Source organism: Denticeps clupeoides, chromosome 1, assembly GCF_900700375.1.
Source record: "Denticeps clupeoides chromosome 1, fDenClu1.1, whole genome shotgun sequence".
Lineage (NCBI taxonomy): Eukaryota > Metazoa > Chordata > Actinopteri > Clupeiformes > Denticipitidae > Denticeps > Denticeps clupeoides.
Window position 1 is genome coordinate 30364244 of NC_041707.1, and position 70031 is coordinate 30434274.

The 70031-nt window shown below is 41.0% G+C and overlaps 7 protein-coding genes and 1 pseudogene across 10 annotated transcripts in view; 4 read left to right on the top strand and 4 right to left on the bottom strand.

Moving 5' to 3' along the window:
* Positions 1-679, top strand: part of kcnk2a (potassium channel, subfamily K, member 2a) — a 29009-nt gene extending 28330 nt beyond the window's left edge. For both annotated transcript variants that reach the window (XM_028982874.1, XM_028982865.1), the window contains exon 7: positions 1-679. This exon is cut by the window's left edge and continues 2954 nt beyond it. The gene's annotated coding sequence lies outside the window, so the exon portion shown is untranslated.
* A 1858-nt stretch (positions 680-2537) lies between these two features.
* Positions 2538-6275, top strand: LOC114794785 (cell growth regulator with EF hand domain protein 1-like). Its single transcript, XM_028987571.1, has 6 exons — positions 2538-2820; positions 2964-3060; positions 4053-4124; positions 4424-4497; positions 4636-4760; positions 5178-6275. Exons 1-6 carry the CDS (start codon positions 2766-2768, stop codon positions 5619-5621), a joined length of 867 nt encoding a protein of 288 aa, XP_028843404.1. The 5' UTR covers positions 2538-2765; the 3' UTR covers positions 5622-6275.
* Positions 6276-7542: 1267 nt separating this feature from the next.
* On the bottom strand, positions 7543-11271 carry LOC114794779 (cathepsin B-like). Its single transcript, XM_028987558.1, has 10 exons — positions 11133-11271; positions 10147-10270; positions 9764-9849; positions 9372-9486; positions 9174-9289; positions 8863-8948; positions 8591-8737; positions 8388-8504; positions 8107-8235; positions 7543-8025 (listed from the first exon to the last, which is right to left on the bottom strand). Exons 2-10 carry the CDS (start codon positions 10267-10269, stop codon positions 7952-7954), a joined length of 993 nt encoding a protein of 330 aa, XP_028843391.1. The 5' UTR covers position 10270; positions 11133-11271; the 3' UTR covers positions 7543-7951.
* A 4042-nt stretch (positions 11272-15313) lies between these two features.
* LOC114796780 (XK-related protein 5-like) lies at positions 15314-19081 on the top strand. Its single transcript, XM_028991268.1, has 5 exons — positions 15314-15494; positions 16207-16419; positions 17502-17671; positions 17767-17878; positions 17970-19081. Exons 1-5 carry the CDS (start codon positions 15323-15325, stop codon positions 18749-18751), a joined length of 1449 nt encoding a protein of 482 aa, XP_028847101.1. The 5' UTR covers positions 15314-15322; the 3' UTR covers positions 18752-19081.
* A 671-nt stretch (positions 19082-19752) lies between these two features.
* On the bottom strand, positions 19753-32314 carry LOC114794356 (protein eva-1 homolog A-like). Of its 3 annotated transcripts, XM_028986872.1 has the most exons (5): positions 32247-32289; positions 31975-32017; positions 24821-24956; positions 22126-22284; positions 19753-21069 (listed from the first exon to the last, which is right to left on the bottom strand). In XM_028986872.1, the coding sequence occupies exons 4-5, from the start codon at positions 22196-22198 to the stop codon at positions 20690-20692; spliced, it is 453 nt and encodes a 150-aa protein (XP_028842705.1). In that variant the 5' UTR covers positions 22199-22284; positions 24821-24956; positions 31975-32017; positions 32247-32289; the 3' UTR covers positions 19753-20689. The 3 variants fall into 3 exon arrangements, 2 of the variants coding, with proteins under 2 accessions (XP_028842705.1, XP_028842697.1); XM_028986864.1 differs by lacking the exon at positions 24821-24956 and having other exon boundaries at positions 31975-32314; XR_003750338.1 differs by lacking the exons at positions 19753-21069; positions 22126-22284 and adding an exon at positions 23311-24105 and having other exon boundaries at positions 31975-32314.
* A 4967-nt stretch (positions 32315-37281) lies between these two features.
* LOC114791780 (GC-rich sequence DNA-binding factor 2-like) lies at positions 37282-46429 on the bottom strand. Its single transcript, XM_028982199.1, has 18 exons — positions 46089-46429; positions 44749-44850; positions 44510-44635; positions 44194-44433; positions 43927-44000; positions 43524-43645; positions 42956-43139; positions 40506-40629; positions 40355-40403; positions 39970-40067; positions 39453-39652; positions 38963-39107; positions 38740-38861; positions 38552-38628; positions 38408-38474; positions 38199-38345; positions 37985-38115; positions 37282-37814 (listed from the first exon to the last, which is right to left on the bottom strand). The coding sequence occupies exons 1-18, from the start codon at positions 46378-46380 to the stop codon at positions 37697-37699; spliced, it is 2418 nt and encodes an 805-aa protein (XP_028838032.1). The 5' UTR covers positions 46381-46429; the 3' UTR covers positions 37282-37696.
* Positions 46430-54222: 7793 nt separating this feature from the next.
* LOC114796652 (growth/differentiation factor 6-A-like) lies at positions 54223-57687 on the top strand (annotated as a pseudogene).
* A 6425-nt stretch (positions 57688-64112) lies between these two features.
* Positions 64113-70031, bottom strand: part of LOC114784285 (lipid droplet-associated hydrolase-like) — a gene marked incomplete at its 5' end in the record, with an annotated part of 10894 nt that continues 4975 nt past the window's right edge. The window contains 2 exons of the mRNA XM_028969601.1: positions 64113-64441; positions 66076-66158. Coding sequence (XP_028825434.1) covers positions 64250-64441; positions 66076-66158 — 275 coding nt within the window. The remainder of the gene's footprint in view (positions 64442-66075; positions 66159-70031) is intronic.

The following is a 70031-nucleotide window of genomic DNA, read 5'->3' on the forward strand; positions in this document are numbered from 1 at the left end:
TTAGAAACAGCTATAATCACTATTACTACATGATCAACAGTGCAGTTATTTAGGTTGAATTAATATTGATTTGATAATGAAAGTTACAAGCTCTAGATACAAAAATAGACATTGAATATAGAAACAGACTTACAAAAATTAAGTGCTTCAGTGTCCCAGGAGAGAAATCAGTTTGCATGAAAAAGACACACCTCCTCTAATAATACTAGGGAGCACTTGGGCCATATTACTCAACTTGGCTCAGATGCTGCAGCAGCCTGGGTGGCAGCCAAGTTTTCACACCATCCTAAGCAAACTATTGGCATAGTCTCTGTGTATTTTAGAGCTGAGAATAATGCAGGTGCAGCCAAAGACGTTGTCATGGACTAACATGTGGAGTACTCCGGTCCAGAAACTACCTATGTGTATAAAACTACCCTGTGTGTATCATGTCTTTGTCGAGTTATTGTATGCGGTGTGTCTGGTCTGATGTTACTATGTGTGTTTTTGTTCAAAGTTTTGTAAATAAAACCCCCCTTTTGTGTAAAGTCGTGCAAATGCGTTCTCACCATCTGGAAACGTGACAGAGGTGTATTCATGGAATCCCGAGAGCATTGCTGTTGCCCTTGAACATGAACATGGTCAGTTTACTTGCTCCCTGACTGCTGTAATTTATTACAATAAAGCAATTTTAACATTGCATTGTTTTACACTCTTTGTTTTAATAAACTGACAGTATGGTTAATTTTCCCAAGTAGTGCCCTTTATCTACCACTTATTAACTACACTTGATCCAGTTGCTTTCTGTAATATGATTTAATTGAAGCACAATACATTTTGTCCACTGATTTTAACAGTGATTTAGGTGACTCAGGGCACTAAGATAAATCAAGTCTTACAGTTTATCAGGCTATTCAAACACCTAAGAAACCCTAGTAGTCTCCCATTAACTAACCTGAAGTCAGTGAGACATCATTCTTAAGTTGCTGAATCATATCTTTTTTCCAGCATCACCAGTTCTGGCTGTTCCATTTAAACAGGCCCAAAAACACATACAGTGGGAAACAGAGGTTGTATAATCTTTATAATCTATTGGCGACATTATTATTGTAATTCTTTCAAACGTTCACACATGCTACACACACCTTTTACACAAACATCAATCAGCCAGTGACATGCAGTACATTCGAGAGATAAAAAGTTGATACGCGCGCCACCTACTGGCCACTGGTTTATTCACGCGGCGCCATTTAGCGTCTCATCAACTTATCATTTACAGCATTTATTAGACGCCTTTATCCAGAGCGACTTACAATCAGTAGTTACTTGTAGAACTTATCAGAATCAGAATCGTATTTATTGGCCAAGTAAGTGCAAGCACATAGAAGGAATTTGTTTCCGGTAGATGGTGTCTCTCAAGTACAGTGTAGAAAAAAAACAACAATGTGCAAGGATGTGGTGTTATTGTACAAGTTGTGGATTTGTTTGTGATTTAAAAATAACTATATCTACTTTTTATGAAATAAATAGGCAAAATAAACTAAATCTTATATACAAGTGTACATAAAGTGCTGTGTGCAATGTTGAAGGTGATTTACAGTATCAGCTGTTTAGGAGGGAGATGCCGAGGGGGAAGAAGCTGTTCCTGTGTCGGCTGGTCCTGGTCTGCAGGCTTCTATAACGTCTGCCAGAGGGAAGCAGGTCAAAAAATATGTGACCAGGGTGTGAGGGGTCTGAGATGATTTTCCCTGCCCTTTTCCTTGAGAGGTACAGGTCCTGGATGGAGGGCAGGGGGGCACCGGTGATCCTTTCTGCTGTCCGTACAGTCCTCTGCAGGCTGATCCTGTTTAGTGGCTGCTCCATACCAGGCAGTTATGGAGCAGCACAGGACAGACTCAATAAGCGCAAAGTAGAACTGGATCAGCAGCTCCTGTGGAAGACTGTACTTCCCCAGTTGCCTCAGGAAGTACATCCTCTGCTGGGTATTTGTGAGGATGGAGGAGATGTTGGTCTCCCACTTCAGGTCCTGGGAAATGGTGGTGCCCAGGAACTTGAAGGTCTCCACAATAGACACCGGGCTGTCTGATATGGTGAGGGGGAGCAATGTTGAGGGATGTCTCCTGAAGTCCACCGTCATCTCAACAGTCTTGAGCGTGTTCAGCTCCAGGCTGTGTTGACTGCACCAGAGTACCAGCCGGTATGCAGACTCATCACCATCCTGGATGAGCCCAATGATGGTGGTGTCATCTGTGAACTTCAGGAGTTTTACAGTTGAGATCCTGGAGGTGCAGTCGTTGGTGTACAGGGAGAAGAGCAGTGGGGAGAGGACACATCCTTGAGGGGCACCAGTACTGATGGACCGTGAGGGACCGTGTTCAGTAGCTCAGGTTGCCACAACCTGCTGAATAAAATCGGTGCGTGGTGTTACGAGTGTGATGTGACTGTGTTACTAAGTGCGTACGTTCTCTTTCGCCAATTTACTTTTCCTTTTGCCCTTTGAACGGGACTGTGCAACTGAACCACACCCCAAAAAAAAAGAACCCTTACTAAAACGAACCTGAAATCGATACCCTCTGGTCCGCGTGATCTTTCAAAAGTCGGGAGCAGCTTATACCGTCGGCCTGCGTGTCATGCATCGTCTGCGGAACTCGGCACCGCTACGCGGCCGCAGCGCCAGGGGAGGGGCCGAGCAGTGAGTGGGACGTCCACGTCACCCCACTCCACGTGTCGCGTGTCATTGATGACAACAGACAGGCTGGGCGCAGTGCTGGCGTGTGAGGGCCGGCATGAACGCGGGGCGAAGTGCGACTATGGAGGCCGACGTCGGCGCGGCTTCGCGGGGTAGGGCTGCTTTCCTCGCACTGCCTGGTTTTGACATCTTGCAGTTCGGATTAAAAATTGCGCTTCGGAAAGCGATGGGCTCTTTTTTTTTTCTCGATGAACACCGGCAGGCGCTGGGTAACCGTGCGACTTTGTGTTTGCAGGTCTGCCGGCGCGGTTGTGCCGCACAGCGGCTCTTCTCTGCCTGCTACTGCTCCCGGAGATCAGCCTGTGTGCACCGCAGGTCCACGACTCTGCCAGGTAAACGGAGCACGAAAGTGTCGTTTTCGGCCCTTTATTTCACTCTTTCGGAGTTAAAGCTATCACGGATTGAAATGATTTCCTAAATTTGTCGAACGGCATTAGCATTGTTTTACGTTGTAGATTTAAGTCTGTACAGGTAAATATTTTGTACAGTGTGAGATCTTGTAGGGGGCAGTATTTCACCATGAAGATGTGCACCTCTTGCAGAATGCACAGATTCCCGTTATTACCAAAAATGTTCCATCTGTCCAGAGAGAATGCGCCTTCCGCTACTACGCATGCGCGGACATGCGCAGCTGAGAGATAGCGTTAACTGAAGGAAGGGAGTTGTAGTTCATTTTTCAGTTCCGTATACAAATAAAAATGTCTTGGGGTTAGTTTTGTATGTCACAGCGAATAACAGTGTGTTAAAGTGTATTTTGAAAGTTAATAATTAAGTAATTGAACATGTTTATCTTTCTGCCATTTTTTCCAGCAGGCAAAGAAACACAATTGTTATATAATAGAAGGTCATGTTTTTAAAAATGTATTTAGAATTAAGTTCATTTGGGCTATGGTTTGGAGACAGTGTTACTACTGTGTTGTACTACAACACAAGTCAATGTGCTTCTAGCTGGTTAGCTTTTTCTGCAGATATTGCTGCTACACATGCATCAATACTGTTGTTTCTTCACATTCTTGATATTTTTATTATTTTTAAAGCTAAAAATATATACATTACACCCGTAAGTGTAGCATAATTTCAAATGCTTGTATTTGTTGAAAACAGATTTGACAATTGTATGTTCCTGTTGGTAAGCATCATTGGAGTAAATGATCCCAATAAATTTTGATAGATGACTCACCCACTCACTCATTTTCCATTAGTCCTACTCATGCCGCAGGGTTAGGCCACCAGGGCCTCACACGGGGTGGGGTGCCGGCCTGCTGCAGCCCTGTTGTGAGTTTGTTGTATATCTATTATTACTATATTTTCGGTTCTTTCTCAGGTCAGAGTCTGCGGTGGTCATTGAACCGCATTCTCTGGTCAATCCTTTTGGAACGGATGACAACAGCCGGAAGTAAGTTCTTATGGTTATACTAATCCGGGGCAGCCACAACAAATGTCTGGGCCAACAGACCTTGAGTTCTGTTTACATGCTACATAGTGAATTTAGAGTTTTAGTCAGGCGCAGTTACAAAGTCTGACGTTGCTGTGATTTCAGTCAAGGTCAAGGAGACTGCATACCAGAGACCACTTACCTGTGTTTGCTTTAACAGTCTTAGAGCTGTAAGACGTAATTAGTCAATTCGTATTTTCTCTTTATGGTACGTGAATCTGAATGTGTATCAAAATGCAAATCATGTTCTTTAATTGTAGGCTTCTACAAAGCTTTATTAAATTAAATATGAAAGACGAGCAAGCAAGTCCAGGTGTCAACACATGGGAACAAGGTAAAGATGCTTTTAACCAGCCACATAGACTGCAGTACTAAAATCCTGAGCATTATGGAAGGGTCGGTTTTCATCATACTATTAACATTTTTCTAAGCACAGTATTACACCTCAGCTCAATGTTTTATTGTCATACAGAGATCTTCTTCCTGTTCTCCCTATACGATTATGACAAAAGTGGCCATCTGGATGGTCTGGAGGTCATGAAGCTGCTGTCTGACTTCCTTTCTCACTATTCCCAGCTACCTGAGTCAAATGATAGAGTAAGTGGCACAGCCTGAGCCTGCTGCTCATTATGAGTGTTTAGTAATTGAGAAGCTTTTTAGTAAGAAGTTTTGGCAGTTTTTGTTTGGAAAACTGAAAACTAAGAATATAACTTTTAGAATTGTTAAAACGTAAATGAACATTTTATAAATGTTTAGTTTAATTCACATGACATTTTTCAATATGGTGACTCAGAACAGTAACAAAGAGTTTCAATGTAATTCCTCTTATTTGCGCAAGTTCACTTCCCACTCAAGTGCATTTGCTTGCAATCCTGAATTCTAGTGTGAAGTAGATTTTTTAAAAGAATAAAAAATATATTGCATTAAGCAGTTAATTTATCAAGAATACACATGTTTAGGTCAATGCAAGTGACAGTTTTCAATCGGGTATTGACAAGAATATCTTTGTTGCAGGTGGTCTCCTTGGTGGACTATCTTCTTCAGACTCATGATATGAACCAGGATGGCTTACTGGCTCCTTCTGAACTCCTCTCACCACCCATACAAAGCCATTACAATGAGCCTGGGGCTGACTCCAAAGAGCAGGTTATCTCCCATGAAACTGAGCCAGGAGACAACGTTTCTCAGAATCAACTGGAAACAGACACAGCCCAAGAAAATGACGTACCTGTTGGAAATACTGAACTGCATCAAGATGTAAATGACATGAATGAACAAAAGGGTTTAGTGGAAAAGACAGCGGAAGAGAAGAATCAAGAACAGCTTCAGGACCCACCTGAAGAGAACATCATGGTAGAGGAACAGCAGATTACCCAGCAGGATTTACAGAATGAGATGCCAGAGGGAAATGCTGTAATACCAGAGCATACAATCCATGAGGGCCAGCCTGAAATGTAAATTTTCTTTTAAAAAGGTCCCCTATTATAGAAAGTCATATTGGTGTTTTTCCAGATTTTTTTTCAATTAATTAACCCGTCTCACGTGATGGGACTAAAAAAAGACATTTGTGCTCATTTTTACATCCAATCACTGAGCAACTGCAGTACATTGCACGATTCATAAGCCGTGACAGTCAGTGGAGCTACTTTTTGTGGGGGGAAGGGTGTGGGAGTCTTTGGGCGGACAAAGCATGAGACGACATGACATAAGGGGAGAAATTCCAGATCATTCACTCTCTGAACAGTGAAGCAGAATAGTCAAAGCATGCTTTATACATATGGCTATTTCTAGGGAATTCAGGATCATAGACTACTAGTACTAGTAGGGGAACTAGTATTAATGTTCAATAAGTTCACAAAATGACTTTCATAATAGGGGACCTTCAAGTCTAAAGACCAGCATCAAGGCAAATCATAATACGCCTTCAATTCTGTCATAGATTGAATCTGAACTGGAAATCTCGTATGATAAGGATGAATTTCATCTTTTCTTATGACCTCATAAATGATTAGAAGCTTATTGTAATCTGAACAGGATAATGTCTTAGTCTAGACCTAAACAGAAAGTGCAAGCTGGCTGTACCATGCCAAAAAAAAAAAAAAAAAAAAAAAACTTTTGCATGTCCAGGATATTTTGTTTGCTCTTGGATATTTAGTTTCTTTCCTGACTTGCACCTCTCAGTAATTAAACCACATATACATTTATGGCTACATGAAGGCTGTGATAACTCAGTGTAAGCTAGCAGCAGATCTCCTCTGATTTGCAAGGGAATGCATGACTGTATGGGGAACACTTGATTTGAGTAGCAGGCATCTCACAAAGCGCAGCATATTGTCATGACCTGATCGATCCTACAATGCAAAAAAAAAAAAAAAAATTCTAATATTAATGGATCATTTTTTTTGCTTGTATAATTTTTGCACATTTACATAAATTGCACTTTCAAACTTTTTTTTTTGTAAAAATACAAAAGTAGAAGTAATAAAAACTATGCAGGTGCTGACTGTTAAACTGCATGTCTTAAAATAAAGCTGTTTCCATTGTCAAATTCAAGTGTCACCAAATAAGCCAAAAAAAAAAAAAAAAAAGTTTAGAATGTGCCAAATACTGTCAGCGCTCAATTTAATAAACCTCCTTTTGCCAATACAAGTCTTTCCTGTAATATTTCAGACTATCCCGCTTTACAGAATTAAAGAACTTTCCAAAACAGCTTGTAATTTCTCCTCTTGAAGCCTAGTTTGATTATGAATTGGTACAAAAAAATAAAAATAAATAAATAAAATTTACATTGTTCCCTTAGGAGGGTTCTGAAAATATCGATACAGGGTGATAGTAGCCTAGCGGGTAACAAACTTGCCTATGAAATCAGAAGACCCAGGTTCAAATCCCATTTACTACCATTGTGTCCCTGAGCAAGACACTCATCCCAAAAGTTGCTCCAGGGGAGGGAGTATCCCGCTAGCTACTGATTGTAAGTCGCTCTGGCTAAGGTCATCTGTTAAATGCTGTAAATGTAACGGGACAATGAAATATCTGTATTTGTGTATACAAATTTAGTCCAGAGGGAGGTGCTGTAGAGTTTTCTTTAGTAGAGATCAGCAGAGATGAGAATCAGCTGTTATGACAACCTCCACTCCTGTAGATGGCGCCATGCAGCTGGGTACTTTAAATTACTGCATTGGCATTTTTGTCAGAGGGAAATCTTAAAACATGAGACCGATCACAGCATTTTCTAGTTCAACTTTACTTTCAGTGAACTATCGCCGTATGTAAAAGAATCATAATATATAGTGACATTCTTGCAAAAATAAGAGCCACCCCTAAATAAGAGCAGCGCCAGTCAAAATCTACATGTTTAACAAAAATACAACACAACCACTTGAAACCTAGTTCAGTTTATTTGAAAGTTCTGAATGATTATGGTAATTCTGCGGAGAAGATAAAAACATCTGAAAACTACAAAAAGTAAAAATTATGCAACACCGCTTCAGTTACTGACAACACTTAAACCTGTACAAATTAGATGACCTCTGCAAACTCAAAACAATAATCTATAAAATGCAGCACAATACCATAAAAGGAAGAGCAGCAGCTATAAAACAGCTATTAAGCCCTTAGATTAAACTCAATTACACAGTGATAATCAGTGGTTACTCTGGGTTGTACAGCACTTAAGTCACAGACATTTGTGGCAAATAAAAATAGTTGGCCATTGTTCTTTTAAAAAACTTAAAAATGAATTATGATTAAAAGCCTTATTTGCATAGTCAGTCCTTCACTGCTGCCAGTTACTGGGGGATGCCACCCACCATTTCGGACTCAATGCCACAATGATCTTCACCCCTCAGCATTTTGAAGAAACCTGTTTGTGTAAAAGAAAAACAAGTTCTGCAAGCGCTTCACATCACATGCACAAAGTCTACACAGCATGCACATGTCTTACCATTATCACCCCAGTCAGTGTTCCAGGAGTTAGCAGCCAGCCAGTAAGGGGTACCATGTTCCACCCCCCAGCCCAGGATCTTGATGGCATGACCTCCAACTGCCTCTCCACTCACATGCTGGTAAACACCTGTGGGGAGAAGGATTGTAGTTAATAGATTAGGCAGAACTGAAAATATCAATAGTATAATTAATTTTGGTGAAACTAATCCATACCTATTTGAAATTTAGTACAGAAACAAGTATTCAAATACAGTCTTATGAACTGAGGACCAGACTAACCTGACTTATACAGGAGGAAGTCCTCATAGACTGTGAAGGCGGCCTCTACGGGTCCATTTTTGTAAATCTCACTCATGATTGAGGTCTGATCACTAGGGAGCTGGTAGGAAGACTTTCCTAGATTAAAATAAATAAAATACAAAAATAAGTATACATCATGAAACTAGGTTACAGTTTGTGCTTGGACAATTATAATCTCTTACCAAAATGTTTGTCTTCTTTGTAAGAGGGTGTGTAGCCAGCTTCGCACTTCTTCACACAGTCAGGTGTACTTCCACCTTCGCCTGTGCAGGCAGGGCGGGAGCCATTCACATGGTGCTCACAAGGCTCAATACTGTATGGACGGCAACCTGAAACAATATTAAAAAAAGTTTAAAAAAAAAAAAATAAATAATAATAATAATAATAATAATAATAATAATAATTTTTCACTGGAGTGTTGCTCCAATAAAAATTAAAGGTGAATCTCACTTACCAATATGAGACTGGTAGAGCCCTCCGGATACAAGGCCCTCTTCATTCCAAAAGTTCCAAGCAGCAGAAGGGTAACCACCATTGCATCTATTAAAAAAAAAAAAAAAAAAAAAAAAAATACATTGCAAAAGAGAACATTTAATGAATCTTGCACTACAACCTGATGAATGGAATGAAAACTATGCAAGTCAAATTACAAAACAAAGTTCCCAGGCTAAAGCATTATTCAGTTATTTTTTTGCTCATGAATTTTTTGTAGATATCCAAATTCATGCACATTGAGTTTAAGAACAATACAACCTGCCTTCTTACCCCATGCCACAGCTTTCACAGCAAGTCAGCAGGTCTTCTGAAGAGATTTCCACGCTTACTTTGCCATTGCTATGGATGCACACGCGGTCCGAAATGGCCTCAGCAGCTCCAAAAGCCTAAGGAGAGGATGAAGTGGTTAAACACAAGAGTAGAGACCCTTTTAATGATCTTAAACAATGAAAGTCTATCAATTCTTACCCAACAGGACCCACAGGAGCCCTGATCTCTGATCTCTTTGATTGTAGGACAGTTAGGCCAGTTCTGACGAGAGTCAAAATTTTCAGGTAGCTTTACGTCTCCTGCATACTGGACCCTACAGATATGAAGGGAGCACAAAACACATGTTTGTGCAATGAGGTGAGACCTGCTTTGTGCATTTACATTTAAGGCATTTGGCAGACACCCTTATCCAGAGCGACTTACAACGTGCTTTCAAGTTACCATCGAATCAATAATTATTAAACTGAAAAGGCCTGGATTAGGGTTCTGAGTGCAGGTTTAAAGAACTCATCTTCTAGCACATAAAAAAAAAAAAAAAAAAAAAAAAAACCTGACATTATGCACTTAAAGTGCTCTGCTTTTAAACTCACATGGTGGGCAGTTTGGGTCCTTTCAACAGTGTTCCACAGAGCTTCCTCACATAGCTGTAGTCCACATTGGGAAAGTTATGACCAGCCTGAAGGGAAAAAATTTCCATTGCAGGTTTTAGGAACAAACAATTTCACTTCCTTTCCCACTCCATGAAAAGAGCTGTTCTAGGAAATAGGTTCATTTTATTAAATTATTACACATCAAGGTACACCATTTATGTGAATGGTAAGGTTTATGTGAATGGTAGGGGTTTGTGTCTAAAACAACCTGAGGGGGGGAGAAAAAAAAAAAAAAAAAAAAAAAAAAAAAAAAAGTAAAACCAGAACATCCACCGAATGCACACACATCAAGCCACAACAGTAAACTTCCATTGGCCTCTTACCTTCCATGTAGTGTTGGCCTTGTTGATGAAATAAACCATCTCGTGTGAGAGAGGGGGGAGGCGTGGTCGGGCCAAAGCAACAGATGAGGCCGAGACCAGGCAGAGGTAAACAAGGCGCCACATTCTGAGGAGAAAAATAAATAAAAATAAAATAGAATTCACTCATAGCAGAACTCACGCCTGTATCACACCACGCCAAACTTGACTTCTCAAGCTGAAGGAACTTCAAAATCTGGTGGACTGGACCAGTGGATTCAGAAGGGTCAAATTTAGATCTCAGCCATGCAAAGAAAGACGCTTAAGCACTCCATGCTGACGCACGCATGTACAGAAGTGCCACAAGGGCTCAGAAGCGGAAGGGGTACTGCCATTAACTTCCCCCTCCCGGAAGGGAGCGAACTTTCCCACCCATTAGTCATCATAAATCACATGATGAGACGATCAATCTGAGTCAGCAATAAAACGGGCTGCTTCCTCAAATGGTGATTTACCAGAAAAGTAGTCCATCAGCATTGGCAACATCAGATCAGAGGAGGTTTCAGATCCACTTCAAGGCAGGCCTGCTGGGATTCTGGCCCGGATTTTACAACAGACCCAGTAAACAGGCCAAGATCATGATTCAGCTCATTATATTACAGATTTCGGGTCCAAAACAGTTTCCACAGAAGGAAAAACTGGTTCCCACCAAGTTGGTGTTGCGGCACAAAACAAACACATAAAAAGAAATCGCGGCGGCGGCGGCCATCAGATTTAGCAGGTGTTAAAACACAGAGCTGCTTTCTGGGAAAAACACGGAAAACAAAACGCTAAGAAGTACTGGTTTATAAATAGGAAATAGTTCATTGTTAAATAGTTCATACATCCAGCGTACCTGAAGAACCGAGGCCAGCCTGTGAACCGCAAATCGATTCACTCAGTTACGCCACAAAACACGTTTTAAAAAGGCTGCTGCAATTTAAAAGAAGAATCGGAACTACGTGACATACCTGCACCTAACCAAGTCCAGCGTCTGCGACAGAAAACTGCGGTAACTGCGTCCTGCCGCCCAGAAGAGTGACACTTCTAAACTATTCCGCCGTACTTTCGATTTCCGCCTTTAAAGGGCCAGCGGCGGTCACGTGATCAGTCACGCGCGCTCCAGTCGGATGACTGTCACGTGACTCACTGTTTTAAAAACGTATTACACCGTATTTATCGATTATCGACTAAGTATTAGCGTGTCATTAAACTTTGCCATATTAAAAATGAACTACGTATGATTATACCAAATTCTTAAAATCCAGCAATTTGTGACAGAAAAACTGCAGCTGACACTGTTTTAGCCAATCACTGAAAATACCAGCACTGTTCTTGATGGTATTAAGGCTGAGTGATTAGACAAGATTAGAAGTGTAGTGTCGCTAAATCAGAGGAAGACAACTACTCAACAACTACGAGAAAGACTTCCTTGCATTTATTCCACGTAATCTAATCAACCGCCTTTACAGTCAAACACGACGTGGCTAAACGACAGATCTGCCTGCGCCAAGGCCACTTGTAACCATTCTTCATTCATAAAATAATAATGATCGATCTATCGATGGTAGCCCGTGATCAAAAGGGTGAGCGCAGCTCACCAGTTCAGTCCATATAATTTACCAAGAAATAATTAGCATGAGGTGGTTGACTAACGATAATCAAACAGCAAACGATCGGACCTACAAGAAACATTTTTTATTATTTTGCATATAGGAACCTAGAATGAACATAAAGATCCGTTCTTATGCTAGGCCTCTATTTAAAAAACTGGTTCTTCACATACATGTATGGACAGAACATTTGCATGTCATATATATGAAGTATGATATAAAATCCCCTGGAAGCAGGTATGGCTTTAACCAGCGCAGCTGACGTCAGCAGTGAAACTTTTCTTTTCTGCCACTGTAGGGGAGGCTGGTGCGGACGAGCGGGAGTTTTGTGATCGGTCCCACGCACATGATAACTCGGGTGCTATGTAAGGAGTACAGGAGAGCATGCTGCGTATAAAGAGAACATGGCTGATTTGGTGCCAGATTTTCCTCTTCTGCTTTTCGGGAGTGATCATCATATCGGAGAGAGCAGCTCGTAAGTTTCTTGTTTTCTTCTCATATAAAACATCGTTGTATCCAAGCAAAAGGAAGCAAGCGAACACCACGCACGGATTTAAAATAACCGAAAGAATCCGAAAAGTAAGCGTGTTCTAGTAAGGTATTTTAATCGGGGTTCCGGGGTTCCACCAGCTCCCCCGCTCTTTGTCGCGTTTGGGCGCCTTTTTTCCCAGAATCCGGGCGGGAAGGGGGTGGGGGTGTCGTCTTTGCCCGCCATCTGGCGCTCATGGGATGCATTACTTCCCGCGTCCGCTCTTCCTCCCCACAGTCATCCTCTGCTCGGCCCGCTACTTGTGGGCGGGGCGGATTGTGTGGGCGTGGCTCACCCTCGTGCTGATGCTGCCCGGCTCTGCAGCGCAGGTGCTCAGTCTGAGGTGGTACCTGTCAGATGACGAGCAGGGGACGTCCTCGCTCCTCGTCCTCATCCATGTCCTGCACTTAGGGATATTGAAAAGGTGAGACCTGCTGATTTCTCACTTTTTCTTGAGGAAAAAAAAAAACCTTGTGATATGATGATGCATCTGGTTTTAAGGTTGAAAACCAAAAATTGTCTGTACATACCTAAAATATATTGAATTCAAATATTTGAACAGCATTTCAAACAGCAAACAAAGAGTATAAACAGATGGTATTATAAAATGTGTACAGGACAATAAAACATTATACAGAAGGGAATATGAGGATGCAAAATAGTGAGGATTATACAATGTCTATGTATTTGGAACATAACTAAACAATGAGCGTAAAATGAAAAGGCTTTAAATAAAACCTGCAATCAATTTCAGACCCTGCAATAAAATTCACACAATAACAATTCTATCAAAAGCAACACAGATTTAGAATACAAAAATGACCTATTCTGTAATCAGAACACACACAATACTGTTCCCAAGTAGGGCTGCAACAACGAATCGATTGAATCGATTAAAAATCGATTACTAAAAGAGTTGGCAACGAATTTCCTAATCGATTCGTTATGACGCGGAGACGTTTGATTATTTAAAAAAAACTTTATTTGAGCGCGGAGCGGAGTGAACACACTCGGTCTCTCTGGCGCACATAAGCTAGCTGATTTTGGCGCCTCATAGACAGCTCGGAGCAAAATAAATACATAAAAACGAGCGGAGGTAGAGGACAGATACATGGCGGAGGCAGAGAAATCTGCGTGAAAATATGCAAAAGCGACACGGCACGGCACAGGAGCACCACAGCAATGATCTAGCACCTGAAACGCGTGTTTGATGAGGAGGAAGGGAGTTCAGCAGCAGGGTCACTACAGAATCATACTTTTGTTCCGTTTTGAAGTGAGGAACGTAATGTCCCTGGTGCTGGTGTTTAACTCGCCGCGGAGGAGAACTAGACGGGGACTTACAGCGCCACCTACAGGTGTGGAGGGGAGATGAAACAGCGTTCGGACTGTTCTCTGCGTCTCCGCGTGGACGACTCGCCTATTGTGTCCCTAAGCAAGACACTTAACCCTAAGTTGCTCCAGGGGGACTGTCCCTGTAACTACTGATTGTCGCTCTGGATAAGGGCGTCTGATAAATGCTGTAAATGTAAATGTTTACCCGTCATCCAGCTTGACAGGCATGACAAGTTAGCATTAGCTCGTTAATAACAGTAGTAAAGCAGGGGTGCTATAGTTACTTTGCATTAAAAGACTAAAGACATGTTTTTATTCACTAGCCGTTTTTGGACCATTCATTTTTCAATCTGTTGTCATGTATAGCTACACTGCAAAAAAGCTTATCTTACCTAGTAATTTTGTCTCGTTTCCAGTCCAAATATCTAAAAAATCTTAAATCAAGATTACTAGACAAGAAAAATGGCATGAGAAAATTAAGTGATGCTTAAAACTTCTGTTTGAGATTATATCTCATTAAGATTAGTTTTTATACTCCATTGGCAGATAATTTTGCTTGTTTTAAGCAAACAATCACTTAATTTTGAGATGTTTTTTCAGAAAACAAGACAATTTCTTATGCTATTTCATGTGTCTAGTAAATGTATCTTGATTTAAGATTTTTTTAGAGATTTGGACTGAAATCAGGACAAAACTACTAAGTTTTTTTGCAGCGTGTGTGTGTGTGTGTGTGTGTGAGAGTTTGTGAGTGTGTGCGTCTGCGAGTGTGTGCATCTGCAGTATAGTGTAGAGAACAAGTTCTGACATTCAAACAAATCCTGTTAAATTTTCTGATTTGTATTTGTATTATTTATCGTTCTGGCAGCTCAGGTGGCACTTTATTTAAAAAAAAAAAAGTCAATATTTGTCAGATGTAAAGCATACATGTGTATGTTTTGTGTGTTAGTCAATTTTTATTTTATTTTATTATTATTATAACAGCTCAAGGAGCAACATGTTTGTGCACTTTCTAAAGATTTTGGTTCTGTTTTTGAATAAAGGGTTGGAAATTAATGCTTTTCTGTTTTTTTTTTTTGTTTTTTTATCCGATTCTACGATTAATAAAAAAATCATCGACAGATTAATCGATTATTAAAATAATCATTAGTTGCAGCCCTATTCCCAAGACAGCATTTAGATTTAGAATATAGTGCATTAAAACAATGAGAGAGCATACTTTCAGATTATGTAATATACAAACAGAACTGCAGTTTTACGGAAAACGTATTCTAAAACTTAGACATTGCTGCTTTTTTAAAAGTATTTTGTCTGACCCTGGATATTGTAACAGTAGTGGTGGGCAGCAAATAGTTATTCCAGCAAGATGAAACCACCAAATGCTAGAGATCACTAAAAGCTTAACGGTGGATAACAGACTTAAACAGATAAACTCCAACAAATAACCACTCACCATCAGATAAAAATAAAGCATCCCCTTATTGTCCCGAACTGAATATAGGACACCTTGTAACAAACAGAAGGATCCCTGTTTTCCCCTCTTTATACTGTCCCGCATTTCCCTGGGGCATTGCGGGACAGTATAAAAATAACGCATCCTTTTCAGTCACCCGAGTTTATTTCTCAGTTCCATTTCCATTCATTGTGCAGTGTTAATTGCCTTCATTCTCCTTACAGGCTCTGGGGCTGCATGAGGTCCCTGTGGCTGCAGCAGAAGGGCGGAGCCAGACTGGGAGAGCTAGTCATGCAGCAGGCAGATGTGTCGGCTCTCTGTCTGCTTGAAGCTTTGACACTCTCCCTTCCAGAGACTCTGCTGCAAAGCTACATCCTCTTCTCAGCTGACATGGGTCTGCTTTCACCAGGTGAATGTCTGCACTTGTTCTGTTGGTGTGGAAGTGAGAGAGTGTCGAATACACACACAAAATCTGATACACACTGTATGCAGTGTTGTTTTTATGGGTATTAATTTCATTAAAAATGGATATAATTACCCTCATGATTATTCTCATGTCAAACTCTTTTTTTCCAAGCATCTGTCATGACAATGAAGGGGAGGACCCTGGCCCTGGTGTTCGAACAAAAAACTGTTTATTGTAATATGGGACAAAGAATAGAATTTTGGAAGGGAAAGTGGAAACAGGGGAAGGAAAGGATCACTCACACAGGGGATTCACACATCTCAAACATTTGAAAAATACAATACAATACCATTTACACACACACACCGAAACCCACACCGCTAGCTCATACCACACCAGCGCGCACATACACAGTGACAGATTGAAGACTATTGAAGACAGATTGAACACTAGTGCCGGCACTCCTTTAAAGGAGTGAAGTGCCCCAGGACTGGCAAACACGCCCAGTTTATGCTGAATGCTGGGGATGATTTTTACAGCATTGCTTTATTGTTAATATTGTTATTTGGTAATAAATGAGTTAGTTAAAGACCTGAAATAGTTGATATACATACCGTCTCTAGATGGTTTTAACTCTATGCTTTGGAAATTTTGAATATTGGCAATAAGACTATTCCTATAGACAAGTGTGTTCATGCAGTTTTCATTTCCATAGCGTGTCTGTGCTGTGGACTCGGCCTGCTGTCTCTCAGTTGGGCGTTGGTACTGTTCAGTCGAGGATGTTCACTCATTCGGCCTGGGCACTTGCCCATGCCACCAGCTGCCATCATGTGCCAGTTGCTCTGGAGGCTGGGGATGCTTGCAGCCCGGATTGCCAGCCTCATCTTCTTCACCAAGGTCTTCACCTGGTGGGTGTGTGGGATTGTAGGTGAGGAAAACCATAACATCCAAATACAAGATTTCTGTTACTCAAAATACAGTACAGACCAAAAGTTTGGACACACCTTCTGAAGGTATCAAAACTATGAATGAACACATGTGGAGTTATGTACTTAACAAAAAAAAGGTGAAATAACTGAAAACATGTTTTATATTCTAGTTTCTTCAAAATAGCCGCCCTTTGCTCTGATTACTGCTTTGTACACTCTTGGCATTCTCTCGATGAGCTTCAAGAGGTCGTCACCTGAAATGGTTTTCCAACAGTCTTGAAGGAGTTCCCAGAGGTGTTTAGCACTTGTTGGCCCCTTTCACTCTGCGATCCAGCTCACCCCAAACCATCTCAATTGGGTTCAAGTCCGGTGACTGTAAAGTCTCCACTTTTTGTTAAGTACATAACTCCACATGTATTCACTCATAATTTTGATGCCTTCAGTGAGAATCTACCAATGTAAATGGTCATGAAAATAAAGAAAACACATTGAATGAGAAGGTGTGTGTACTGTATGTCTGAAAAAGTGGTGTTCTCTTACATTCAGTGGTTGTGAAAAAGGGGGTTCATTACTCTCAGTATTACATTTACATTTACAGCATTTATCAGACGCCCTTATCCAGAGTGACTTACAATCAGTAGTTACAGGGACAGTCCCCCTGGAGCAACTTAGGGTTAAGTGTCTTCCTCAGGGACACAATGCCTTCAAAACGTTTAATTGATATAATGTTTTTTTTAAGAATTACATATTATATACACACATTAATTTCTGTGCTGGGGCAAAAAATATATAAATGTTGGAATCCTCGCTTGGGTGTCCAAGCGAGGAGCAACTTAGGGTTAAGTGTCTTGCTCAGGGACACAATGATAGTAAGTGGGATTTCTGGTTCATAGGCGAGTGTGTATCATTAGGTATCATCTACCATTACATTACCTTATTATTCTCAGCTTGCCTAAAGGAGAAAGTACACTCAACAATCACAATCCAAACATTCACCACTCCTTTATAAATTAAAGCATTCCAGTTGATTACATCTTTATACTAATTATGCACCTCAATTGGTTTCATTTTTGTTCCGCAGCTTTTCATTGGCTGATTGCAACTTTCTGGATGGTGTCTCAGCAGACAGACGTCTGTAGAGAAAACAGTCACTGTCGTCTCTTCAATTGCATCATGGGAGTTGTTCATGTCTTTTTCTTCCTCAATGTTAAGGATGGCCCTTCTAGGTTTCGCATGGTGACATTTTATTTGGTAGGTGACAGCTGAGTTAAGAGAAAAGGTTTTTGTAAGTTTTTGTGATTTATTTTTTTTAGGTTGTCATTTGCATCTTTTGTGCTTGCATCTAGGTCATGTTGCTTGAGAACTTTGCTCTCCTTTTGTCAGCTTCGGATATTTTCAGTGAAGCATCATGGGATACTCTGAGCATTCCTACAGCTGTGTTCTGTTGCTTCCTCATGAGTAAGACACTTATAACTTTGGTTTAATTGTCATGAAATTGACAAATGTTAAAATCTTTTTTTTTCTTTGTTCTGTTTCTTTTTTGTTACAGGTATAATCTCAATGACTATTTACTACCGTTTCCTCCACCCCAAATCCACTGAAATCCTTCAGAGTCTCCATCAGCATCCACGCCATGGCTGCCTAGAACAAGGATCTTCCCTGGATGCGAAAGACACCTCTGACCCATCTGTCCGAAGACATGGCACGTTCTCCATCACTGGAGTAGCTCAGACTTTGCCGAAGCAGTCAGAGGCCAGCAATGTAGAAAAGCCAGATGTACCACTAAATCATCATCACTGGCTACTGGTCCGCCTTGCTCTCAAGACCAGTGACTGGTCCAAAATAAACCTGGCCTACGATGCTGGAGCATTAGCTGCCCTACTGCATCTTGAAGAAATCCCTGGTGGTTGCGGAAGTGCCTCAACCCCTGCATCAGTTCCAAAACTCAGCCAGCCTGATGCAGAGGGTGCAAGTGACCCTCCTGAGAAGGAGCCAGACTCCTCTGGTTTCGGAGTCAGACGAGGGTCTCTGGAGTTCAAGTCTGTTCTCACAGACAACCTGGAGCCAAATCAGGTCCCTGCCGAATCAGGCACCACCATATACTTCAGTGCAGATCCCAACACTCCGAGCTGCACCAGTGTCTTGCCAGCAGACCAAGATAGGAATCTGCATGATGCCGAAAAACTCAGTTCTATTTTCAGTCCTGGAGCTCAGATCTGGGGAGCCAAGGTCTTTTTACACAAAAAACCACAGTACACGTCCACCCCTAAACAAGAATTCAACAAAGCACAAATAACAGGAGGCTCTAGGCGACAAGTGCAGTTTAAATAATGAAGCTCTTATGGATCAAATTTATGATTAAATAAAGGATTAAAAATATATATATTATAGAAATTGTACCTAAAAGTAAAAAATACTGTTAAGAGCCTACAGGACACAAGGCAGTTGATCTCCCACTGTAGATACATTTTTGTAGGTACTATCATCTTGTGCATTATTATGACTATTTAAGTCCATTGTTACAGTCCAGTGGACCAAATTCTCTAATTTTGTTTCCATAGATCATCAACAGAAGATGTGATTGAAGTTATTAGTCAACATAGTGGCTTGTAATAACTGTCTTGACTTTCCACAATATTTGAATAATGTATCAATGATTTGTCGAAGGTACTTGTTAAAAAATGTGTTATTACTTCATATGCTGCTAAATGCAATTCGTGTTCTTTTCAAATTGTTTAGTTTGTATAACTGAATAGTAGTAGTAAAATTTTTTTATAAATTATTTAAAATTTTACACCATTTACATGCATGAAATAATGTCAAATTATATGGCAGTTATATATTAATTTCTATGTATTTATTTTATGCATTTTTATAGACAAGTATTTATATATCAAAATATAGATTATACAACTGACCTGGTTAATTACATAAAAGATCTAAAAATATGTCTTTTGCTATTGAAATGACATGTAAGCAAATATTCTGTTTTATTATTGGGTACTTATTATTGCCTTTTAAATGAAAAAGGAACCATATTCTGGAATTTGAGTTTTAGCATATTTGAGGCCTTTAGAGAACCACAATACATGGATGCTATCACCCTTCTGTCACTGAAATGAACAGGTGTGTGTAGGAAGAGGGGGGCAGCAGGGGGCAGCATATGCATTGTCAAATCCATGGAAACTTCATAAAGTCATATCATATTAAGATGCTCTTTGGATATTTAAAAAAATATTCTCTAGATGATATAGATGTCTGAGTTTTATAAAAAGCCCATTTTTTATCTTATTTTCCTGTATTCAGAATACAGAAACAGCTTTACACAAATGTACAAACATCAATGAAATTTATTAAGCAAGAAATTAAAAACAAGTCTGAAACATTTCCTGTGCTTACACTCTTCATGTCCTCCTTTAACAACAGCTTCCACACAAATCTGCATTATAAAGACATTTCAAATAAATGGATTCATTTGAACCATTGGTTGTGACAATTTTATATTACTATTATATTACTATTTCCAGAGATATTGTATAATATACAAAGGCTGTTCAGAGGTTTTTATCTTGTTGACATGAACTTTGCAAAAAATACAATAAACCTTCATTGGGGGATTCAGAACATGTGGGTATCAATCTCTACAAATATCTCAACATTTTGCATGAACAAAACAAAGATTATGTCATACTCACTTATAAAGGCACATAATCGATCATAACAGAATCGCATCCATTTACTTCATGATGCACACAAGTATCTTGATGCACCACAGCTGTGAATTTGATCAGGCAGGTTAGTCAGTAAAGACCACTGAACTTTTGGTGGCTAAAGTGCTGCAGTCACTCTCAAAACTGTGAAAAGAGCAATAATCAGAGAAAAAAATTAAATAATAGATATAAAAAAAATCCCTCATTAAAATAACAACTCAACAATTAATGACAATTAATTTCTAGTGGTGGTTGAAAAAAATATACATGGCATGGAACATGACCTGTGAGTAACTGCACTGCATGAGCCATGGTTCCAGTTAGTGGTGTGTACCTCTACAAGTTGTTGGGCAAGTTAGAAGTCATATAATTAAAACTATTTGTATCACCCTAAATATCAATGATTTTTGTGCAGGTGCTCAGATGAGTCTTCGTGGGAAAGGTAGACCTCAAAACAAAATTTGCATCTTGTGTTCTGATGGCTCTGAACCTATTAGGCCACTTCATTAGTTGTTCAGGGGCTACTTGTAATAATGGTCTAGACTCATTTCTTCTAGCTTCAGTAGTATCGGTTAAGGCTCCGTGTCCCAGTGATGTCTGGCTGGCCATTCATCCAGATCTCACGAATGATCCTCTCTCTCTCCTCCAGCCTCTGAGCCCTCTCCAGCTCCTCAGCCGACGTGAACACATTGGTGTTGAGCGTCCGTTCGAAGCGGCGGTGCCGCCGGGCCGACACGTCCGACGTGTTGTCCCAGTCTGAGTCGCTGCCGTCGCTGCTGTCATTTCGACCTTGTGTTGCAGGTTTGCTCTGTTTATGGGGAACCCTGCGTGTTCGACAGTCCATCCTGCAGGAAATGTGCACCACCAGGGCCAGGAGGGTGAAGACCAGACCCAAACTCACTCCACACATAAAATACAGCGCTGCCCGCTCCGGATTATCTGCAGAACACAGGCCGTAAATAGTGGAGTTAAAATACATTACGTGACAGCTGGCTCTGAACTAGCCCAGAGGTGTGAATATTTTTGGTCAAAGACATCCTCAGGATTTACATGAAAAGGTAAAACAAGGAAATGATCCTTATCTTGATGGTTTAAATGTCATGTGCAAATATCTTTATAAATTTCTTTTTACTGTATATCTTTGTATATTTCTTGTTTTATCTGTACCCTGCAGTGAGCCTGTCCCCTGCCCTACCCCCTGTGGCTACATGGGCAGCCACGACCCTGATGTGGACTAAGCAGTTATGTAGTGGGTGGTAGTAGCCTAGTGGGTAACTCACTCGCAGGTTCAAATCCCGCTTACTACCATTGTGTCCCTGAGCAAGACACTTAACCCTACATTGGGGACTGTCCCTGTAACTACTGATTCTAAGTTGCTCTGGATAAGGGTGTCTGATAAATGTAAATGTAAAGTTATGGATGGTTAGTGAGCACGGCCCATGCTTATTGCGTAACACCAGTTTGAAAATAGTGTCCTGAATTAAAAGTTGACTTCACTTCTGTTGAGGGGAAATAAATTCTGTCATACTATACTATTGACATTTGCTTGCTTTATTTAATTACTTTTAGCACAAGTTCTATGTAGGCTTTACCATGATTGGCCTTACTTGGGCCTATTCTGTGTAACAGAATCTGAAGAAATAAGATGAATCTGTTACTGGGCATTAATTAGGTTGGGGCTCCTGGCACAGCACATTCTTTTGCCTTTCACCAACAGGCTTTTCCCAGGCTCTGTGTTTAATATGCAGGCCGTTCTGTTCTGAAAGTGAGAAGCCATGGCAAAGGGCTGATGTATAGCAGTGTTTTACTCCAGTAGCAGGCCACAAGCAAGGACACAGCGCTGACGACTGTGTTAAGCCCTCTTCTAATGGTCCTACAATAGGTAATTTTCAATTTTGTTTGATTTAGCAGCAATTGATTAATTAAAAACAGATTAGGACCAAATTAAAACATTAACCAGGGAATGTTGCAGAGACATGAGTTAGAATGGGTTACCTGCTATAAAGGAGTAGGCAGCAAGCATGTTGCTGATAAGTGCCATCTCCTTGTTGATGGCTTTGCTCTCCATGTTGGGACTTAGGGTCCTGACTGGCAGCCCATTCAGCTTAGCCAAAAGCCGGGACCCCTCCACAGCGAAAAAACTCCAACGGCTGCCTGTCTCAGCAGAAAGAAAGGCAATTCAGAATTGAACCACACTATAAAAACAGTCTATAGAATCTACCCAATAAAATTGTGTTAAGAAATACTAACTATAAAATCTAACTATTACTGGCACCGGTTTGAACTCATTATCTGTATAAAAGACGCCTGTCGACACCTCCAAACAGTCAGACTCCAACCTCCACCATGGCCAAGACCAAAGAGCTGTCTAAGGACACCAGAGACAAGATTGTACACCCGCACAAGACTAGGATCAGCCAATCTACAATAGGCAAGCAGCTTGGTGTGAAGAGATATCAACTGTTGGAGCAATTATTAGAAAATTTAATCACTGACAATTTCCCTCGACTTAGGGGTCCATGCAAGATCTCACCTCGTGGGGTACAAATGATCTTGAATGGTGAGGAAACGGCCCAAAACTACATGGGATGAACTGGTCAATGACCTGGGACCAGAGTAACAAAGGTCACCATTAGTAACACACTACATCCTCATGAATTAAATTTCTGCAGCACTCGAAGGGTCCCCCCTGCACATGTCCAGGCCGGTCTAAAGCTTGCCTGGGACCATCTGGATGATACAGAGGAGGATTGGCAGAATGTTATGTGGTCAGATGAGACCAAAATCCAGCAGAAAATCTGTGCCCTGTGACAGCCCCAAAACATTATACCTCTTGAGAAGATCTGAATGGAACAAGGGGCCAAAATACCAGCTACAGTGTGTGCAAAGCTGGTGAAGACCTACATAAAATGTTTGACCTCTGTCAGTACCAACCAACGTTAAATTACAAAGTATTAAGGTGAACTTTTGCTATTGACCAAATGAAAGTGAATGTGAAGTGATTGTCATTGTGATACACAGCTCAAAGTGCACACAACAAAATGTGTCCTCTGCTTTTAACCCATCAACCTTAGTGCCCGGGAGCAGTGTATGGGGACGTTTTATTTTTTAAGTGAGATAACTTGCACAATCGGTGGCTGCCAAATACTTTTTTGCCTTACTGTAACAGCTTCACTATTATGTGAAATTCAACAGATTATGGTTCTGATATATTTGCAAGGAACGAGACACAGTGTGTATCTCAAAAGGCAAAAACGTCAGCAGCCACTCGAATGGCTGTCAAGCAATGGCAATAAAATTATATATCTTGTGCTTCAAAACCTCTTATTGCTTTTACTGCTAAAAGCACAATAAATTTTCATAAACTGCCTATTCTATTGTGCTTCAAAAGGTGATCAAGCTTTGCTGTGAATGTTAAAATGAAAGTAAAATTGCGAAGAGCATTGTTTGTGGCTCACACAAACAGAGACTGGGATTTGGCTGGCAGGATCTTTCCATGAGTTAAAACTTGAGCTTGAGGGGACAATTCTGCAGCCAAGGGTGGCCATCAGCACCTCAGTAGCCGCCAGAGGGGACAGACGCGTGGGAAAGAGACCATGGTCTCTCATGTATTCTGAAAACAATCAGTAACAGTCCAGATATTAGTCTTTAAATTCCATTTAAAAATGTGATGAAAAATCTGAATCTGTATGATGGGAAGCATTTTCCAGCCCAAATGAAAATGTGCATTTAATGAATTATGATAGCATAACAGAATGATTTAATTAGAACCATTGAGGTTAATGTTTTAAGATCAAATATGCACACAGTAAAACAGAGAATAGCTGTTTCATTATCTCTGATTTGTGTGGAAAGTCCTGACCTGCGCTAGCACTACCTCTCTGACGATGAGTAATCCAGAGATTTGAAGCACTCTCATTACTGCCAGTGTAAACAGTGGTGTGAAGCTGTCTGGGCAGCTGGGAAGTGATGAGTCTGGACAGGAGACCCTCTGTCAGCACCATAATCACAGTTCGGGCTCCCCCATCTTACCAATGCTTAGCACTGTAGAAGAGCGTAATCTACATAACACTTTACGGGGGCAGGCAAAAGTTTTGGGCACCCTTGATTAAAAATATGTCTGTGAATAGCTAATTGAGAAAAAGAACTGATGAACTGTTTTAAAACATGTTTTCTTGGGCTTGTGCACCTCAACTTGACCTCCTCGATTCCTGCTGACTGCCATTTCACAAAACATTAAGGCACAGGTGGATACAGACCCTCAGACCCTGTCCTACCTGTCCCATCTGGGCAGATGGTACCCATTCATATTAGTGCTGAGTCCTGATCACTCACAGGTCCATCTATCAGGCTCGGGTGATCAGGACCCTTCAAAAGCAAGGCAGAATCCCATAATACTCGTCTTGGATTCTTTGTTGGTCTGTTTGTTGACACCAAATGATTGCCACCAAACCGACAATGTGTTTTCTGGCGAGTGAGCTGTGTTCCTTTTTTGTCAAGCATCTGTGCTTCCCTCACCTACCAGCATGGCATCACACACTCGGGCATTTAAATGTGATGTCACTTCAAAAAAGACAGTCATCACAACAGCACTGCATAATTATACAGGTCATTTTGCAGACCAAATTACAGTGGTTGCATTGATTGCCGTTTCATATCCAACTCAGAAGAAAGCTGCATGGGACATTACCTTCTTTAGAGCTTTTATGGAATCTAGAGGAGGAGTCCAGAAGAGTCCTGTCTTCTACTCTGGTGGGGTGATGGAGGGAGTGTGGTTTGGGTAATCTGAGCACTTGACATTAGCCTTCTATGGGGTGTTTTCACAACTGAAAAGGGTAAAAGAAACGAAAGAAAAGGTCACATCAGGTTTCCCGCTGGGCAGAAGAATGTAATTTCATTAGGACTTTCTTCTGTAGGAACGATGCTTTCTTTCAGATCTGCACTGGACTCAGAAAACACCCCAGGACTCAGAAAAGTTCAAATAAAACCTGATTTGATGTAAATCAACAAAGCATGAAATGATCTCATCAAAAGCACATTTGACATTCCAGGATCTCAAATTGAAGAAACAAATTCAACTTGACACATCAAGTGGGTCTTGTCATAAAACTTTCATTTTATGAAAAAGTGTATTGTTTTTGACATAAGAACTTTGACTTATTTAAGATCTACATTAATATGAGGTTCACTGAAATGCATTTTCATTATACTTTTCATTGTGTAAAAGGATTTGTCTTGCTATATTATTCATGTGAGAAATTAATTGCCATCATTAGACAGCTGAGCCAAAAGATCTTCTATAAGTGTTAGTAATGTGATCATACATTTACATACTAAAATACTTTTAGACCAAATGAAATGAGTTCAAAGAGCAGCATTCTTCAGGGTAGCAGACATTAATAAGGTGAGACGTATTAAGGTGGCACAGACATTAAACATTCTGTTCCCATGGGAAAAGAAATTCACTTCACTACTACAGCAAATGTCTGCTGCTTTTAATCTGAGGGGAATCAGACCATAAAGAAGTTAATTGTTTGCCTTGAAAAGGACAATGTGTCTGAATTAAGCTTCTGTAAACTGAAACCATCTTCAGTGTGTGCTACTCATTCATAGGTGCTGCTACTTACTGACTGTACTTGCTATTTCACATGTGTGATGAGGGCTCAAGTAGCTGAACAGGACATAAAAAAGTGAAAAAGGGTGCCAATGACACCACAGACATGCTCGCCACAGGGAACCATGCCACAGGTTTCCACAGGTTCACTTACAAAATCAATATATTAATTGCCACTCATCTTATTGCTTGATTGTAAGAAGATATTCCAGACTCTGGTTGCTTTGGGTTTATCTGTTTTATTATCTGTGAGTCAACAGAATCCCCTGTCATGTTGCCTCATATGGGGCAGTGGTTGGCCTAGTGGGTAGGGAAAGAGACCTGTATTCGGGAAGGTTGCCGGTTCAAATCCTAAACTGCCAAGGTGCCACTGCGGTGCCACTGAGCAAAGTACAGTCATCACACACTCCTCCCTGGGTGCATGTCATGGCTGCCCACTGTTGCCTCAGGGGATTGGTTAAATGCAGAGACCACATTTCACTGCGTGCACTGGGTGCTGTGATGTGACAACGAATCACTTTCATTTAGCCTCAGGTTGCTCTCTCCCCATCCACCCTGTGTTTCACTGACATTCATATCTGCTGGTTGCTACAAAAAAAAAGTGAGGGAAGGAGGCACAGAAGAATGCCATCAAGAATAAAAGGATTTATTGGAGAACACAAAAGAAACGGCACAAGGACCAAAAACAGGAAACAAACAAAAACATACCTGCTAGCGTGTGTCTATTCAACAGGAGGAAACAATGCAAACAGAAGGTAAGGCAGTCTCTCCACGTCAATGTAGCACCCACTGGGTGCTGCTGAACTGCTCAGGACTCCTTAAACAGGTGCATATGCATCAGCTATGTGTATCCAGAGGCCACTGGGCATCACACTACTAAATAAAACCATCAATCATGATGTATACAATGTGAATGTTGCCATCAGGTAAAACCTGGGGCAGTATTTCACCAAAAATCTGTCCAGCCCTACAGAACGGGAAACAGCCCTATCTGCAGACTCCAAAAACTAAAAAAAAACACTCATTCTTGGTAAACATCTGGAAAAAAAGTGGTATAACAAGACACTTTTGACATTCTTTTCATAGTTTTAGATATTTTAGATATGTGTGTGCATACACACATATTTTAACCAACACATGTTATTTGAGGCAGCATAAAACCTCTCCACCAATTCATTACAAGCATGCAAACCATCTTCTGGACAGCGAGCACATCGGAAACCAAGTGAGGCCACCCACAGACAGGTTTATGCCACTTTTTAAAACAGAAGTCCGCAGTGCTGACCAGCAGTAACCAGTGCACCGCCTCAGCATGCCTGGTGGGCTTATGGGGCTGCAGGTGTTCAGTCACAACGTGAAACAGGCGGAACAGCTGCCAGTGAAAAATTGCTTGCACCTCGGTGTGCAGCAGGCTCAAGTATTCTACTACTGTTTAAAAAGGTTTACGGGGTGACAGTGTAAAACAGAGACAGGTGCACGAGGTGGGGAAGGGGATAGGTCATACCCCCTCTCCACCATTTACCTAAAGCATACCATCTTGAAATATAACCAAATGACGCAAATCTAACAAGCCTCGCTACATTCCGTACAATCAGCCTGTATTAAAACACGATTTGAAGGGATAAATGCCTTCTTTATTTTCTCACCAGAAAAGAGACTAGCACATGTTCTTTTAGTTTATAATTCTATTTTTGGGGTGTAAGAGTTTAAAAATAGTGGAACAGGGAGCTGAGCTGCAGCTGGTTCTGATAAAGAGGACCCAAAGGGGGAAAGCTAAAAAAAAGTATATTTTGTTTGCTAAAGACTCCCTCTAAAGCATAATGGGAAATGAAAAGATGGAAGAGAAAGGGTCAACAGAGGAAAGAAACAGAAAAAAATATATAACAATTCAGCAAAAATAAGAAAGAGTAGTAAATAATGGGAAGCAGGAGAGTATTAACCTGACCATCACTCTAAGCTGCTGTGTACTTCCCATCACACAGGCCAGTTTGGCTCTTACACGGCTGCAAACTGCTGACGGATACAATCACATTTGTGTGGGAGGAGTCAGTGAGGCATGTGTTGTGTCATCACATACCTAGACAGCTCCCATATTCCCAGAGAAATATAGAAGGTGATGATTGGGACTGGGGGCTTCAGGAATTTCATTAGTCTACAGTTGGTTATGTTTGAGAGTGACGGACACTTAAGGCCATTCTGTGGGAGTCATGTTAGAGAAAATTGAAAGCATTCTAATTAAAGGGCAAGCATGGCCTAGAGAGCCATGACAGCCTTTCTACAACACAAAGTGTTGTAGAATTGATGCTCATGCATCAATTCATTTCAGCTTGGCTAAGCTCAAAAACATTTTTCATTATTAGTGTGCGTCCCTCTGCAAACCTCTCTTTAATGCAAGTTGTATGATTTATTTCTTCCTATTAGGCCAGAGGCTGACCTCTTGCATTACAATCATAAACCACAGCTTTAGGCATATTTAGTCATACTGAGCCAAAATTCAGGCTGTATTATTCTCAAGCTGAGCAGAACAGTATGCCCAGGGGTCTTAAACACACTTAAAGCCACATAGTGAAACTGGAGCTGTCCCCGCAGTTTAGTCCGGGACACAGGAGAGGAAGTCAGAGCAGGAGACAAGCAGTAAAATGCACTGTTCACATTAGAGCATTGAAACGGCAAGGCTTTAGTGCCCAGCTGCCTGTAAAATTCTTTATTACTGAAGCTCTTATTGGCTACAAGGAAACAATATATCTCTATGTGTGCTTTCTGCACTTTATTTGGGATACTATGAATATGATCCTTCTAAAAATGATGTATGTATTATTATTTTACCCCCGCAGGCACTTATGTAAAAATGCAGATGCAGGAAAACATTGCACTGAGATAAAGGCAATGGTATATGAAAATAAACAAAAACAACAAGCAGCTATATTCCTTTAGACAGACGTTATGAAAAGTGACATCCAGACCCATGGGTGTAGACCATGACTGGGTCTACAGCTCGCTGTTTTTATAGCATTACTGTCCAAACAGCCATCAGGCCCAGACAGCATCCCTGCAGGCATCAGTGTGTGAGCACTGCAGAGGTCTGTCTTACCTCACCCTGACAGATCATATTCATGTCCAGCAGATGCGTTTCCACAAATAAACAAACACCTACTATGCCCAGGGCATGTCAGAGGACTGCACCAGACATGTTGGCATGGCCAAGTTTAAACAGTCATGACTGCATCTCTTAGCTTGTCCAGTAGAAAAAAAAATCTGCTCTTAATGCTTACTCTTAAGGGAGAAAATATTGATGAACTGATTAAACTGTAGATTTGAAAGATTTCCATAAAAGGTTACCTACATATCTCATCTTAAATGCTGCCAGCGACAGTGGATAGATTCAAAAAGCAGCAAGACATTAAATAGAAATGTTCTGAGAAGCATTAAGGGTTCATGATTGCAGGTATGTATACGTGATAAACCCTGGTCTCACTGCAGCAAGTTAAGTTAAATTAAAACCTTTGCTGGATTGTATTTCTTTACATTAACATAAACTAGTTAAATCAGATTTACTATAATAGAAAGTGTGCTCTATTTCTGACAGGTGCTAAGAAGTGTATATGGCTTATTTGCTAGTGTTAGTTCAAAGTTGTCCTCAGGATTTACATAAATTAGAACAAATTAGATCAAAAGAGAGATTCATTGATTCAGTGTTTGTATAAATTCAGAAGACAGACATATGCCAATCTCATTTGTATACGTGCATATATTTCTCCACAACATGTAGGACATGCATGTAAGTACCTACCTCCTTCTTCTACATGCTACATGAAAAATAATTATAAAACAATAAAAAAGATTATTTGTTTTTCTGTTAGTCAATGCTAATACAACCTCCAAAAGTCTTCCTCAGAAATTGGGAGGACCGTACTAAGCTGTGAAAACAGCCCAAAACCTGCTCCCTCAGCAACATTTAAACTACAAACAGGACTTCAGTTAAGCCTGACTGCAACTTTTGGGCAAGATGGTGATAAAAAATAGCTTCACACAGACTTATTGTTGATATTGGGTCTCTTTACAGTTTTAAAAGTGGAAACTTGTTTTTTTTTTTTATTGCTGAACCTCAGATTCCTGTTTGGCAGCAGTGAAGTGTGCTGATTCATAAGAAACGGCAGAGATCTCTTCCATTCCCACATTTTCTAGAAAACCACATTTTGCATCACACACTGACACATGCACTTATTTGCAACATGCCTTAGCTTTAGAATCAGCAATGGACAAAAAAAAAAAAAAAACATGGGACTTTTATACAAATATGTTATATAATTATGGCCTTACCTAAACCTAACCCCTAATTTTTAACCTAGCCTCTATTTTGTCTCATTTTTTATAAGATGTAAAAAATAAAAAACTTTACTGCCATTACAGAAAATTACAAATGCACACAGAACCTTTTCTTTTTTAGCTCTACTGTAAACATACTTTACTGCCATTACAGAAAAAGTAACTTTTTTTTTGTTTTGTTTTATGTATTTGTGTCTAAAGTTTTGTGACAAAACACTTATTAATAAATATTATTGTTAATTTTTTATGATGACCCCAAATTTCTGAGAAGAAAAATTATAGTTTTTGGGCCAATCAGCTAACATCCCATGAGCTATGTTTTTTATTGCATTGCAAAAATCAATGTTCACAGTAATCAATGTTCAGAATATGACTATTGAACCCAGTAAACAAATAATTAATCAAGCAACTTTACAATTTAAATGACTGAAGATGTTCTTTACCCTTACTTCATGTAGTCACAGGACTATCCCCTGACCATTAACAGATTGGTCCTGCATGCTGCACTGAGCCACCCAAGGTGTGTTGTCTTAAACAAAGGTCTTCAGTATGTTCATGAGCTCATGGCAGTCCAGGGTCAGAGGGAGGAGAATATGGGGCCAAAGGGGCAAGGGCATGGGTCCTGACACAAAGCAGCTGCCTGAAACACACACATGTACTCAAACACATATAGCCAGAATGGCAGGAAGTCCCCTCCACATCTGCTCTCTCGTCTCCAGGCCCCCCAGGAAATGGCCACTGATAATGCAGAAGTGGGACAGAGAAAACCAGGGTTTGTGAGGTGGTATGAAATGAGAGTAAATGAAGAAGGAGAGTTGGTGTGTGTATCTTGGCAGAAGCGGTGGAAAGGGGTTTGCATAATTTTAAACTGAGATGTGTGATCAAAGGCCCAGAGGCCAATAGAAACACAGAGCCATTCATATATTATGGAGTCTCGCAGGGTGGTGGGTCTGCATTGGTGCCTGTGCTTGGAGAGCTTGTGGGGATTGGGTTAGGCTTAATAGAAAGAAAAGTCAGCAAAGCGAGGCCAAGAGGGAGCATGTGAACGTGAACTGAGGGATTATCAGATGGATGGTCTGAGATGTCAACAGATAACAGTCATATTAAACAGCCAGATACAACAATGTGTGTGAGATAATATGTTTAACTTTGGAGGATTGCATGTGCAATAATAGTGTGTGTGAATGAGAGAGAATAACATTGAGCTTAAGGTCCCATCCTCAAGGGGTCACATCATTTTGTTTTAAAAAAGTCATAAAGACTTAAAGCAATAAACTGTAACATTCACATGGATAAGATCAAGCATATATCTCATGAGATATTGGAAATGCCATCAGATATTTAAGGGCATGTTAAGTAAGTAATATTATATATAAATAGCTAAATATTGCATAAATTATACGAAGTATAGGCAGAACTCACACTGTGATTGGCTCTATAACCACACATAGTTTACTCATGGGTTTTTATACACATGCAAATACATATATATTTATAATTCCATGATATTCCCTGCCTTTGTGCCATTAAAGAAACTTATTTCCTGAAGGTAGATAAAATCAGGATATTTGTCACCTTAAATTTATAATTAGTTCAAAATGCTCAGTTTAATTAGTGAGGGGTGTATAAAATGAGTTGCTACTGAAAAAAATCAGCGAAGATGACAGTCTCAGTAAAGCCGATCTCAATTTACTCTGCGGAGCCTGATTAGAAGACTTAGTGGCACCCAGATCCAATCAGACCCAAGTGGATGATGGCCCTTGATGACAGCATGTGCTACGCTTGAGACTAAACACTTTCAGCATTAAAAGGACTGTTCACCGCCAGGAGAGTTTAGAGCCAAGGACAAAAAAATTGGTCCTCACACTGTGTTATTTCCACATACACAAGAGAGCCAAACTTACCCTGGACCTTCTCTTGCTGTTCAACCGAGAAATCCAATCTTCACTGAAGTAATCCAATGTGTGAGGAAAAAAGCATGAGGATAAAACAGAATGCTTTCTCATGTGAAGAATGTGTAAGTCTGCTGCATAGTTATACAACAGAAGTAAAATATCCAGTCTTGAGGGTGAAGAATCAGAATCCTCTCAAGTGATGCAGGTCCATCTGTCTGCATCCACCACAGGCAGGGGTTAGGCCGGACGGTTGGAATGTGGCACAGGCAATGAACGCTCACCTCAATGCTGGGAAATGGGGATGGAAGAGAGAAATAACTAGAGGGAGAGAGAGAGAGAGAGAGAGAGAGAGAAGACCCACTGAGAGGAGAGGAGGGGAGAGATAGAGAGCGAGAGAGAAGGAGAGCCAGTCAGAATAGACTAAGAGTGGGAGGGGGCAACAGCGTAAAGGAGGGACACAGCGGTAGAAACATGAAATGACATAGGAATTTCATTCAGCTCTGACTGGGATTTTACATTTAACCTTCCTGGGAATTCTGCTCTCAGGCCCAGGAGAAGACAAGAAACACACAGTAAACTCCCTTTTGCTTGACTAGACCGAGGAAAAATAAAGGGCAATCTTCCTGAAGGTGTACAAATAAAACATGTTCACTACACTTTCAGACACAAATCGGACCTTTCCTCTGTTCCGAGGTTATGGACTGTAACAGAATCAGATAAGCAATGGTTTGTCGTACCACCAGCCCCCTCTTGTCTGGCTTTCAGGAAGAAAGGGCAGCCAGGCAGAACATTCACCTGGCACCGGTGCATGTCTGGACTGGGTTGAAGAAGTTCATTTCCAAATTTTGTACAGCTTCGCTTAGAATCCAACAAATGTTAAAAGGTTAAAGTTGTGAAACTCCAGGATAAAACAGCACAGTTTCTTTTTTTCATTTCAAAATATCCAAAGATAATTTGAAATGCAAAAATATTCGTACCCAGATATGAATATTTTATTATTTCATTAAAAGAAAAACATTAGTAACCATGAGGTTGTTTTCTCTCAGCTGAATAAAGGTACTTAAAGCTAAAGCTGGTGCTTCTCTCACAGCAGCCACACATGGCTCAACTGGTCACCAGTTGATGATGATGATGATGTCATTCTAAAGAATGAAAATTTAATTAAGAGACAAAATAAATAAATAAATTGGGACAGGGAGAGTTAATTCAGGACAACCATGTGTTACCATGTGTCAGTTAAAGTTAAGACTGTTTTCTGACTGGATGAGAGCAGTTCACATCAAGCGCAATGAACCTTCATTAAATCATTAAACAGCTTTGAGAAGGAATAAGGACGGAATGATACGTCTGCAGTCGACCATGTGAAAGCGAGGCTTGGAAGACAGAGTCATAGCTCTGGCACGCAGCACATTGTGGAACTGCTGTTGACCGAATTCACTCATGGAGATAATTTGATTAGAAGAAATGTGAATAAATTAAAAGCTTTACGTAACAATGCGTCTCAAACATAACGGGGGCACGGTTTTTGCAGCCAAATAACAAAGTGACATTGAAAAACCAAAGACTAACATATACAAAAATGATCATCACATGTGCAGAAATATGCCACATTATGTGCCTCATTTGTATGTATTATGTGTAAATGTTATGTGAACCCATTTATCTGGGTAAAAAGCCATTGTCTGTTCATTCAGACTTGTGCGGAGTGTGTATGTGTGTGTTTGTGGGTGTGTGAGAGTGATATGTGTGGATGGGCATGCTGAAAAGGCAGGATCCAGCGTCAGCACTTTGATGCCATTTTGTGCCACTGCAATGTGTCTGCCTGACTACAGTCAACAAGTCTGGAACTCCACACATGGCTCACGGTCAGATGACACTAAACTACTCCCATGAAGCAGGACAGAGAAAGATTCTGCAGCAAACTTCCTCACTTCCGTTAACTGGAAAAAAGTGGATGAAAACACTCACAGTATATACAGATAATGTTTCAGGTAAATTCAGATATTAGAGACATACCCATGTCTTCGACTGTGTAAGACTACGATACTTTAATCTACGTATGATTATTATACAGAATATTACCATGTAAAAGCAGCTACTGCCAAACCTATTTCTAAAGTGAGTAAATCAACATGCAAGTATCCAAAAAGGTTGGTGCTTACATGTGAGGCATACTGTGCATATATGTGTTCCAAACTTAAGTATCACAAATGAGCATTATGTATGTAATTCCTGAGCATCATTATATTGCAATGATTTTATATAATGAGATCAGGCCCTCCGCTTGGCTCCACCCCCTTTTTTACGTCCCTGCACCACACACATCATGTGACAAGCAATATCATCCAGACCATAACACCAAGCAAGTCCCCGGAATGCGTTAACTTGTTTGTGCCATCATTCCCAAGTTATGGAGAAGAACTGTAATAACTGCAACCTTTTATGTTACTAAAAAAAAAATCATGCCACATATATAAAATATGACACATATATAGTGATATAGTTTTATCACTGTTTATTAAAGAAAAGACACGTACTGTTACACCCACACCAGTTAGTCTACTATGTAGTGAACACTTTATAGTGAATGAGTTTAAGACATGTCTGTCAGTATGAAATAATTCTGTGAATGTGTTAAAATGCACCTGCATTTGTTTGTAGTTTTGCTTTACTGTCCTTGACTTGTTACAGAATATCTCAGAACCACAAAGCTTATCCAAACCTTTGAGTATTTTTATAGCTGCACATTACTTCTCTTCAAGATATGCCATCTTCAACTTTATTACTTTTGGTAATCTTCTGCTCATTCACCAATTCACAGTAACAGACAGAACTTTAGCCAAGTGAACCACTTGACCCAGGCTGTTGAGAGGAGTACACCGTAATGGCCAACATTTGTTCTTAGCCCTTCTGACCCATGTCATTCTAGGTCATGTGCCTGTCCTCTGCTTGCACGATGCTCAGAACCGGCTTGGAGAGCGAATTCATGGGCAGACACTCTCTTCACTCTGTGCCACAGAGTGCCTGGAGCTGCTGGCACTTAGCTGTCCAAACAATTTCCAGTCAAGCATCCAAACGGCCTAATTACTTCACTTCCTGCTGGTGGTGTCCTCTTCTAGAAGAAGCCCCATTCATCTGACTTGCTTTTACCAAGATTTGAATGCACAGAACAGCTTAGCTTCTACACTCATCTTTTCATTTAGTAGAGAAATTATTTTGAAAGCCATTAGCTTTTTTAACCCTGAGCTTTTCAGCTTCAGTGATACAGATGTTCTGTGCTCTCCAGCTCCTGCTGACAGGTAGAATAAATTCCAGAAGGAGATAAATGCTCCAAATGATTCAAGTTCCCAGAGGCTCGAGACATTTTGATTCCGACTGATACTTTCCATCACTGTTTGCTTGCATCTCCTTGCAATATGAGATGAGATCATGTGTTCCCAAGGGGATCATCTTTGGCCAGTCTTCAAGTATATCTGGATCTTCAGGTCATTCTATTTCAAGCAAAGCTGCCCAACTGAATAGGTGGAGTTTGAAATCAGAAGGCACTGCTATTTAAAGAGCACAGAAACAAAGACATTTTATCTTACCGGGCTCAGTTTGTTTTAAAGTTAAGTTAGGCAAATTCATTGAAAATGAGATCCATGCTCAGATTTTTATCGAATCTGTCTTAATGAACATTTGAGAACTCATAATTACATGTTAAACACACAGATTAAATTAATTTAGCAGATGCCATTTTCCAAAGCAACATACATACTGTATGAAGACTGATATTCAATCTTAGGACAATGGGAGGTAAGGAAATGCTGGTTTGTGGATTCAGCGATGATGTGATATGATGAAGGGAGTATCGGAGATGCTCAGGTGGCATTTGGCAGCTTGTTCCACCATCTGGGAAACACAGACAACAGCAGCCTGGACGGGGATTGGGCCCTTGTTCGGGTCTGGCGACATTCCCTGACACAGACAAAGAATGCTGTCCTGTTGGACAGTGACACATATGCCACATAAAAAAACATAGCTGGACAATTGTGACACCCTGGTTTAGCCTTGGTAGGTCTGATAAGTGTGAGAGAATTGCAAAAGGAACTGTTTTCAGCAGTCTATAAATTGATTGTACACGCACACACATATAAAACTAAAATTCATGTATATATTCCATTATTTAAAAACTGTACAGGACTACATATTGTTACGTGAACAACAGAATGGCAGAATCATTACAACCCTTAGCAATGGATATTCTCTTTGGCACTTGGGATGATGTTGTGTTAAAGGGTTTTTATGATGATATGGAATCCCCATGATAAGAAATGAGCAAATACTGCCTCCCAGTGTCAATAATTTGCACAACTTTGAGCAGTTCTTCATGTAAATGAATGAAGCTAGACAAAACAACATTAAAAAACAACATTAGTGCAGGTATTGCACAACAGTGTAAAAATTAACTACTTATGAATAAATGACCCAGTCAGACCCATCGGAAAGCCTCAAGATGGAATGTAGAGATAAAAAAAAGAAAAAAAAGCAGGAGACTGAATTCCAAATTTGCCTTTGGGTTTTTTCATTCATCATGGGTCATATGCATGTATATGCGTCATATGCATATACATATTCATGGTTCAGATGAGTTCATTCCAGAAATACTTGGAATAACATGGAGAGAGAAAAATAGAAATATTCATATATATATGAAAGTACCTGAAACTGTACTTGTTCCCAACCAGCAATGTAAAGGATTTCCCATAAACTTTCAGAGCTGAAATACAATCATAATTCCTATTTAAAATACCTCTAGTTGGATCATAAAAAAATAATCCACTCTTCTAACAGAGTCTGTCAGCAGCCCCTCTGAAGCAAAAGAAACGCAGATACTTATCACGCTTCACTTGATCACCTACCACTGCTGCCAGTGTTGACAGCAGCCAGAAGGCTTTTTAGGGTAAGTGGAAAGTGACCGTTTATAGCAATCACATTTCTCACTGTGATGGATGTTGGGCTTGAATGCACTGAAGTGACAGAACTTTTATTACTATGTGTAGACGATTGCACACCATGGGCAGGATTTGTCCAGATGAGGATAGCAGATGGCAGGCTGGCAGTGTTTACTAAGCTCGCACCAAAATCCACGCAGATGCTGGCAAGAATATGATAGAAATACCAATGGCTGCTCATGGCACAACCATTCAAAAGAAATATACTCACAGATAAAGAATGCATCCGAAATGTTGATACCACATAAACAGCCCTAGTTACCTTTTCAAATTACAGTTTTGATTGTATTATAAAGTGGTGTTGATCCCGGACTAAACACAGCATTCAATTATAACATCTGTTTAATGCAGAAAAAACGGTCTGTTCTATTTAATAAAAAAGTAGAACAGAAATGAACATACATGCGTTCACATTTCTGCCTCAAGCAACACCATCCAAAAAGGTCACAGTAGGAAATAATGAAAATTTGTTAAACATAGATCTGTACAAATCAAGTCATAAAACTACACAATACATAGCAGCTGACTGTTACAACAGAATGGCACAAATCATTACTACCCAGAGCAATAGACATTGGGGATGTTGTTGCAGTGTAGGGTTTTTGAGGACTCTGATATGTAAACTCCATGCTAAAAACTTTACATATACAAAATTCATACAAAGGAACATTGGTATAAAAATATTTATTTATACATCATATGCTACATTAAAAAAAAAAAACATAGATTAAATCAAATCAAAATAATTTAAGGGAATCTAATAAATGCTTGCAATTGTACTTTTCTACAACGGCTGTCAGATCATCACAGGCTCCGATTTCCGCCAGAACGATGAAGAGACTGGTTAGAACATCTCTACAAAAAACAAAAAGCAGATTTAAATAACAGATTAGCACTGGAAATCAATGGAGATAATAATGTGAAAAATGTGGTTGTTTAAAAAATGTCAACGTTCACTCTTTTCAGACAATGAAAAGGTTTCAAAACAAGCTGCAGCAGGGCTGGATAGTTTGAAGGAACCGTACTTTTTTGTAGTGGCGGCAGAGCCGTCTTTACACACTGAGTGCACTGTTTGTAGCACATGGCTGCAGAAGTTCTTAAGCTGGGGAAGGATCTCATTTTCTTCGAACCAGGTTTTTGGGAAACAGGCTGCCACCTGGAGGTATGGACGGGAGTGACGGGTCAGTCCAGGAAAATGGTGTAAAAAGAAAGGAAAAATACTTTTAATGAAGTAAATACCTTCTTGCACTGCTCAGCTGAGAACTCCACATTGGATTCATTAAGCAGACTAATGATGAGGTAGCGATTCAGAAGTTTGTCCAAGGCCAGTTCCTTCAGAGTGTGCTCAGGAATCAAATTGTCCCAAAGTCCGATATTCTCAAGAAGCTGGGGGGGGAGTTTTAACTCAGTAAAACATATAACTTGACAACCTCTACTGATCGGTTTACCTTTACAGCTGCCCAGAACTGCTGGTCTCTGAATTTACATTGTGGTGAAGCTACGTCTTCCAAGCACCTGCGGAAATTTTAGGTCTGGTCAGGTTATTTGAAATTGACGCAGCAAATATTATCAGTAAGCCAAGATAAACATACTTTTTTGGATAGAGAGGGATGAAGACGTCTTCGTCTACCGCAATTCTCAATCTTTCTGAGACCGACTCCAAAAATGACTAATAGGAACAACAAGGTTTACATCAAAACTGGCCCAACCAATAATCAATGAGCTAAAAACATGGAAGATAAAATTCTTCCCTTATAGATGCATTACAAGCAATCAGTACCTGGACAGGCTTTCGCTTTTCTGTGCTGAAGATGGAGTAATCCTCCTGCAGTCTCCTGCACAGTGACGTGAGGCTCTGAGACTGTCTGTGGGAAAATGGGTCCCACGCGAGCTCCACAAATGCTACAGGTGACCATAAAAAATTTACCGTAAAAATCAATGTATTCATGCTCAGCATGAAGTTCATAATAAGTGATGCCTAATTCGCACACATTCACACACACCTTGAATTTTGGGCACAATGGTTTTCTCAATGATGGCAGGAAGAGTTTTTTTATCCATGTTCTCCATCTCCTCATGGCCCTGCCCATGGCAAAATGTCTCCACAGCAGAGTACCATGGCAGAGCCTCAAAATCTTCCTCCTTAGACTGGGAAACATGAGTAACTGTGAACAATTCAGCAATTCAGAAAAGAACTTCGCTTGTCACTAGTGTTGTGTAATAGACTCGGCTGTCACTAGTCTTGTTTAAGATTAAATTATGTTGGTGTGGATACAACGATTATTATAATACAACAGACCTCATTCACCCGGACCAGTTAGAGTCCTTAACACGGGTGAATGAGGTCTGTTGTATTATAATAATCTTTGTATCTACGCCAACATAATTCTCAGTCTGGAACTAACAACAGTACTTTATCAACGTTTATTTGATTAGAATGGAAGTCCTTCACATTCCTCCTAACTGTTTGATGCTAAATAAAAAGCTGCATACCTCCAGAGGATTCCAGCAAATCAGCTGATGTCTAATGAAGGGCGCCAGCAGTTTGGGCAGGCAAAGGCTGATGTAGGCATTGTTGTAGGAGTCAGGAAAGGTCCTTCTCCACTCGTCAAACCTGGCCAGGATTTTTGCAATGTCGCAGAAGTCACCGTGAACGTCAGAAAATATGTCCTGTGACCTCTTCAAAATGTCAGCTGAAAATATGCAGAATGTGGTAAGGCTCACCAACATGAAAAAGCCTATAGTCATGAATGGTTCCAGAATGCATTAAATGCATAATTGGGTATTCGCCAGCCTCTAACTTAAGCCCTAACCCAATCTAAGACTAAAACAACATAGACAAAGTATAACAGATGCAGAAATGAGATTCACTGTGCAGAGGAAAATATGGTCAACCCACATCAAAGGGTTCTTTGACAAAAATATGCATAAATAAATTATAAATGAAATACTGAAAGAGTCTGGATTTGCTGAAATCCTCGATTTCAGGAGCTGATAGACCCTCTCTCACCTATCTTACTTTGAAGTTCAGCCTCTTCCTCAGGCGTTGGCTCACTGTCTGCTGGCATAATACCACAGCGTTCCTCACTCCAGGAACCGGTCTCCCTACTTTGGGTTAACAAACAGTTGACTCGGCTGAGATTTTTATTGTCATTGTTTAGAAAGCAAAGAAACACAGTTTAGCAGCCCTGTATGACAAAGATAAAGTACAAGGTTTGTGCAAGAGGTAGACTAGTGTGCTGTTTCTTAGTCTCCTTTTAGTGAAGTTTAAATTGTTTTCCATGTCTCCAGAGAGCAGTGAGAAAACAGGTGATGTCCAGGGAGAGTGGAGTTCTGATGGCCTTCAGTTCTTATATGACAGTGTTAAAACACCCGACTGAAATGTCACAACTTACCACTGCTGCCACTCAGTGGAAACTGCTCCATGCTTCACACTTGTGTTGTCTACAATATAAACACACACAAGACAACATGAGGTTCTCTCAAGAGGAACCATCTCACGCATATAGACTTGTAGTTAATTGCTGAAGCAGCCAGTGGACTCACATAAGAGCTGCTGCAGGAAGGACGACTCCTCCCGCACTGCCTGCCTCCTGCGGGACGACAGCGCCTCTGCCTGCTGGATGTGTGCAGTGTGCATGTCCACCTCTGCAGCATTTATTAACACCACCTATTCAGTCACAGGACAAGGAAATGCAAAGGATCTGAGAAAAAGGCCAAAGAGAATATAAAAAATATATAAAATCTGAGCCGTTTTCTTTATGAAATATGCTTCCAAACATCAAAAATAAGAGACTGCATAATGACTATTAAAATTACTTTGTCTACAACTGTATTATCGTATACTTGTAATGAGTCAAAAGAATTATACTCATTACAAATGCGCACTCTTCTGCAATAGGGTAAATATCCAATTTCAATTACTCTAATGCACATTTTCATAATCATATTTCCGTGCAAATGGAAATATGGAACCTCCACCTCGTTCCGGCATAGATCATCAGCTGTAATTTACAGGACTTTTAAAAGGAGACACGTGGCTGTGGAGGTGCTGGAATATTGAACCAACGCACAAAGTACCACTTGAAATGGTTCACTATGTAAAGTCAGCAAAGATGCTCTAGTTTTAAACGTTGTACTTGCAAACGTAAAATAATCTTATGGAAACTATGTACTTCATGTGTCAATTAGATTTCAATGATTTTTTCAAAACTTTATATGTTTATTTCCTTTTCCAAAACTTTTCATGGCCTGGAAAATTCTATTTTCAAGTTTTATGACTTTTCCAGATTTTTTTTAACCGTAGGAACTGTCTTATTCAGAATTCCTTCCATTCAGTAACTATAAGAATAAGTTCCATAAGACTCACAGGTCAAAGACTCATACATGCTCGGGGCACCATTCACTCACACATCCCTACAGGCGGATTTAGAGTAACCAATTCACCTGTCGTGCAACAATTTTGGACAGTGAGAGGAAACTTGCACCAACCCCGAACGAGTATGTAAACTCCACACAGATATGATCACCAACACAATGTTTTGGACAAAGATTCCACTGTATACATTCAAATACACTCCAAATATATTTAAATTTATTCAAATTCAACATAATTTATTGTTTTGAAAACAAACAAATAATTATTGCTGATTGCTATTTTCAGGGAATGAAAATATAAGTTAGCACACTTTTTAATTGATAGCAATTCCTCTTTTTAATAGTGTTTCCCAGCCTTGGTCCTAAAGTAACATCTGCCAAAGTGATCACTCCAACCAATTATCTATTTTTTCCATTTGTATCCTGACGTGTGGTAAACACCCAGCTCAAACTGTACAACTAAATTGAATGTGGAAAAAAGGCTCATGATTTATGATGTACGGACTGCTCACACTACACAAGCAATAAGAACACTTGCATCAGTAGCCATGCTAGAAAAAGCCAGATACACTGCTTTGGCCATTTGTAAAATTGTGAAAATAGGAGGTAGTGTGAATGGCTACACATTAAGAAAGGACCATTCGCAGGAGCAGGCGGTTGCGACCTTTCACGCTCCTGTAGGCTTATTCTCTACAATATCATACAGATCAGTCCTTATCTGTCAACACCAGCCACCCAGATACTGGTTCAGTCCTTAGTAATCTCACGACTGGATTACTGTAACTCCCTTCTAGCTGGTCTACCTCTATGTACCATCTGACCTCTATAACTCATACAAAATGCAGCAGCACGACTGATCTGGCCCCTAAGTGGTGGAATGAACTTCCCCTCGAGGTCAGAACAGCTCAGTCACTGAGCACTTGTAACCTTCTTATTGTCTGTCTTATGCATAGAAACTAAAACAGAGTGAATAATAAGATTCATATTTGGGGGTCCCAGTGAACCAGAATTGATCGTAACATGAAAGTAACATTGTAACATCGTAACATTGATTGTAACATGAAAGCATGTTGTAAGTTGCTCTGGATAAGAGCGTCTGCCAAATGCCCTAAATGTAAATGTAATTATCACGAGTGAAAAAAGGCTAAAAAATTGCACAGTGTATGCCCAGCTTTACTACCAGATGTTCCTCCAGGACCGGGCTGCTTTATAGAACTAACTAGGGGTGTTCTAAAATAGCGATACAGCAATATATTGCGATATTTTTGATATTTTGTATACAAATTGTGGATAGTGCAGTTCAGTGTTTTCTTTACTGAGGTTAACAGAGATGAGAAACCTCCACCAATCCTGTAGATGGCACTGTACAGCTGGTTTGAATTACTGCCTGGCATTTCAGGCAGAGTGAAATTGCAAAAAATGACAGATCGATCAAAGCATCTTGTATTTCACCTCTGTTTTTACATTTTCAGTGAACTGTACAATATATATTAATATACAGTATCACAATACATCTTGATATAATCGTATTTTGACCCGTGCCAATACACACCCCTAGTACTAACCCCAGATCAAATTCACCAAGCCTTTGCATTCTACACAAACAATAAAATAGAAACCTTCTCAGCCAGACAGTCCAGCAGGTTCTGTGAATAGACACTCATGCTGCGGTAGAACTTCAGCTGTTCATTGGCAGCAGAGTTCTCCAGATGTTCCAGGGAGCTCTTGGCGCTGTCCATGTCAAAATTCATCCGCCTAAGTTCAGCCTGTCGTGCAGAGTGCACCTCCCTCAGGGAATCTAACCTGAAGAGGTGTAAAGAAAGTCCAGGTTAATGCAACATAACCTAGAAAAGCCACAGTTATGGGAAACATTCAGCCCGCACTAGCCAAAACAGAGAATCATTGTAAAAGGCTAATGCTATGCTGCGTCCACAGTGGCCTCGGATGCCTGCTGAAAAGTAAAAAAAATGTGTGCATCTACACTCAAAAGTAAATTTACAGTTTGACCCTACTGATGACGTATTGTTGCAATGATACCGAAACCCACAACCTCATTAGAATATGACGGCCTGATCGTCTGCATATTTGCATGGTTATCTGTTCGACGCAAACAGCTTGCACTACACTAAACATGCAAGCAAACCAAAAACAGTCTGACAGTTGGAACAAAGTGTGAAAGCAACTCACTTTGCAGTTATCCTTTTCTTTATAACACTGATGCTCACAGGAGGAAGAGATTCTGGGATGTCAATCCTTTTTTTCTGTTTGGCGAACTTCTGGTACTCCTGGTAGTCAGTATGATCCAAAAACTGATAAGGAAGAATAGACTGTATGAATGGGATTTTTTAAAAAACCTTAATCTAGACAACCTTGAGAAAAGCATATTGTTCAGTGTTAACATGGATGCTCTCTCTTTTTTTTTAATAAAACACACTTGAAAAATGTATGGAGGGATATAAGCATGAAAAACCCTGCAAGCAAAACACAACACAAACTCCCATCATTTTTTTGTTTTATTTAGCCTGCATGTTCTGGTCGTAGGTTTAACAGACACACTGTATGTATATATTTATATTTTTCTCTCACACACCTTATGCCCCTTCACTCCTTTTCCAATTTGCTGTTGTTCCCAAAGCTTGCACTCCTCTTCACCATCACTCCCACCTACACAAGTATTAATAATTAATCATGATAAGAAAAAAAAATGTGCATGCATGGCTAATAAGTCATGTACTAAATTCATATCATAGACAACATAGAACAAAAGATCTTTCTGACTTTTTCTGTCCAGTTCCATCTTGAATCCTGAAACTGATCACAGGATCATTAGCACTGAATTTGACTGTATTCTGTTTACCAATCTCCTCGGCTATCCTCTCCCTCAGAGTCTTGGATTTAGGTGCAAATGGGATCTCCCTCTCATGGTCATCTAGCTGGTCATCACCCTCATCATCTTCTTCCAGACCCTCCTCCTCATCTGACATTGGAGTATCCACCCTGAAGTCTCTTGCACGTAGAGGGATGTAGTCCTTCTGGCGCCTGGCCTGTCTCCGTGCCTCCTTAGCAGCTAGGATCTGATCAGCTCCTGGAATACTAACTGTGCAAAGCAAGGCATCTTCTAAGACAATCCCAAATGGCACATAAACAAACATGGTCTGAAGGCATCAAGGTACCTGGAGACCTGGAAGACGTTGTACTTGAAGATGTACTGTCAGTCCCATCATCGCTGTCTTTCTCATGATCTTCTCCAGATGTGCTGTTCTTGCATGCTCTTGTCTGCCGTATCTCTTCTTTTATGGCTTAAGACAAAAACCAGATTCCCCTCAGCTGCTCAGATTGTGCATACATGGGTTGACACTTTCTAAAAGGTTTTACACGTACGCTTTATAAATCACGTTATGAAAATGTTTACCTGTGGAACGGATTTCTTTTGCGGGTGAACTCTCTTTTTTCTGAACATGGAAAACCACCAGCTTGTCTGTTGATTTTTTCACTCGAAATTCACCATCCTGCACTGCAAAAATCAGAAACAATTGTAATTAATATTTGTATCGGTTGAAAGACAACACATAACTATCATTTCACCAAGATAATTAAAAATGTCCACTGCAGTCCTGACCACCTCCTCTACTCACACTTTCCAGAACCCTGAGGTGTAAGATCGGTACAAGAACCACAAATGAATAGAGACTGTAGCCGATCTCTTAGACAGAGACACCATATAGAGGACAGCAGTCCAATATGCAGCTTCATTTAAAAATAAAATGCTGCAATCATTAGTGGCGTTAGAGTTCATTAACTTTTGGTAAATTATAAATAATTGTTGCTATTTGATTTATGTTCGCTATACATGTGCTGTATTGCATTAAAGATCCCCAATAATCTTTTTTTTTTTTTTTATATAGGAGTTAGTGATCCATAAAACTGTATCTGAAGCCTCTTTCCGAAATTCAGCCTTGGTGCAGAATTACAGCCATTTTTATCCAGTCCCACAATGAGATTTCCCCATGACGCACTGTTTCCATGTCTGTAGCTTTAAATATTAATGAGGAGGAGAACGGCCTATAGAAGTTGAGGGGGCATTCAAGGAAATGGCGTCATCAACACCATTCACCAACAACACTGTCTGGTGCAGACAATATCATTTAAATGAACTCACTTTTCTACCCAATAAAAAAATACAAAAAAAAAAAAACCTGTCTCATGGGGGCACTGGAACTACTGATTACAATTCGCTCTGGATAAGGGCAGTGGCCTAGCGGTTAAGGAAGCGGCCCTATAATCAGAAGGTTGCCGGTTCGAATCCCGAACCGTCAAGGCGCCACTGAGGTGCCACAGAGGAAAGCACCGACCCCACACACTGCTCCTCGGGCGCCTATCATGGCTGTACACTGCTCACTAAGGGTGATGGGTTAAAAGAAGAGGACACATTTCTATGTGTGCTGTGCTGCAGTGCATCCCAATGACAATCACTTCACATTAAGGGAGTCTTATAAATGCTGTAAGTGGCAATTAATGCACTCAGGAGACTGTCATTGTATTATCAGCCTTCTCAGCAGGAAGACACTGGGACAGAACCTGAGACTCATAAGAACAACCATTAACATTCAAATGAAACTGCAGAACCACGCAGCTTCATTCTCTGCGCAGTTCAGCAAAGCTCTAGATGGAATCGCATCAAAACGCAGCCTATTGCGTGCGACGAAGGAAAACTGGACGCAACTTATTGTTAACGTCACTGTAAAGACGAACCTTCTTTTTCGTCCGAGAAACTCACAACACTGGCGGGGTTGGCTTTGTGTTGAGGACTGGCACCAGCATCCGAGTCCACGGGAGCCTCCTCTCCGCCGAGTGGTTCCGATTCAGGCTCGGCTACGCTCGGCCTGGAGCTGCAGGAAAGTCCGCGGCCTTTCTGCAGTTTTGGCTGAGGGTTAAAGAAGGAGGGACTCTGCCTGTCACCGTCATCGCCATCCCTCTGACCCTCCTCGTCGCTAGATTCATCTTTTCTTTGCCGAAAATTTCTCCGCGTGTTCTTGCGGAACATGTTTACAACCGTCCAAATGGACCAGGAGACCGCACAACTTCCGGGTCAATCTCCTTCTGTGGTTGCGTGTTGTTGGCGGTGAACGTGAGTTGACTGCACGTCGCCACCTACTGGAACAATAAAAACAAAATCCGCAATTCACCAAAAACACACTTAAACAAAAAGAATGTCCGTTCTGAACAGCCTGTAAATTCACCAGCACCAGTGCTTGGACATTTTACACACAAATAAAAAAGACCATCTGACCCTGTTTCCGCGGGATGGGATGTATTAGGCATCAACTGAAAGGTCAGTTCTTGAAAGAAATGGTTCGTTTTATTCCCAACAGCTTTTGTAATAATGGTTCAGTACAAAACGAAACCGTTAAAAAGTATTCTAATATTCAAAGCTTAGTAAAGCCCATTCAGTCAATTTTTACAAAGACATATGTTGTCGCCTTGTCATATGAGTTTCATCTGTGACTAATAATGGATCAATTAGGTCTCAGGTGTGTATAAAAAGAAGCCCAGTACACTAGACCTTCACATCAACTTCAACTAGACCTCTGCAAACATGCCTAAGATTCACCCTGAGACTAAAGTGTTGATGTGGCAGACACCTTCAATGTGTCTCAGCGTCAAGTACAGAGGATAAACAAAAGATTTGAAGAGACTGGAGACGTTTTTGACAAGCCCAGGTCAGGCAGACCCCGCAAGACAACTGCTCGAGAGGACCGTTTGTTGGCTCGAAAATCCAAGCCCATCCCATTTTCCACTGCAGCAGAGCTCCATGAGACTTGGTCACCTGAAGTCCCTGTGTCAAGCAGAACAGTTTATCAGATTCTGTCTCGAAATGGCCTCCATGGTCGAATCGGTGGCAAGAAGCCAGCACTAAACAAAAGACAATTGAAAAACCATGTGGCATTTGCCAAGGCCCATAGCCTGCTAAAAGGATGGATGCTGGAAAAGTGGCAGAGGGTGGATTTTTCAGATGAATCTTCTGTTGAATTACACCAGTCACCGCAAATATTGCAGGAGACCTACTAGAACCCGCATGGATCCAAGATTCACCCAGAAAACAGTGAAGTTTGGTGGCAGAAGAATCATGGTCATGGTTTGAGCTATTTCTAACACCAATTGATTAATTAAAAGTCAATTTAATAGCAGGTGTTTATACAAAATAAATAAGACTTTTGGCAGGGACTGTACTGCATTGAAAAAAAACAATGCAGCCAAATGTGACGTTGAGATATAAAATATTTGACACCAGCCGAGATGTGTCAATGACACTCAGAGGGACAATGGAATTTTGGAGGGATTATATACAAGGTCCATTTAGTAATTTTACTCAAACCACAAGTGATCACTCGATCAAGGTTGTGATTGGTGAGAGGAACTCAGATGTGTCTTTACCATTTACTCCACAGGTAAACACACGTTTGTGAATGGCAGAAAGTCATTTGGTTGACAGAGGGTCACAGTTTGTTCACAGAATGCATTGCAAGATACATAAAGTGATTGTTTGTGACTCATTTAATATACATTTTTATACTTTAACTTCTACCGCCTCGAATCCCAACTCTGACTCTGTGTGTCCAAAGGCCTGCACGCTATGTAAATTGGTAATTGTCCATAAGTGTGGGTGTGTGAGTGAATGGGTTGCAACTGCCATGACCCTGATAAGTGGTGATAAATTGTGAGTGAGTGAGTGAATACAATGACAACTCTTTTTGCTTTTGTGCACAAAGGCATTTCTTTCTACAATTTTTAATTCCAACAATGTCTTATTGCCCCCCTCACATAAGATATGCATCCACAAGTGAAGTCCTGAGTAACAAACTGACGTTCCCAAGTTTCCTTTGTACAGTCTCAAGCGATGCCAGGCAGAACAAATAAAGTTAATAAAGTGAAGTGATTGTCATACACAGCACACACAATGAAATGTGTCCTGTGCTTTTAACCCATCACCCTTAGTGAGCAGTGGGCAGCCATGACAGGCATCCAGGGAGCAGTGTGTGGGGACGGTGCTTTGCTCAGTGGCACTTTGGCGGCTTGGGATTCGAACCGCCTACCTTCTGATTATGGGGCCACTTCCTTAACCGCTAGGCCACCACTGCAAGGCTAATAGCAAGGCTATTATCCAGCTAGTGAAGGATCTCAGGTAGAACATTGTTGGCATCATGATGAATACAGAATCTTTGGAGCACAGGGAGTGTATGAAAATATGAAAAGCATGAATGTTTGCATCGCCTTTAAGTTTATTCTTTCTGCGTACTGCACCAAAGATGAAGCCAAAACTCAAGAGATCCTGGATCAGCTCATCAGCACAATCATCTCCACCGCATTTAAGGCAGTAATTATTTTCACAAATGAAATTATGTATGGACTGCTCAATTTCAGGGGCAGAAGTTGCTGAGGTAGTCAAACAGCTACACAGCAGCGGAGCCCCGGGGATGGATGAGATCTGTCCTGGGTATCTCATGGCTATGGATGTTGTAGGGCTGTCATGGTTGACACGTCTATGCAACATTGCGTGGACATCGGGGGCAGTTCCAGTGGAGTAGCAGGTGGTCCCTGTTTTTAAGAAGGGGGACCAGAGGGTGTGTTCCAACTATATCACACTCCTTAGCTTCCCTGGAAAGGTCTACACCAAGGTAGAGAGGTGGGTCCGGTCGATAGTTAAATCTCAGATTGAGGAGGAGCAATGTGGTTTTTGTCCTGGCCGTGGAACTGTGGACCAGATTTTCACCCTTGCTGGGGTGATTGAGGGTGCATGGGAGTTTGCCCCACCAATCCACATGTGTTTTGTGGATTTGGAGAAGGTTTATGACCTTGTCCCCAGGGGCGCTCCAGGAGTATTGGGGGGATGGCCTTTTGTTAAGGGCCATTCAGTCCCTTTTCCAGAGTAGCGCAAGTTTGGTCCGCATAGCCGGCATTAAGTCGACCTGTTCCTGGTGAGGGTTGGACTTCGCCAGGGCTACCCTTTGTCACCGGTTCTGTTCATAATCTATATGGACAGAATTTCTAGGTGCAGCCATGGTGTGGAGGGTGTCGAGTTTGGTGGCAGGAGAATCTCGTCTCTGCTTTTTGCGGATGATGTGGTCCTCCTAGCTTCATCATGCTCTGACCTTCAGCTCTTGCTGGGTAGGTTCGCAGCCGAGTGTGAAGCGGCTGGGATGAGGATCAGCACCTTCAATTCTCGACCGGAAAAGGGTGGCTTGCCAACTCGGGGTCGGGAGACCTATGGTCATGAGCTTTGAGTAATGACCGAAAGAATGAGATCGCAGATACAAGTGGCCGAAATTAGTTTCCTCCGTACTGTGGCCGGGTGCAGCCTTATAGATAGTGTGAGGAGCTCAGACATTTGGGAGGGACTCAGAGTAGATCTGCTGCTCCTCCACATCGAGAGGAGCGAGTTGAGGTGGTTTGGGCATCTGGTCAGGATGCCTCCTGGGAAGGTGTTTCGGGCATGTCCTGCTGGCAGGAGGCCCCCGGGTCGACCCAGGACATGCTGGAGAAATTATATCTCCAGTCTGGTCTGGGAATGCCTTGGGGTCCTGCCAGAGGAGCTGGAACATAACTCCACATGTGTTCATTCATAGTTTTGATGCCTTCAGTGAGAATCTACCAATATAAATGGTCATGAAAATAAAGAAAACACATTGAATGAGAAGGTGTGTCCAAACATTTGGCTTGTACTGTGTATATATATATACAGCAGCTATTATTCAGAGTAAGCAGCTCAAACCCTGCTGGCCAACTTTGATTACTTGTCATGATCCGGACCGGCAGGGGTTACTCCGGATCCGGAGTCCGGACCGGAGTTTCATGTTTGTCCTGTGTAATGTTCCCTGATCCTGTTCACCTGCTGTCTATTTATATAATTGTATATAACTATCCTGTTCGTGTCTGTTCGCCGTTGGGTCACTGTGCGTGTAGAGGTTCCCCTGTCTTGTGAAGTTTGTATTAAACCCCTGTCCTGTGATCGTGCGAATGCGTCCTCCTTCATGCCATGTCCAGCCCACCTGTGACATTACTGTTTAGAGCTCATCTGAAGATGCAGAAAAAAAGGTTATGGAACACATTGCAGCTTTTTACAAACATTAGTCAGTTCTAAATGCTTGATTTTAACATGGAGTAATTCTACCATCTGTCCAAATATATGAACAGAGTGACACACACACACACACACACACAGCATCACATTTTCATATATATAGAAAATATATATAATTTTTATGTTTTATGACATGTATGTGTCACTCTGTTCATATATTTGGGCAGATGGTAGAATTACCTCGTGTTAAAATCAAGCATTTAGAATTGACTAATGGAAAAAATGAACGTGGGAATCCTTCTATAATAACATCCACACTAAACAATTCAAGTATTTCCTTTGAACCTTTTGTAGTGAAACTACTTGCTACAGTTTCTATGTTGTCATGCAAGAGTTACAGCATCTCAGTTGCACGACATAGTGAAATAGGACATACCCAAACAAAACAGAAAGGAAACAGTTAGTAACATACATGAAGGGACATACACTAGGGGACATGTGCATGATCACATAGGGACATGCATATGAGTGACGACAAGAAAGTGAGACAAGCATAGACTTAAATAATAAAACTAATGGCGTATAATCGCATACACATAATAGTTTAACCCTTCAGTTGTACCATCCGATGGGACTGAACCACCATGATTGTATTCTAATTACTGTATTTCATGCCTTATTGCACCTTCCTTTCTTCATGTGTTCGATATTTTGATTTGATTTGCATGGGTTGGCACTGACATCTGGTGAGAATTTGATGTTAGTAGCACCTTAAAAAATAGATTTACTTAGAAAATTGGAGACCTGTTCAAAACTATAAAATTATGCACAAGACCAGGACAATGAACGCCAATCTCATGATCTAAATCCCTGTTATGCTTGAATCCACAGAGCTGTACACTGTGTCCCAATGGTCTGTATGAGTCAACAGGCTGAGACGAGGGTATCAATAAGTTAATCGTATTCATGAATTGGCAGGAAGGCATCATCATCACCCTGTCACTCTTCGATGTCCTCGGGATGACAGTCACTCTGCTGGTTGTTGTGCTGTTTTCAGCAAACATGAACACACCGATTGTGACGGCAGCCGGCAGGAACCTCGGCCTCATGACTCTCTTGTCCATCCTGGGCTGCTTTTCCAGTGTGATGTTGGTTTTTAACTGACACATTTTTTTGTAATGCATGCTTAGAAATATGTTCCAGACCTTTGTGGGCTTTGATTTTGAAAAGAAGCTGCATCAGTGGATAAAACATTTCAATAAACATTTTGTGATAGTAGCCACAATAATGTCAATCCAGATGGTTTTATGCACTGCATGGCTGATTATTGGCCCACCTTGTCCTTACACATGTGTGAAAGAGACGGAAATTATCGTAATATGTGATGTAGGTTCCACTGGTTGGCTCCTGGCCGTGTTTTTGTACAATTTGTTGTTCTGTCATTTTTATTGTTTCCTGTTTGCCTATAAAGGCCACAAATTGACTGATCTTTACAAGAATGTCAATTTCATGACCATCAGCATGCTTATCTTCTTTGTAGAGTGCATGTTCTCTTTTCCTTCCTACCTGTACCTGTACACCTACAGCGTTCTGTTCTCTCACTTTGGCCCAAAATGCTACACGCGAGTCTTCCAGAAGGAGCGCAATGAAGAGAATGCACTGGTGAACTATTACACAAGGAAAGGTATTACGGTGCCTATGTAATAAGCTAATTATGTTTTTCAGTCAATGTAGTGAAAGCTAAGCAGGCCATATTAACATAAAGGTAATGTAAAAGTTGATGCATTTCAATTAAGTAAACTGAAAAAATACAAACAAAAGTGACAGACACGGACAACAAGATAGAAATATCGATACTACTTTTAACGGCCAGTGAAGAATTTACAAAACATGTTTCATAACCTGTGAATGTTGGTAATACAATGGATTTGGAAGGTAACATCATTAAAAGACCTAGTTGCAGCTATTAAATAAAATGCATTTCTGACATACATTGGCATATTCTACACGCCCAGGAAAGAAACTGTCACAATGTAAATTCACTTGAACTCATACTTACTATAACTGTGGCAGAATCCAATAATGTTGTGTAATTTGATACTTAGCGAAAAGTGTGTTTAGACTATGGTTGTGTGTTTTAGATACCTTTAAAATACATTTTTCTGTATTTTTATTTTTTTTTTTTCTCTTCAACTTCGATCCAACTGGAATTATAATGCATTTTTTTTTTTTATCCTTATGTTTTTTATCCTCACCTATTCTTTTACTTGTAATCACACTGGAGCCCATTCAGTGTGGTTTATTGACTGTGCCAAAAGCGTGGCGCTATCTGAAGTTTTTTCTATTACCAACATGTAAGATTTCAGTTTTAAGAAACAATGAAACAGTCTGAACCATGAAGGATTTCACCGATATGAACCTAGCAACGATGTACTTGAATCATCATATAGATCGTCCTGAGTGCTAATATTTTTTTTATTAGCCAAGTGCAGGCCTACTAGTATCAACTGCACGATTAATGAAGAGAGGAGAATTGCCCACTGCGAGCATGACATTTTTTTTTTTTTTTTTTTTTTTTTAAGATCAGCGGTTCCCAATTCTGTACTCGGAAGCCCCTGACAGAAAGTTAAGCAGATAACTAGTATCAGAACAGGCAAATTTTAATAACTTAATGATAATAACTCAACTTTAATAACTTAATGAGGGGGACCTGATTGGATCCTGAACTGCACTGAACTGTTTGACAGAACTGAACTGTTCAGTCAAAAAAGTTTTTAGCTTTGAATACAGTATGCATTCATCTAGCATCTAATGCAATGTCACAGCAAATCCAGTACATCCCCAAGATTGTCAATGGGGTCATGCTTTTCTCCTTCAAGATGATGTCTCTTCTCTTTCTGGCCCTTCTGAAGCACCGTGTCACCTTTTCCATGATCCCCAGATGTGTTTTCACAGCAACAATTAAGATCACCATATTAATAACTTCAGTAATTAACCAACCAATGGCTCTTGCTATTTGCTCATTGAAATGTTGACATATTCTGTTGACATATTTAAATTAACCTTTAATGTAGTGCCCTCTTGTGGCCATAGCAAGTTGTTGTCATTTCCCACAATTCTGAGGTCAGAAAGACGTTGCACTTGTGCAACAGAATTGAACATCATACATGTGTATGAGGGAGTGTTCTACATCATTATTATTATTATTATTATTAGTATATTATTATAGTATTATTATATTATATTGAGATGCTATGCAACCTCCATTTAAAATGAAGTCCAGTCGGTCTGTTCCATGGTGAAATCTCCAAAGCTAATAAATCTCCTTTAGCTAATAAAAATTATTTTTTTCCAGGGTAGGTGGAATGTCTCCGTAAACATGTAGTGACAGTGGCCACCTTTCAGCACTGAGGTAGTATTTGCTTCCTCGACCTGTTTCTAACACACACGTGGAGCTGGTTTAAATTTTCACTTGTCTTGATTTGGTTTCATTTCCTGTTCACAGATGACAGGCACCGAGGCTTCTTTAAAAAAAAAAAGAATTCATTTTAAACAAAAACCTTCAATCTTTCGGACCCAGTAAACACTGGGAATCTACTGTTCGGCTGAGACGCCTGGAAATCTTTTTCTGTTGCTCGGGCAATGGCTGCCTAAAATAGAGGTCTAATCATGTTAATTGTGATGTCATAATATTAAAAAGACAGCTGTGTTCCGCAGGTATTTGTCATTGTGTGAAGGTCCCCGCTGCTGCGTGCGGTGGCGGTAAAGGCAGGACACGGTTGTTACCTGTAGGGGGCGCCGGTGGAATACCGAGCAACAGGCGATTTATTGCCTCCGTGTCAGAGAGATGCATGATATTAACATTATCTAAAGAGCAAAGGGGAGTTTCCAAAGTCATCAAACCCTTCCAACTTTCTCATTTCGGCCAGAGAGCGCTGAAAATGAATCGTACGAAGGCCGCCGCTCTTTCGCTGTTAGTTGGCGTCCTGCTCGGGAAGGTCGCGGAGGCTGCGGTCCTCGGAGCCTCGAAGCGCTCCTTCCCCGCCGATGATGACGGACAGAGTCGCAGGAGGAACGCCACTGGTGTCCACGTACCGTCCTACATGCTGGCCCTGTACCGGACCTCTGTCCGCGCTGGAGAGCCGGGGGACGAACCGGAGCGCCAGCACCGTCACCAGCTTCACCGATCTGGGGAAAGGCAAGTGCCGTTTAATTAGACCGCTTTTTAAACGAAACCACCAGGTAATAAAAACGCAAGCTGTAAATTCCACAGCTTATAATGAGTTCATGAGCAAAACCGTTCATACAGAGTTAATGTGGCAGCAGGTCCTGTTTTTTATTTATTTGGGTCAAGCTGCCTGTCTGCAGTCAAATATTCAATTATTGTCATGTTACCGAAAGCCTTTAAAAGTTGTGTTAAAGGGGCAAAGAAGTGTGTCTAAAACGACAACAGTAGTAATATTTCAACATGTTCTAAAAAAAAAAAAAAACATTTAACCATAAGCTATTTCTAAATTAGAATTTATTTTAGCATTCGATTATTATTGATTTAATTATAAAACCTGGGAAATATATTGTAAAAAAAAGCACTAAATGTTAAAAAAAATGTAAAATAGTATACAACAACAATACAATAGAATAATGCAGCATTTTAAGAACAGTCTCTCAAAAATGCTTCTTGATCTGAATTTCTGCTTAATAAATGTTTTTTTCTGTGGAATTGTCTCTAACAAAAATGAAAAACGTTAGTCAAATCTTACTATGTACAGGATCAGCTAGGATATTAAAAATGGCCTGCCTGATATTAAATCCTCAAAACTCTGACCTGATCGTCCTTTACCACACATCATCGTCCCTTTACATTCTGTTTAAAGTTGCGGTGTGGGACCTCAGACTTGCATCAGCCTTGCTTTTTCCAGCAAATCCCACAGATGCTCCCTCAAACTGAAATCTGGAGGGTTCAACATCCAAAATCGTGAATTTTTTTTTCTTTACAGTGTAGCAGGGCACAATGTTCTGCTGCAACTGTCACCTGCCATGAAAGGGTGTCCAGTGGACTGTGTCAATCTTTAGCTATATCCAAATTCATCAGACTTCTTTACCCTTATCCAGTATAGTAATTGGGTGGATTGACTAGTTGTCCTTCCTTGGAATTAGCCACCTTACTGGAAACAGGAGATGCTCCTCTTGGCCTCCAGAACCTTACATTTGTTCATTTTTCTGCGTTCCAGCACCATCCTTTCAGACTGTTCACTGGCTGAAATCCAACCTCTTCAAATGAGCTATTGTATTGAGATGATCTATATTACGTGCCTCATGCCTGTCGGCGGTTTTAATGCTTTGGCTGGTCAGTCTGTGGCTATCCTCAGCCTGATGCTTTCCGAGTGTGTGCTGTAACGTACATGCGAACGTCTTACAGCAAGACGTGCTGGTGCAGGTTACATCACAGCGCAGCCATGCAGGCGGATATGAGCTTGACGGGGGGGCAGATCCTCTTCACCTTTCATTTAAAAACCAAGCTGAGAGGAGTTAGAGGACAGCCTGCTACGCTGTTGTCACTCACATGACTTTCTCTCAGTCACACACGCACTCTGCAGCCTGGTGTGGTCCACAATACGGCTTCACACTTGTAAAAGTATTCCATTCATGATCCCAAGCATGAAGCTGTTGTTCTGTTCACAGGTTGTGTGGCATTTTCAGACAAGGCTTTGGCTTGAGGCCAGAGTCAAGATGTCAACATCAAAAAAGGTGCCCGTTCTCCCTCGGCTCCTTTCGCCACTGTCCTCAGCTGTGGTCGTGAATGGAAGGACTGAACGCAAGGGACTTCAGACGTTATCAGGGCGATGTGGTGATAAGGCAGAGCACGTCTGCTCTCGTAAACGGTCCTAAAGCCACCCACCACTCCTTTCAAATTTATAACCTCTTCCCTGGACTATTGAGGGACAGAGGGAGGCAGGGACGGTTCCAACATCACACCAAAGCCTCTTCTCACTCAGTCAGGGTAATTAGACTGCGCAGCCAAGCACAGAGGCCTGCTGTTGGGTCAGCCAAGCTCTCCCCCACCTGCCCTGTCTGGCTCTCTCCACCGCTGCTTGGCTGTTAGCATTTGGAGAAAGAAACGATTCAGGACAGAATGTTATTCTCATTCCGGGTGGGGGAGCCTGGAGTTTATGGCATTTTCATGACATCCTGGTGGCAGAGGGTAAATAGTGAGCGTCCTGGACCACGTTCAAGATCAAAGTGACGTGTTTATTCTGGTTGCGATGCTGATTGCTGACTTTCTTGTCTTAATCGTTCTCAGACCACCCTTCCACTGATTCCAGACAGCGGTACATCTTCGACCTCTCCAGTCTCTCCAGAGCTGACGAGGTGGTTGAAGCTGAACTTCGGATCTTCTGGAAGCCGCCAGGGGACCTCTCTGTTTGCTCTCAGAGGATGGGAGTTTGTACCGCATCCTGCTGCACTCCTGTTCTACCAAGGGTTCTTCGGGGAAGCAAGATCTTTTTTGGTTCCAGGACGATTGACATTTTAGACACCGAGAGACCACAGTGGGACGTGTTTGATGTTAGTCCATCTGTGAAAGCTTTACACAGCGCACACAGGAACAGCACAATGGTAACTGCTCTGTTTCGAAGTTTCTGTACTTTCAGACTCGACTAATGAGGCAGTCTTGCCCTGGATATTGGGGTTCAGGAGGGAGTTGCAGCAGCCACAAGAGAGGGCCCTGTTGGTGACATTTTCTCGTGGTCACCGACGAAAGAGAGCCTGTTCAGGGAGATCCGTGAGAAAATGAAGGCTGCAGAAAGTGGGAGGCCTCCTGAACTTGCCATTCGACCCCGTCGTGGAGGGTCGACGCCCGCAGGCGGCGCAGGCGCAGGAGGATGGTCCTGGCGGGCCGCTCCGGAGGAGGAGCCGGAGGCGTGGGCGGGGGAAAAGGCGGCGGCCGAAGGCGGACCCGCTGCAGCAGGAAGCCCTTGCACGTCAATTTCAAACAGCTAGGATGGGACGACTGGATCATCGCGCCACTGGACTACGAGGCGTACCACTGCGAGGGCCGGTGTGCGACTTTCCCGATGCGCTCCCACCTGGAGCCCACCAATCACGCCATCATCCAGACGCTCATGAACTCCATGGACCCGGAAGTCCACTCCGCCACGCTGCTGCGTGCCCTCCAAGCTCAGCCCCATCAGCATCCTCTACATCGACTCGGGGAACAACGTGGTTTACAAACAGTACGAGGACATGGTGGTGGAGAGCTGTGGGTGCAGGTAGCGCCTGTGGCCGAGGGCCGGACGCCGGCCCTGTTCTCCGAACTTCCCTCTCTCTTCCTGTACCATGACACGTGGCGAGGAGCGCAATTGTGTGGACCAATGCAAAGGCCCAACACGCTTTTGTTTTTTAGGTGTGTTGTCCCAGCGGTTGTCGCTGACATTTGGACTGTGTAGAAAACACAGGGCAAGGAAGCTTTCTGCACAGAAAATGAATTCCTGAAATGGAATTATGCTTGGAAATATGCAAAAAAGAACAAAAAAAAAAAAAAAAGAGAGAGAGAGAGAGAAATGAAGGGCTGACTGACTGACTTGGTCCGTAACCTGGCAGAAACAGAGCACCCCAAATAAGGCCAACAGGTAACAGGCCCTGTTTCCTTTCTGCAGATCAATCCACCTCGTTCCAAACAAATCAACTAAGATCACGAGAAACGATTCTGCCAGAGGAGGCCAGGAGATGTTCTGAGGTCACCGTCCTTGGGACCATCATGGTTTATGGATCTTTTTAAATGAAGACATGTACTCAATATTCATTTTACTTTACTTGAGGAGTTTAATGTGTGATACTATGTTCCTCTGTCCTTTTGAGAATGAAAACTGCTGATGAACTCTGAAGCAAGATATTTTCTCATCCAACAATCTGCATGAAATTATTGAAGTCGCTTCAAGTCAAGCTGAAATTCGCAAGCACTTCTCAAGCACTTCTAAAGCTTGTAGACTGTCTACTACTCTGTGCAATGTCATTTCTCTGTTGAACATGTTTAGTTGAATTACTTTGCGGAGTTTGATGTTTCTTGATGAAAACATGCACCCGCTACACCAGCTTGTTTTGTCCAGTGACATTGGAATACTTTCATTATCCACGTCTCTGAAGAACATCCCAAAGCAGCCCTCGTCCTTTTAGTCTGCAGTTTTAATCCGTACCACAGTTTGTTTGCTTCTACGCTTCACTTTATGATTACCCTCAACCCAATGTTGGGTTTTTATAATTAAACAAAGCTCCCCAAAACTGCCATTCTGAATCAAATGCCTCAGTTCTTGCAGACCAGTGACGTTTAGGGTCTGTCCTCTGCACAGACAAAAAAAGTTCCCCTGAGTCCGTGCTCAGCGCCCATGTTGGGGGGTTCAAACCCACTTGCCCATGTGCTCCCTGGTATTAAGCACTTCCCTCAATGACACCGTGATCCTCAGTCCTGCTGCTGTCTCTCTGTGACCCGCTTCGGTGGCTTTTTTTGGGGAAAGTTTCGTCCGCTTTCTTCAGCGTGCTCAGCCCACAAGAATTTTTCAAATGGACAGGAGCCTCTCCTCCCACATAAATGCAATTTCCTGTCACAGCAGGAATCTCTCCATCCATTTCATGCCATCTCACGTAGCGCAGAGTATCACCATGGTGACCAACATTCATTTACCGTCATGAGAAGGGCATCCGTGTCATTGTGATTAAGGTTTGCAGTCGGTTTGTACAAATTGTCACGCGTATATAAAACCTTCCCAGAGCTTGTCTTTTTTTTTTGGGCTGTGTGTTGAAGATGAAGCGGATTCGGTTCGTGGTGGGGTGCGCGTCCCTGTTGGCAGTTTGTGGTTTGTGAAGCCGCTGTTTTGAAGTGGGCCTGGAGCCAGCAGAGGTTATCAGAACTGCACGCTGCAGGCTCCTTCTCCCTATGCTGTTTTGCCTCCACTGAAAAGCGGCACAGCGGAGCTGGAGGCGCGCACGCCAAAAGCTCTCTGGCCGTTTAATGTAAACCATGCAGTTCTGAACCGCCCAGCAGAGGAATTAGACACACCTCTGCATTTGCATGCCGTTTCTATTTAAACCATCCCTAATGGGGGTGGCTGTGGCCAGATTATCATTAGCAAATATGACGCTTAATTTTCACAAATATCATTGTTGCCAAGCAGTCAGACGATCTAAGGGAACTCTACCTTTCAGCAGATATAAGAGCTTTAATTATTTTAGTAAACTGGAATATGTATTAATAGAAATGTGATGAAATCATCATTAAAGATGTGCTCCAAAGTGTTGCTTGTCATGAAATATTGTGACTCAATAATAGTTCTGGAAAGATAATTTGAAAATAATGTGTTGAGCAAATATATTCCAACCATAATAATTTGCTATGTTTTACCCCTAAATGTGTCTGTCTCATTCATGCCTGTAATTGTGACAATTACTATTATCATTTTTAAGTGTGATGGCATCTTTAGACCATATGTACTCTGTGGTACATTTACAATGCATACGTTATACTGGTAACAATCTTTCTCTGTGTATTTATAGTGTCTTCTGAACAAAGATTCAAAATCAATGTCACCGCTCCCACTATTACGGACACTGGGGGGAACAAAACGTGCTGTTGAGATTTTGAAAAGACAACCTGGAATTTTTTATGTTAAATGAAAAGTGCACTGTGAAGATGTGTGTGTTCTACAGATATGTAAGAGTGTATATAATTTAATTGTAAATTAACTGCATTTGTATTTGTCTTTTTTTACTGTTGGAAATATTATACAGTAGTAAGCACATATGTATCATATGTCATAATAAAATGTTTATTTGTTCTTTTATTATTCTTTTGTGCAGATTATGGTTAAAAAAAAAAGATATGTATGGAAAATTAAAAAAGGAGCCCTTTATTCTAGACCCAGATATGAGAGTGAACCCTCAGTGACTGTCTGGCTCACCCACAGTTCCGGCATCATAATTGAACTTGTGTTTTGGCCTGATTTTAGCCAGCAACATATTCAAGTTTCCAGGTGATTGGGGACTCTGTATTCTATATAGCGAACACAGACGGTGAGAGCGGAACCGAGCGGGACAGGGGGAGATCGAGAGGGGGGGGAAGAATGAGGCTTTGTCCTGCATTGGTGGGGGGGAAGTAATGCTTTTGGAATTACTGGATCCTCCTGGGCTATCGGGACACATTGCGGCGTAAGGGGAGAGTATACAGCCGATGTTGACTCACAGCCTCTACAGGAAGCAGCAGTCCCAACGAGGACATCGATGATCACACAAGAGAGATGAAGCTTTAAAAATGCATTATTACTACACGACACTGGACACCTCTGAATGGCAATAACAGCCACTGTCGTTAAGAGATGGGATTTTTTATTTTGTGTGTGTGTGTGTGTATGTGTGTGTGTTATTGTTGTGGCCAGTGGGAGGGGGAGGCTGTTGTGGACATTAATGTGACCCATTTCTTCCGAAACCACAGTGGTAAAAGTCTTACAAGACTTTGCAGATGTGCAGAAAGATTTTATTTGCTTTAGAAGAATTTTGTGAATATGTGAATGAAATATGGGTACAAATCATTTCAGCTGAGAGGAGAAGATGGATTCCCTCTAACTGGATTGTAATTTTAAAATTCAAACAGAATTTTTAGTTAAGCAAAAAAAAACACAGACACACAAAAGTCACTCTGCTTATGTTCATGTTCCTTTTTCATCTGAGCATTTTCACTAGAAAGTCTGCAATTGTGGTTAAATGTTAAAAGACTAATATTATGCAAGCTAATTTATTATTGCAATATTTCTTTTATTTCATGATTCTATACTATAGGATCTGAAACATCAAAATAATACAAAAATGATCATTTCATTTCAGTTCACAAAATTCATTGTATGAATAAGGACAGTATAAAAGTGAAATATGCCTACTTGTCCACAGCAGCATTAGTATGACATTAGTAAATATATGCAAACATTTTTAGTTTTTCTTTTGTGCTTTTTATCCCTGCTGTGCTGAAACTCCTTATTTTAGTTAATGTCCACATTTTAATTAATTACTTCATAATAATTTAGTAAAAACAACATTTACAGTGATTTACTGTCATAATTGACAAATAAACAACACTTGCATTGTTTTACTGAAGACAAGGAAATGGTTTTGTGGGCTGATGAATTTAAAACCAATCTATGATCATCGAGCTATCAAAATATGAAAATCAGCAACCTGCTATGATTGGACAGAATGCAGTGTATTTTACATGAGACCATGTTGTCATGCATTGCCCTCCATGCACTGAATATGATACCATTTTAGTGTTCAGCATAAATGGTATCCCACTGTAGCAGCATCCAGCAGTTCAGGATATTTCAGATGCAGTTAGTTTCAAATTCGAGGGGAGCTGGGGTGAAAAGAGAAGCTATTACAGTGTCAAAGCTGAACAACATAAGAGGACAAAAAAGTTTTGATCGATTACAGATGAGACTTCATGGAAGGAGAAGGCCAAAATATCTCTGGAACTGTTCTTTGTCACCACAAGAGAACCCAAACCACTCTGGAGATGTAAAACAGTAAAGCTTGTTTGCTCTGCCACAATGCAATCCACCCGGGCAGGATTACTCCATTTCCTTCTATGAAAGACCCCTGCCTCATGGTTTAAATCAAGTATAAGCAAATTAAGCAGCTTTGTCATTCTTTCTGATGAGGCCCTGGCTTCCCCTGTAAGTTCGTCCTCTACATGGCAACTTGTGTTGGGTTTTTTTGCCCTTCAAAGCACAAATTAGGAGCAGGTTATTATTATTATTATATTATTTTTATTCTATTCATATACAAAAAAAAAGAAAACTGTAGAATCTGGCTCTCGTACATAACCCTTCAAACCCACACTTAAAGGAATAATATTACTTGGATATGGGCTAATTAGACTCAATTGAAACTGTGTCCAATTTATTGCCTTATAGAGCAATCCACCACAAGCAACCATGGGTTGTGGTGCTTTTCCTGTTCCCTGCAGACTATAATGTATGTGACAAATAAACATTTGAAAGGTTGAACAACCGAGTCCCTTACTGCTTTTATAAATAACTGTACAAAAAAATTAATGGTTAAAAAGTTTGTGTTCATAAATCTGTTTTATGGATGGATATATAATGCATTAAAAGTAAATCAAATGAAAGAATGAGATTTTTGGGGCATGATATTGTCAAGTGAACATTAGAAGTAACCCCAAATAATATATAATAAATATTTTTATATGCAAGTCATTAGAATTATAATTGTCAGAGGAATAATTTATGACCTGGAAATATCCTTACATTTTTTCCAGGAATAAAAAAGAGACTTGAAATGTACCGTTAACCAACTGTGTGGAGTAAGAGTTCACATAAAGGCCATAGGTTGTAAATGGTTACTGCCATTTTCACACAGAGGAAATTGCTAATTTCATGCTGTATTCAAAAACACAGTGCGCCTTTCATATGATTATCGCATTTCCGCAGCTTTTCGGTACAAATAAAGATGTGCCAAGACAATTAGCCAAATCACGTTTCGAATCAAAAGGCCACCATTTAGTTATGTTGAGGTCCTTGCAACATAATCCACATTTTAGGATGATACTTCTGGATGGTTCGGGGAGTGGGGGGTGGGTTCTTGAGAAGGAGCAATTAGTGAAAATAATTTTGGGCTAACGGTGTATTTGTGCATTCATACAAAACTAGAACCATTTGGTACATGCAGTCATAGGATGGTGAGCATCGGCTGCATCATTGTTTAAACAATGAGAATATGTGGTAAATGTGAAGAATTGACAAGTACTGCAGGTCTAAATTTACAAAGATAATTTTTCACATTGAGCTGCATCTGTGAGCAATACTTTGTCTGAAACTATGTAGTGGATCAGTCGTTTTGTTGTGCTGTCCAAAATCTCCACTATACAATTCATTCAGTAGTAAGTCCACTACATAACAGTAACAATACTGTGCCATACATTGATAGGTGTAGTGAGCTGTAATAGTAATTGAAAAGTAGTTACAGCAGTGCCCATAATGCATCTGTAGGTGGATACAGAATGGCAAAAGTATATGGAAAATATGGTAAATGCATGTACACAGTTTTGATTAATGTTAAAACATGTATACTGTACTGTCAGGATATAAGTCACCAACTCAGTAATTACAAAGGTCCAGCTTATGATTCTGCACCATCATGATTTTTCTTTTTGCCAAAACTGGTCTGCATATGCGCATGCATGCGCATGAGACAACATACAACTATCCACTGGCGCATCTAACACTTCACAAGCCTGCATGGGAGTGGGGACAGCAGTAACTACATTTTAAAAGTAATCCGTGCGATTGAAATAGAAATGATCTTCACAGGATTCCCACGAGGATGGTAACAAAATGAAAAAGTGGTGAAATGATGCAACGTATGCTCTTTATCAAACCACTTCAGAGCACAGTTTTCATCTGCGAATCAAACCGCATCTTCATGAACCTTGTTCAAAAGTTGTATTCCCTGCATGTCATGCGTGATGCATGATGACTGATCATATTTTTGGATTAAATGTCATTTAAAATAAAATATTTGGAAATTAAAGAATAATGTCCAAAGAACCCATTTTAGGATGTGTGTTTGATATTTTTTTATTTAAGTCAATACTTTTTCAATAAATCACTGTTTAATATAAAAAAATGTTTTGTTTCCTTTATTCCCATTGTGCTGAAAACTCACCGTACTGAACTGTGAATTTAGTGTAGATCCTTCAAAGATATATAAAATCAGACAAGAAATGCAAAAACACTCATACAATTTACTGAATTTTCACACCCTAATGTTCTCAGTATTATAAGTCTTTAAGGTCACCACTGACCCATTGGGTGACCATGGCTGCCATGTCTGCTCCTGCATCAAGAACAAAGGCATGGCGGATCCCTCGTTCACACAGATGGAAGTCACCGGACGGGAAGTCTCTTTTGATGTCGTGATAATACTGAACTGGGCACCAGTGGTCAGTCGCTCCATAATAAAACAGAAGCTGTCAAGAAAAAAAACACAAGAGCAAAGTACAAATAAAGATTTTGTCATTCCATTTTAATTTTTTCATTAAAAATGTGATACATGTATGTGTCATATGTGGGTCACATCCAAGGGACCAGTGAAGAAATGCATTTTTCATTATAATCATTATTTCATCATTTGTTATTTGCAAAAAACACACTGCAAACAAAGTGTGGGGGTTGTTTACTACTTTAAGGCCAGAGACGTCCTCAGGATTTACATAAATAAGCAGACTAAACAACAAAGAAACAAAATCTTTAATGATGTTTCAGCATCTGACATTTTGATGGAGCTCCTCCCATTTTAAATTGTCTTGATAAAAAAGGTTCAAGATTGTTCTTGGGTGACAGAAATTAATATGCAACGGCGAAAAAAATGTGTTGTCTCGTTCAAGAGAGCGATAAATGGCAAGCAGTTCTTTGTTGGTTTACCTACTTACATGAATGAACAAGACCCAGTGCATCTGCTGTTGAAAGTGAAAGTGAAGTGATTGTCATTGTGAAACATTGCAGCACAGCACACGGTGACACAACAAAATGTGTCCTCTGCTTTTAACCATCACCCATGGTGAGCAGTGGGCGGCCATGACAGGTGCCCCGGGAGCAGTGTGTGGGGACGGTGCTTTGCTCAGTGGATCAGGATTTGAAACGGCATCCTCGTGATTACGTGGCCGCTCCCTTTAACCGCTAGGCCACCACTGCCCCTTTTTACACTTTATGATCACTTTGCACTAATTTCAGTTACTGTTTCTCCTCCTTTTTGGGCAGGAAATCTGCCTTCTTCCTGGGTTCATTTCCTGACATGTGAAACTAGCCAGAATGATGGTGAGCATCGGCAAGAGTGAGGCTGCCTCACTGTCACCTATTTAACCGATGAGCCCGCTTTCTATCCCCAGCTTACCCCTGCTAAGTCCCCACCTCTCAACCTCTCTCTCTCTATCAGAGAGCAGCTTCTGGACAGCATCAGACACAAGGACTAAACACACACACACACACACACACACACACATACACAACAAACATTCTTCCTCCAGTTCTCATAAGAGAATGTGGCTGGGGAGAAGTGAAGGGGCTTCTCACAGAGGTGATCAGGTTCCTGTAAGGTAGTCTCTGACCTCTTATCAGCAGATGGTGGATAATAAGTGAAGATCCTCAGTGAGTGGCAGGTTCCCTTTGATCAGGTGAACTTGCACACCAACCCGGCTGCCCCCTGCCTTCCCAACTCTGTTTAAAGTAGGCAAGCGCCTCTGTTCCCATTGTCTTTTGGGTCTCTTTAATCTATCTTGTGGTCCTGTGTGAATTCCAGTGGCTTTTTGGGAAGACCTTGGCTGGGTTTTGATCCATGCATGCAGTTTGTTTGTGAGGCAAAATTTGCAACAGAAGAATCCAAATGAAATACGAGATGAGCAAGCACAGATGTTAATGATGCCTGTATATGCTAAGGTAAAGGGAGCATTTCCACAACGTTTCTGAACCTACCTGATTAAGCCCACACAGGCATCATATATATACATCAGATCAAATATATCTAATTTGACATTTACACCTACAAACTAAATAATTAATCACCAAAAAAATCAATGGTGAAGAAGAAATGGAACCAATCATTTACCTTGTTGAGGTTTTTCTTGATAGTTGAATCATCCCTGTCCAGAACCATCCTCATCTCCTGACTCCCCATGTACATGGCATTGGCTGAAAATAGAAAAGTTAAATGATCTAACATACTGGATGTCAGACATACTGATGGCCACTAGACGTTGGTCATTGTCTGTGACTTGATGATCAGTGCTACATGGTGCAGTGGTGGCCTAGTGGCCCCATAATCAGGAGTTTGCCGTTTCAAATCCTGATCCGACAAGGTGCACTGAACGGTGTTCAATGTGTGCTGTGCTGCAGTATCACAATGACAATCACTTTATTATTTATTATTACAGCATGGTTTTACTGTTGGGTCACGTTCGCGATCATTTGTGATCGAAAGAGGAAAATGTTTGCTAGTCTGGTTGGTCTGGATTAGAAAACTACAAAAGTCCCAAATGCATACTCATTAAAAAAGGATGCAGTGTTTTGCTCCATCATCTAATAAGAGGGTGTTTTATGAGGGTGATAAGTGCAATAAAAGTATAGCCGAGGTCGAATTGAACTAAAAAACCAGGTCGTATACCCAGTTTGAAAGAACGCTCCACTGTGACCTCGATTTGACACGTCCATCTCATAAATCCCAGTAGCAGTCAAAGAAGCAGCCAGTGTGGGGTACGTACAGGACTGAAATGTTTGGATTTTGAATTAATGGTTCATAACACGCTATGAAAGCAAGCAGAGGAAAGGAGGAAACGCAAAAGGAAAAAGGCAAACACCCCTCCCTGGAGAGAGGAGTAACCCAATGCCTTTGATCTCACGTTCCATTAGATCTGCGCTGTGGCGGTATGCACTTTTTTTTATTAAAACCATTAGATGAAGGACACATTTGTGGTCCTCTTTCGCACAGGAGGAAACACAGATGGCTGCCATTTCTTTATTTTATGTATTTATTTTTTGGGACGAAAGGTTAGAAAATGTGTCCCCTGACCTCCTACACAGGATGACACCCCCCTGCCAAAGACAGACATTATGGAGGTATACCAGCGGTGCCGAACGTCACCTGGGCCTGCTGCAACCTTCACACACTTTGTCCGCTGTGTGCTTGGGGTGCGTGTGTGTGCGGCAGTGGAGACATTTCAACTGGCTCCTCATATTACGGACTTTGCGGGGTCGGGAGAGCGGAAGCTAGGGTCCGCTCACACATCCGCGTCGGCCCCTCCGAAATTAATCATAATCTGTGTGCCGTGTCACTTTGTATAGCGGGTGTACGTTTCCAACAGGGGATTTGCTTGATGCGGGACAGAAAAAAAAAACGAAAGGCCGTCTTTTTTCCCCTCTCTTTTTAACCGCAGCCCCAAAGGCAGCAGAGTGAAGAAAGTCCTGATTTAAAGCAAAGGGCCCGAGCGGCTGTGATGCATCAATGTAGTGTTAATCCTTTCAGGTAGTTTCCTGCTTCTTTAGGAGGGTTTGGTTTTGCGCTCAACAGCCCATCGTTCTGGGGAGATGTTGGTTATTGGGGTGGGGAGGTGCTTGGCTTCAGAACTGTGATTTATGGTGCAGGGGAATCACATGAATATAGGCTTTGTGTGTGCATGTATGTGTGTGTATGTAAGTAAAACGGGTGTGTAAACTGGAACATTCCCAGCTATGAAAAGGGTACAGATGTGAGTTGGGCAGATATGAAATGTGTCACATTTTATGTCAACGACACTTCCTGATTAAAAGAAAAAAAGTATGAGAACTTGTGGGTGACAAAGCATTCTAGATTTTGCCAGCTAAGGATAACTAGAGCCCATAGCTACTAGCATTGGGGAATTCAACGTGACAATAAAAAGCTCAACCAGGTTAATATTGCTATAAAATATAACTCAAACAATTCTTCAGATTTTCACTCCTCAAACAGAAAGACAACTCAACGAAAAAAATAACGGAGACAATATTATACAAGGCCATCAATTAATTCAATCAATATTTCCAATATTACATATGACCCAACCTAGCAACTGTATGTTTTTGCAAACGTTGATCAATTCTGCACATGGGCTTGAAGGAATTTTTTCTACATTCTTCCATACAGAATGGCTTCTGCTCAGGGATGTTGGTGGGTTTCCTCACTTGAACTGCAAGCTCCTGGCTTTTCAACATTTCTGCTGATTTTAGGTCAAGACTTGGTCATTACAAAACATATATTATATAAAAATCAACCAATATTTTATAGAATAACATTTTTTTCCATAAGCCTTCTGTCTTGTTCATGTCTTTAGCAAACTGTAGACGGACAACAGTGTTGTTTTTGGAGAGCAGTGGCTCTCTCATTGAGAGAGAGAGATTTCTTTTCAAGCCTAAAAGCCCATCAAGCCAATCAGCAACTCAAATTTGGAAGATTCAGCTTTTAAGCCCTGTTCTATATCTGTTGGCCTCAACAATTGAAAAGGCTTCTTTAGATATATACCTGACTGATTCAAATAATGACTGCTGGGTTACAGAGCTTTGAAAGTGAAGGTTATTTGCAGCAGGCAGAATCCTATGGAAAATTAGCACTTTTGAAACCGTCTGATGTGATGTGGTTGATTCACTCATTAAAAGTATTTAATAGGAATCAGACAGAAAAATAGAGGGAAGGTTAAACGCTTTGAATCTATCTATGAAACATTCCCTGTTGTGTATTACTTATCTCCAGTGGGTGGGGTTGGCAGCACATGGCATTCCAGACCAATTCACACATCTTCACGTGTGGCTGCTTAGCTACTGACTGAGGAGGAGAAGATGGGATAACAGGACAACACATTATAAAACATTTGGCTGCTTACAGTACACACTGCATATCAATCATGTCAAACCTATTCTAGTGTGCAGAGTGGGTTGAACATTAGATTGGCAATTTACAGTAAAAGTCTTCTTGACAGGATGAGCTGTTCAGTAACTGAGGACTGCATCAGAAATTTGATTTGGTCACATCATAAGGATGCCCATCCAGAGTTGTATTGTAAACCATTGTAAACCATTGGACCATCTCATGATTGATGCCAATCTCTGGGTGTATTGGGAACATATTGGGATGTCCCAGGAGTGCTGGAGACCATTGCTGGCTTGACCAGCTCAGCCTGTTGCCTCTGCAAACCTCACTTCTTGATCATGCCCAGCATCACCAGGTTTTTGGCATTTCGAATGAAAGTGCTTCTTAACATGCAGACTGATTCTGAGTTGAATACCTGGTGATTTACAGATAAGAAGGATTAAATACAGTCTGTGTCTCCAGCTGTGGGGTAAATGGATCAATGTGTTTCTGTTTAGTCTGTTTTCATTAAAAACTGGCTCAGTCTTTTCCTTTGTTCAGTCAAACATGTTTCATGACAGGACATCTGAAAATTGATACATAATTTCTTTTCCAATAAGTATCGTGCTGGGTGGGCGGCCACATTCTTTAGGTCTCCATTATGTTTAAATAATGTCTGCAATAACTATCAATACACTTGAAAAGTGCTTTAAACAAGTAGAAGGCGGTGCACTTCCTGTTTCAGCTGAGCTGATGAGAGCTGATCCAGTAACTATATTCTTCATCGTCTGAGAAACCTCTGCTACATCTCAACACCTTACAGGTCAAATCACAAATGACAACATCTAAATTGTTAGAAGTGCTGTGGGACTCCAAGTCCAAAGTTCACTACAGTGTGGGCGTGCACACACACACACACACACACACACCCACACACACACACACACACACACACACACACACACAATAAGTGAATGGTCACTTTCCCTCTGGTTACACAGAGAGTCCAATAACGTTCAATGCACCAATAAAGAGAGGAAGAGTGTGCAAAATCAGGAATTTGTGTGGCCAACTTTGATATAACAGCCCAAAAATGACTTCTAAACAACAACCACATTTCAGTCGTTTCATCTGACAATTTCATCCCCCCAGAAGCAAGTTTGAGCCAGATCTTGATTTTTTTTTTTTACTGTTTCATGTTATTGGCA

What these genes read in the sequence shown, in the direction of transcription:
- LOC114794785 (XM_028987571.1), top strand. Translation starts at nt 2,766, where the DNA reads ATGAACGCGGGGCGAAGTGCGACTATGGAGGCCGACGTCGGCGCGGCT. An exon ending in CAGGTCCACGACTCTGCCAG is followed by an intron (nt 3,061 to 4,052) that starts GTAAACGGAGCA and finishes GTTCTTTCTCAG; the next exon opens with GTCAGAGTCTGCGGTGGTCA. An exon ending in TACCTGAGTCAAATGATAGA is followed by an intron (nt 4,761 to 5,177) that starts GTAAGTGGCACA and finishes TCTTTGTTGCAG; the next exon opens with GTGGTCTCCTTGGTGGACTA.
- LOC114794779 (XM_028987558.1), bottom strand. Translation starts at nt 10,269, where the DNA reads ATGTGGCGCCTTGTTTACCTCTGCCTGGTCTCGGCCTCATCTGTTGCT. An exon ending in CAAAGAAGACAAACATTTTG is followed by an intron (nt 8,505 to 8,590) that starts GTAAGAGATTAT and finishes ATTTTAATCTAG; the next exon opens with GAAAGTCTTCCTACCAGCTC. An exon ending in CTTCCTCCTGTATAAGTCAG is followed by an intron (nt 8,236 to 8,387) that starts GTTAGTCTGGTC and finishes TTCTCCCCACAG; the next exon opens with GTGTTTACCAGCATGTGAGT.
- LOC114796780 (XM_028991268.1), top strand. Translation starts at nt 15,323, where the DNA reads ATGAGGTCCCTGTGGCTGCAGCAGAAGGGCGGAGCCAGACTGGGAGAG. An exon ending in CATGGGTCTGCTTTCACCAG is followed by an intron (nt 15,495 to 16,206) that starts GTGAATGTCTGC and finishes TCATTTCCATAG; the next exon opens with CGTGTCTGTGCTGTGGACTC. An exon ending in GTTCTGTTGCTTCCTCATGA is followed by an intron (nt 17,879 to 17,969) that starts GTAAGACACTTA and finishes TTTTTGTTACAG; the next exon opens with GTATAATCTCAATGACTATT.
- LOC114794356 (XM_028986864.1), bottom strand. Translation starts at nt 22,198, where the DNA reads ATGGAGAGCAAAGCCATCAACAAGGAGATGGCACTTATCAGCAACATG. An exon ending in TGCCTACTCCTTTATAGCAG is followed by an intron (nt 21,070 to 22,125) that starts GTAACCCATTCT and finishes TGTGTTCTGCAG; the next exon opens with ATAATCCGGAGCGGGCAGCG.
- LOC114791780 (XM_028982199.1), bottom strand. Translation starts at nt 46,380, where the DNA reads ATGTTCCGCAAGAACACGCGGAGAAATTTTCGGCAAAGAAAAGATGAA. An exon ending in AAGAAAAGGATAACTGCAAA is followed by an intron (nt 43,140 to 43,523) that starts GTGAGTTGCTTT and finishes ACACCTCTTCAG; the next exon opens with GTTAGATTCCCTGAGGGAGG. An exon ending in CTTCCTGCAGCAGCTCTTAT is followed by an intron (nt 40,404 to 40,505) that starts GTGAGTCCACTG and finishes TTTATATTGTAG; the next exon opens with ACAACACAAGTGTGAAGCAT.